We start from the raw sequence: 70,740 nt of genomic DNA on the forward strand, positions 1-70,740 counted from the left end.
TTTTGAGATACAGCAGAACCAGAACTTCACACTACTAAGCAGACATAGAAAGGTTGAGGTCCTAAATGACTTATTTGCCTTGCCAGTCTACATAGAACAGTTTGGAGTGAAAGGAACCTTTAAAGGTCATCTAGTTCAACCTCTCTGCAATAACTAGGGATGTGTTCAACTAGATCAGGTTGCTATTGAAATCAATCAGGTTTCTATCTAGCCCAGTATGGGACTGGATAACTGTATAGTGAGGTAGATTGGAAACAGCCTCAGCTTCCGAGTTCAAAGGATCAGCAGCACAAAGACAAGCTGGAGACCAGCCCCTTGTGGTCAATACTAAGGTCATACCACTGAACATCTTCATTACATGACACAGGGCAAAGTGCATTCTCAGAAGTTTACAGATAATTCAAAACTGGGAATAGTGGTTGATGTACCTCATGTCCCTTTGCACACAGACATCTGCCAGGTTGGGGAAATCAGCAGATAGGAACCTAGAGATGTTCAGCCAGCTGCTCTCCTGCACCTGGGAAGGAATAACCCCATATACCAGCACAAGCTGAGACCCTGACTCTTTGTGGACAGTCCATGTTCAAGTACCTCCTGAGTCACTGTTTATAGCCTGGTGTTTGTCAGTACAGCTTCTCACCATGTTAAGGCTGATGTGACTGAAGTCCTTTTTGCAGCTGCCTGCAGTCAAACCAGTGTAAGAGCAGCAAGTGTCTGCCCCCTGGGATAGCCTGATGCCAGTTGGAGGTACAGCCTGTGTGTGTTCTTCCTTGCCCTTGAGGGTGGCTTGTCACATGTGTGTGAAGTTTGGTGGTTCATGAGCTGCTTCAGAAGCAATCCCTGAGTTAAACAGCTAAAGGTTGTCAGTGGGCTAATAACTATTTCCAGCCCAGAAGCTGATGAATAGTAAGTACCCTTAGCATTGCCAAACTTGCTGATGGGAGAACGTGGTAAACTGAATCTTGTGGAAAAAATAGAAAGAGAATTGGTTGCTAATTAGCTGGGGGTGTGTGCTGTTTACATTTGTCACACAAGCACGCAGAATTTGTCAGTACCACACAGTTTGCTGCAGCTTTATCATGCCTCCTGACCCAAGGAAAGGGATCTCCAGGGGGGCCTGCCAGCAGTCCCCGCTCAACCCAGCACCACCAGCATAGAGGTTTCTGCCTTCCTGGTGCTAAAATGCTGCTCAAGGGAGCTTGGCTTTCTCCTGCATTTTTTTAGGGACAAAGACTTCTCCATGGTGGCCAAGGCCAGCCTGCTCCTGTAGTATTTCTGATGCTCAGGCTGCTCCAGGGCATCTTGCTTGTGCTGTCAAGAGGAAAGCCAAAATAAAGCTCACTCTAATGGCTTTGTGCACCTCCTGTGCTTGTTACAAAATTTACAGTTGGCCCATGATGACTGAATAGTATATTTCATTGTGTACATGGGATGTCCCAGCCAAACAGGGAGCATAGAAGCGATTTTTCTTTAGGGAGTTTTATAGCTTACACTTATAAGGGTATGATATGAATCATCCAATTACCTACTAATGCATATTTCTAATTATCCAATGACAAAGTATATGTTCTTGCAGCATCATCATCTGTTGCATCCTTATGGTTTATCTGTCAATCCAGACATTTCGGTTGTTGACTTCAACAAAGTTATCAGGCATCAGCAGCAACCTGTGTTTCTCTTAGATACGGATCCTTCAGTTAATTTCGTGAGAGCAGGGGTTTAGTCTCCTTAGTCCGCCGCTTGTCCTTTTTAGTAAGGGGTAGGGGAAGGGTCTTGGGTCTGAAGATAGCGACGAAGTACTAATAACGCTGCCGACTTCTGAGAGCTGTGTGGTCTCAATTTATGTCACACCCTCCAAGCAGAAATGTAAAAAAGAAAACCAAACCAACAAACAAAAACCCAAACCAACCCAACAAACAAACCCCAAAAAGCATAAAAAATAGAGCGAGCGATACAATGAGCTACAGGCAGCAGGCACTCCCGCCGGTTCCCGCCCGGCCCCTGAGGCGATGCCGAGGCGGGAGCAGGACTACATCTCCCGTCATGCCGCCTCACGGCGGGCGCCGCCGCCATCTCGGCACCGGCACCGTTGGGTCGGGGCGGTGTCCCCGCATTCCCCGCTCCCGGCCGCATTCCCCGCTCCCGGCCGCATTCCTCGGTCCCGGCCATGAGCCGCCTCAGCGGCGGCTGGGACGGCGCCGGCGAGGAAGTCCGGCTGCTCCTGGACCTGTGAGTGCCGCCCCGACGCCCTCCCGCCGCGCCCGCCTCGGGAGGAGGGCTGGGACGGGAGCGCAGTGAGGGGACAGGGTTTGACAGGCCTTGGGCGGCGGTGACGGCGAGTGTTGGTGCTGGCAGGGTTTGCAGAGTTCAGGAGCTGCGGGAGAGGTGACAGGGTTTGTCAGAGGTGACGAGGTTTGACGAGCTGGCAGGGTGGGTGATAGGGTTTGTCCGAGGTGACAGGGTTTGTTAGAGGTGAGCAGGAGCTACAGGAGAGGTGACAGGGTTTGGCAGAGTTCAGGAGCTACAGGAGAAGTGACAAGGCTTGGCAGATGTGACAGGGTTTGGGGTGGCAGGGTAGGTGACAAGGTTTGGCAGATGTTGACAAGGTTTGGGGTGGCAGGGTAGGTGACAGGGTTTGGCAGAAGTGGCCATTCGGGAGGAGTTACAGGACAAGTGACAGGGTTTGACAGGACCTGCAGGGCTCGGTGGGGGTGATGAGGTTTGGCAGGTAGGTACCAATATGCTCCCTGACAGATCTGGATGTGGAGAGATGGTTGAGGATCCCTGGCTTTGCCTGGCCCCAGTGAATGGTGTTTTGCTTTGAGGTTTTTCTTTATGTCAAAGTCCTTTGTGCTTAGAAGGGAGTTAGAGACAGTGTAGAGATAAAATATTTCATTTGACAGATAAAAGAAAAATAGCTGTCGAAGCGTACAGTTTATTCTTAAAAGCACTGAAGATAAGATTATAGTTGCCTTGGTGTATAGACAGTAAATATTTTATAGTTTCCTATAAAGTAGAATAACAGTGAAAACGTAATTTAAATGATTGTTTAAACTGCAGATCAGTGATGTACTCTGGGAATATCAACCAGCTCTTTGAAAAGAATGTGATTTATCTTAATAATCTTTTCATTCAAGCTGAATTTAATGTTCTGTGGCAAGAGACAGTTAAATGTAACAGGAAAACTTGGCATCGCTCACGTCGATTTCCGTGTATCTGCACTGGTTTTGGAGTATTTTCTGCTAATTTGAACTAAGTAGTTGGTCTAAATTTACAGGCCTCTTTTCAAACATGGCTGCATTAGCCATTTAATGTCTTTAAGAGAAAAAAATTAATCTGAAGCTTACATTAAGTTTTTAGAGATAACAGCTGTTTTAATGTGCTACAATATATGACGACAGTCTGCCTCCTTCAGGATGAATTGCCAGAAAAGTTCATTTATTCAGTGGCCAAAATGCAGGTGTCATATGATAAATATATATTTAGCACATAAATGAAGTGTGTGCCCTTGTGTGACAAAAGACTTCTGCTGCCCATTCACGTGACTCAATAGGCATCCCTCACAGAAGAGGGAACACTCACATGGTGGGTGCACATGTAGCCCCCCCAAAAGGCTCAAAGTCTGTTGGACTCACCCTAGCCAAAGGCAGGATGCTGTTTTGCAGCGAGGAGGTGCCGGTTCCTTTGGGATCTCAGTAGGAAAGGCATGGGTTCTCAAGGCTTGTTGACTGGTTTATTGCATGAGGAATAGTAGCACTGGTAAAGGTGACAGCAGTCTTATGTCCCTTCTGATGCTGAGGCCCCTGGCCGTCACAGTGTGAGACAACCCCTTCCCAGTGATCAGCACCTTGCACAGATCCTGCCTATGGGGAGGTTCACTTTTGTGGTCTTACAGCCTTGATAATATTTGTTTTTCTTAGAACAACTATTCTTCATTTCTGCAGTGAAGTTAAGGAATGTTGCATATAGATTACCTGGCTAATCTCTGTGTAAACAGAGAGTGTAGATGGTATAATCTACATATACTGAGTCAGAGCCTAGTACAGGCTTCTCCGTTGGTCAGGGAGCCAAGTTCATCCAGCAATCACTGAGGTTCCGGGAAGGCATTGCATTCTTGCACGCAGGACTGAGTTAAAGGTGGCCCTGGTGCATTCTTAATTTAGAATATTGCTCGTGTTGACATACAGGTCTCTGCACTCCAGGCCTGGGTTAAACTCTGCCCAGATTCTGTTTGAAATCACGTGCTCCTCCTTGAGTGTCTTCTGCAGTGACCTGCTAGAGATGCCCTTAATACACTATGCTACCTTTAGTGGGTCTTTTTTATGTGCTTCCACATTGGAAATCTTGCTTCCTTCCTTGTTTAAATCTGTGCTGTGCTTCAGATTACAGAGCCTTAATATTTTGACCTCTCTAGAGTTTTTAATTGGTATGAGTTTAATGTGCTGTGATTTGGTGGCATTCTGATGCCAGATAAGGTTTTGTTGCAAAACCAGTTGCCTGTAGGGACTCCAGAGCTGTGGTTTGATGCTAAATCAAATTTGGTGTAACTCTAGGTTGCTGCTGCCCCCTGTACTAGTTACTTGTCCTGGCAGTGTTGTTTCTGCATCCTCACAGTTTTGGTCAGAGGGTTTTTTGCATTCAGATCAGATGCTGAACAGCTCACACTGCAGCTGAGAGTTTGAGGGACAGCATGAGGAAGGCACAGTAAAAAGTGGTTGGAGAGTCAAGTGGGATATGGAAAAATAGCCTTTGCAACCTCTGAACTTTACATTTGGTTAGAGTGGTGTGTAGTGACCATATTATTGATATTTAAGGCAATGTATTATGCTACATGCTTAACCTCAGGTCTTAAACCTGGTAACTTCTGTTCACCTGTACTGTAGTGCTTGATACCATAAACAATTTCTATTTTTGATTGGTTACTGATCTTTTTTGCACTACTTCATTAATACTGCTGCAGTATATTATAATGTAATTATAATTATTAGTCCATATGACTACTACTCAAAACTAGTAATTACACAGCTTCTTAACAAATGTGTGTAATTTAGTGTATTGTTTCTTGTCTTAATGCTAGTCAGGTGATGGCCATCTGTTGATGCCAGACTGCACTTTAAGCTTCTTACTTAAGCTAGCCCTTAGGCTTATTGTTTAACTAGCAGAACTTACAAGAGAAATTAAACCCAAACCTATTAATGTGTGGAGTAGTCCTTTTAATAAGGTCATTATTTTTAAGATCTCCAAACAAAGTGCATTTATTAAGGTGTATCTGCTGCTTGTCTGGCACTTGATGGCCTTTGCCCCCTGCCCTAAAACAGTAATTAACACTCCATCAAGACCATCATATTGAAAATACTTAGAAACATTTTTTTCCAGGCTATATCTTATATTAGCTTCTCTTTCCTGAAGTTACTGCTCCCAAGATGAGAAATCACTAGCTTAGACAGGCAGTCCTAGCTGATGCAGTTTTAAGGCTGGCCTATGTCAAATCTGTACTTAGTTTACATAATTCTACTTGGCTAAAAACTGACAGTGCAGGAGTTGCTGGGCCTGACGAATAGTGGGTGCCTAGCAGCGACATCTCTCGCTGGGGAGGTGGAGAGGGCAGCTGGGGCAGATAAACAGCTTTAACTGCCATACTCTTGGGAGGCTGGTGTTAAAAATCTCTCAATCATGGCAAGTGTTTTAAGATGACTTCTCCATGCCCAGACATGAGATCAGAACAAAGGGAGTTTCTACCGTCAGACGTCAGACTCTCAGAACAACATAAATAAAAGATCAGACTTAAAGGTGTTTTAATTAGTTACTCCATGATGAAGAAAGCATGTTACACATGTAAATCATCACAAGAGTGTGTATTTAAGTATTGCTTAGGACTGCTTCGTGTGTCATTGATATATAGCTCTTGTTTAACAGAGGGTCAGCCTATTGAAGACTAATGTGTTAGTGACTAACCTGTCAGTGTCTTGGAAAAGGAATATCCTGCAAAGGCATCAGAACATTTGGAGACGGGTATAAAAAAACTGAGCACAGAGGTGGTGGTATAGCAACTTCAAAACAGCTTCCTTTTGTGGTCTTTCTATGAATATAAATTATCTATTCCTAAAGAATGCAGGAAGATGTATCCATGTTGTTATTTGCCATTAAACCAGTTTAGGAGCTGTTCTTTTGGTTCATTTTTTCCAATGTGTCCCACTCCTAACGTCTGTTCTGCTATTTTCTGTTGTGTGACATAATATAAGCTGCACCTTGATGTAAGCTAAGCTATTTGTAGAATTATTAGTAATAAGGATCTAATTTCTGTTTTATGTATTTGAAATTGATGCTGAGAACCTCGGAGCAGAAGAACTGCTTGGAGACTTTTCATCTTTAAGCAGGAAGGTATTTGGTTTATTGCAACGTTTGGAGCGAGGCAGTTCGCACTGCAGAAACTTGCTGGACCCAAAAGTGCAAAACAAGCTATTTTATACATTTTACATACACAGTTACACCTTCTAACATGCATATTACTAGCTAGGCGGAGTCCAGGTGGAGCTTTTGAGAATATTCTTTTGGTTCAAATTTTTGGTGTCTTCTCCTCGTGCTTTGGCCTCCTGGTGGTTGTCTTCATCAGCTGAACTTTTCAACTTTCTTTGTTAGGTGACCTAGATTCCTCAAGCTTGCAAAATCCTGGCTCTGGGCCTCCTATGTCTACTTTACTTCGAAAAGATTTATTACCTGGTGGTCTATTATATACTACTCCTTATCATTCTTTCTATAATGAGGCTTTGGTCCAGTGAGCAGGATAGAACAAGACATTAACCAGTGTTCCTACAGTGTTCTTTTAGCAAAACAGGCAGAACAAACATTTGGTAATGCCTTCTCCTGGCTCAGCAGGGCAAGGTGTTTTACCAACTAAGCCATCGTTACCTCCTTCTGTGCTTTTCTCTGCCATCAAAATATAAATATTTGTCCTGTCATAAGGCCTTAAGGTTAAAGATCATATGCCCTTTTCTGTTCTGCACCTCTAGACACATTTGGAACAAATGAATATGTCATTTGACACTAGATAGACAACTCTGAACTATAAACATCCTGTGTAACAAGTCTGATAATGCGGAGCAGGGAAAAAGCAGCTAGGGGCTTTGCTAGAAGGAATGGTCTTTTATCAGGCCATTGCAGGAGTAAAACACTACTCAGTTTTCCCTGTCCCTGAAAAACAAGAATCATGACTTCTTTCATTAAGTTAGACTAGGTCAAAGCGTGTGTCTGCCAGGTGATTGCATTACAGGCTTTACTTACCAGTCTTAGTTATTGCTGTGTGTATCCAGATCCCATTAAGTCTAGATGCCAGCTACAGTAGAGAGAAATACTGTGCAGTTTTAATTGCTGGTCTGAGTTTACTCATTGGGGAAGTTAGTGGAAAAATGTTGATTCTACAAAAGCAAAATGTTTTGTAGGATGGTAATGTTTTCTTTCAACACTTTGGATGGGATTTAAAAAGAGAAGTTGGCCTAGGGAATGTAATTCAGGTAGCTATGATCAGTAGATAACAGAACCTCCAAATGAAAGCATTCCATTGTTTCTGTGGACTCAGGTGTCTAAGCATGAGGGGACAGTGGGGAGTTACTCTTCCTTCCCCATTTCAACTCCCTCCGTTTCAGTTTTACTGTATGGTAATGCTTTTTAAACTTTTGGCATTTCCTAGAGAACAAACGTTACCTGTTACCTTTTTGGTTATCTCTGGATGTTGATTAGCTTCACTCTAGTTTATGTTCCTCATTTACCCAGGAACTTTGGAGTGATGATTGCTCTGAAAGTCAGTATGCTAGGGTGCTTAGAAGCTATTCCTGAACTCTTCCCGGACTTGCCTCTGGTGTTTCAATAAGCCTGTGATTGTAATTTAAAGTTGCAGGTTGGAACATTAATATTTTATGTATTCTAAGATACATTACAGTGCTTTAGGAATCTTAAAAAGACAGGGTTGCATGATTAATGTCCCTCTCTGATACTCTATATTGCAAAAGTGAACATTCTTCTGTATATTTGACCCAAAAAAGCATGATTTCAGGTGTTCCAGCTGGGCACTATTCCACATATAACTGGATAATATTGATCTTTGTTTTATTTTGCTTAAGTGAAGTTTTTAATGTTTTTTCCCAAAAAGCTCTGTTCCATCTAGAGTCTTGTAACATATTCTGAGTGAAATGATCCCTTTTTCTTGCATTCACACAGACAGAATTGTAGAATTTCAAATCCTGTCTTAAAGCATCGCCCAGCATTCTGTGATTCTAGTAGGCCTATTAATATTTATTTCTGCCTAGTCCTTCCTTTTTTGAATGAGTACTTAATCCCTGTGTGTCTTTGAGATTTGTTTTGCTATTTCTCCTGCATCAGTATCTCGTGATGGAAAATTTGTGTAAGTCATGTTTCAGTATTTGGCCAAGGGAAGAGATTGCTTGGGATAGGGAAGCAATTGAGCCCTAATACAAAAACTGCCCAGAGGGCAGGGTGTTTATGATGTGTAGAAAAAGCAGTATGTGTTGGCATTATTGTTAGTTCAAAATCTCTGTCCTTGTGTGTGTTGTTTCCTTCATGTTGATAAATCATTCTGATGAATAAATACGTGGGGTAGGAGGAGGCCTAAAATACTGCTATTAAAAGAAAAGGAATTTGCTATACTGATTTAAACTAATCGGTGTTTCTGAGTGTGAGAGGATTTCAATAAGCTGTGTGAGAACCTTCCTCCTAATCCTAGGGCAGCTTAATTTCTTGAAGAGCCATTGCTGGTGATGCTTTTTAAAATACTTTGTAAGGTTCACTATCCTCTATATATTAAATTTTCTGTGTATCCACTTGTTACTTTATTTAACTAATCTACTTTCTAGGACTATGAGCCTGTTGATCTCAGATTTCCTGGACCCTACTGTGACAGAAATTTTCTGCCTCAAGTGGCAGTTCTGTGATCAGATCTAGTTTTAAGCACAAAGATAAAAGGATTGAGCACAGGGTTACACAGCACAATTCTTATTAAAAGAGTACTACAGACTGAGACAGTGTACAAAATACTACACTGAAAATATCTCACTGTTTTTATCTGAGGTGAAAGAGAGGTGTCCCTTCCCTGGATCTAGCTGTCCCAACTAAAGATTTTAGTGCCTACTTAATGGAGTTGAGCTGGTGAAAAGGCTTTTCTTAAAGCTGGTGAATGTACTACCAGCAAACTCATTTGGTAAGTGGGGCTGGTGACTGCAGTGAAAGAGGCTAATCTTTGCCTGCAGGTGCTTGGGGAACACTTTCACAGAAGGATCAGCTGACTGACCCTGAAGGGCAACAGCTGGAACTGATAAGGTCTGAAGGCACCACAGCTGGATGCAGAAGATGACATTCCAAGGCTTGCTTTTTCTAATTCTAATATGTAGTACCTCTTTTTGACTGTACTGTAACTTTCTTCTATTTCAGATGCCTTCAGTGTTTGACAAAGAACCTTTCCAGATATGCTGCAGATATTAAGTCATTACCACCCAACATAAAGGATAAACTGATTAAATTAATGAGCAGGCAAGGGCAAATAACTGATTCAAATATCAGTGAGGTAAGAACCTATTCAAAACTATACTGTCTGTGATAGTTAATACACAAGGATGAGCTGGACTAAAAGTGTTTACATGAGATAAATTCAAAGCCTTCTTACTCTGTCCATGTCCTTACAGTTTTATTTCTTAAACTTCATGATGTTAATAGTCTTGTGTTAGTAGTAATAAGAGTATGTTTTAGTACAAAGTAAATTAGAAATATTCTCCCTTCAGTGATAATTGACTTTTATGTAATCAGCTGACATATGGTATCCCTTCTCAGTATGGGAAAGTAACCTGTATTGCACACCAATCTCTCTTCCTGAATGCAGTATGTTTCAAGAAGCTTGTGCATAATTTAGCAATGAAAGGACTTCAGGAACTTGTAAGAATCCTGTTAGGTTCTGTTGATGTCAAGCACACGATCCCCACATAGTTTATTTAAATTTTGATTCTTTGAAATATGATGATGCTAAGGCTAGAAACTGATAGTCCAAATTCTCTCGTCCGTTCTGCTTCCTGATGTGTGCCAGGGTTTCAAAATGAAACCAGTCAATGGCTTTCCTTCAGCTGTAAATTCAGGGGCACATCTGTTTCCTGTCTGTCTACTGTTATCTTACTCAGCCTCAGAGGGAGGTGTGAGAATTGAGGAAAGCTAAAGGTTGGCTTTGGTGAAGTAGAGAATGAATGACTCACTGTTCATTCCTGCTTTGACCTGTAACTCAGAAGAGGCAAGTATTATCAGTTTCTCAAGAGTCAGGATAGTGAAACCAAGACTAGAGGCAGAAGCAGAAGTACTGTGGAAAACCTACAAACAAAGAATTTTATCTAAAGATGTGCCATTTTTTTGATTACACAAAGTAAGACTTTGAGTGAAAATCAGAGTCTTATTAATTTATCTTCTTTTGGAAAATTTGACTGGAGAAAATCTGGTTTAGGCTATCTTTTCAGTAAGTAATCCTTTCAAAGCATCTTAAGAGGTGTATATAGTTAAAACCATATGATTGTGTGTGTATAAATGCACAAAGCCTATTAAGATATTTTTAAGCTGGAGAGTTTAATTTACAAATTTTTCCTCTGTCTCTTTGTAAGACCTCATCTGTCTTTGTCTTCATTCAGCAGTTGATCAGGGCCTTCTCTTAGAAACTATTTTCCATCTGACACTGGAATGCTCTGGTTCTTTTTTCGTGTGTTTTTCCTTCTCTCTATTCCTCCAGTGTCCTGCAATTCGATCCCTAGCTGTCATCAATTTTCTTGGGCATGTTATTCCTTAGCTTTCTTTGCTCGTAGTTTCCAGGTTTATCTTACTTGCATTTTTATCAAAATGTTAGCCACTCTTGGATTCTGAATTCCTGCTGCTGCTCTGTACCATTCTGCTCTTCAGTTTTCCCATTCTTTCATCTTGCAGATATTATTTTTGCTCAGCAGAGCAGAAATGGTTTATGTTGCTTGGCCTGTCTTACTATTCCTTGCTCACATAATATATAACCAAAGTGTATTTTACTTGTAACATATTTGCAGCATCTTGATTAGTTTTCCATGTGGATAAGGAATTTTTTTTTTGCTACTTCTTCTTTCTTGCCCTTTTCTTTCATAGTGTCCACAGTATTGTGGCTAGATCTATTCTCCTGGAATTTTCCAGGCTATGCTACATCATTTTAGACATGTCCTTCATGTCCTTTCTTTGGTTTTGGGGGTTTTTTAAGCTTTTTGATTAAAGCTAAATTTCTTTTAGTTGAAATTCTGTTAACCTGCACTTATGTATAAGCTTCTATTTAATCCCTTACCTCCCTATTCTTACTGAAATTTGTGTTATCATGCATCTTTTTCCCCCTTACTCTGCTTTTTGCTTGGAACAGCCTTCCATGATGTGCCAAACTCCTTATTCCAATTCACTTTTACCATAAAGTTCTATAAAGCCATTCAGGATGAGTCCACAGGGTATAAAACCTATACTTTAATGACCTGTATGCTGCATCCAAGCAATCCTTAATCTATCTAAAATTCCATCTTCTTTGAAACAGATTTTATTATATCTCTTCAGTGAATATGAATCTGTGAATGACAACAGAAAGGAAACCTCTAAGTGGTACCTGGGGGTGTGAAGATTCATGGCCTAGGGAAGCTTGATACTCTACCTTACGTAGGCAGTATTCTGATAGTATTGTTGCTTCCCATTTAGACTTCCTTTAGACTTCCTATCTAATAGTTCTTTTTCCTCATAAAAATTCTCATGTGGCATCAAAACCAGCAGTTTGGTGGCTTTTGGTGTGTCTTAGTTCAGAACTGTGAAAGAAAGCCAACAGTCAGGGAAAGCATCTTGGACAAATGCTGATGGTTGCTTTGGCTTTAAGCCCTATTTGGCTGCTTTAGTTCCTTAGATACGGATTCAGAAATATGAGTGAAATAAGAACTGAATGTTATCTTGTGAAAACCGCTCACAGGTGTCTTGTGGAGTATGTTGGCAGTTTTATGCCATAAAGAGATGTGTAAAGGCTTACAGCATCTGGGGGAAAAAAGCTGTCAAAGCTGTCTGAGGTCTGCCATTAATTTTGCTGAAAGGTTGCAGTTGGAATCTGCTAGAAGTTTTTGCTTATTTGACCTTGTTCATAAATATTTTAGCATCTTATATTTGTGAAACAGAAAACCAGTATTCCTTGTAATATCTTTATGGTACTGTGTTAGAGTGAACCTGAGGAAGGAACAGGCCTTTAACAAGCCTGTCAGCTATGCTGTTATCTTTGCTTGTGTATGGAAATTTATGCTTTTGTCCTTGGGAGTTAAGGAAGGGAATAACAAGCTGAAGGGAGTATATGGCTATCACTACTAAAATCTGAGGCCTTCCACTACTTTGGGTCTACCTTTTCATAAATGTCCTCTGGGGAAGATTTCACAAAACTCCTTCCTATGGCCTTGTGGGAGTGAAAGAACCTATTTAATGAGGATTTGGTACCTCCTCATGGTATGATAATGAGATTGGTTGTTTATGAGCAAAAGAGTGTGTCTGTAGGTGAGAAAAATACTCTAGGATAGCTTTCAAATATCACTCTTACCTGTTCAGGAGATTTAAGTTCTGTTGGTAATCAGTGTTTTCTTGCACTGCAGATTTCTACCACCAAAGTTGTGCTAGTAAATATGAGGGTATCGTCCTTGGTAAACATATCTGTGCTGGTAGAAGCACTAGTGGTAGCAATTGCACCATCAAGATGTTATTTCCACTTTTTAAATATTAGTATTAATGCTTTCCTACTCTGTATGTCACAGAACCTGAACATTAGTGCTATAGGACATGAACTATTGCAGCAAATAGACCATATTTTCCCTAGTGTTTTTAGTGCCTAAGACTGGTAACCCCATCCTCTAGTGAAAAGTTCTATGTGATGTCTTATATTACGAGTTTTTTAGATAAAAATGTGCATGTTTGATGGCATAGCAGAGTGTGACTGCAGTGGTAGGTTTTCGTTACAGGTACTGCACCCTGCTGTCGAGTCTCTAGACCTCCGAGACTGTGATATCTCAGATAATGCATTGCTGCAGCTTTATAACTGCAAGCAGCTGAAAAAAATCAACTTGAATTCTTGCAAGGAAAACAGATTTGGAATCACTTCAGAAGGTATGTTATCTGTGCACAGATAACTGGGATCTCACTTCTGCTTTGTTTTTCTTGTTAGATTGGAGTGAATTGCAAAAAATATCCAGGGTAAATAATACTTTAGAAAATCCCCAATGCCACAGCAATGCTAATTAAAAGTCTCTTCTTCAGTGTAAATTACAGGCCTAGAGCACTGATTAACTTATGAGAGAGCTATCAGGTTACTCTCATGCTAAGTTTCTGGTATAACTATGCCATGTGGATCATATTTTCTGCTTTATCCTAATTATTCCATCCTGAAAACTTGTCCCAGAGCCTTTGGACTCAGCATGGTGGTCATGTTTAAAAACATTGCTCTGTTTCTTTGGCAGGTGTCATAGCACTGGCCTTATCCTGCCCTTACCTGCGTGAAGCCTCTTTTAAAAGGTGCTGTGATATAACTGACAGTGGAATTCTTGCTCTGGCACTCAACTGCCAATTCCTACAAATAGTGAACTTGGGCAGCTGTTCAGGCATCATGGATGCATCTCTGCAGGCACTTGGGGAAAACTGCAAGTTTCTTCACAGCGTGGACTTTTCATCTACTCAGGTAACTCTGGTGGCAATTGGCCAATTGACTGTCGTGTGTTTATTTTTTAGGATTGTCGTGATAAAATTGAAAGGGGATCTTTTTAGCTCTATTCTTCACAAGATTTAGGATCACAGTTTCCTTCCTCTGAAGGGAAAGGAAAGGTATATTTTGCATCTTGGTAACTGGAAAAATATACATTTTGGTATTACAGCACGTATTGTGAACCAAAGATGAACTTTTGTGAGAATCTACTTCCTATTGGAGAGTTGTTTCCCCCCCTCCCCACTATCTTTATTTAACGCATTCATTTCCTTCAAGTTGTAAAGTAATCCAAAATATTTAATTTAAAGAAAGTGGAATCTTGGACAGATTATTGTCTGCTTTCAGTTAGGACAAACTAACATGAATAATAATAATAATAATAATATTGTCAAACAATGTAAACCTCTAGTAAAAGTAAACACTCCCTAATGAGTTCTAGTTCAAGAGTGACTGTGCTTTCTGAATAGCTTGTCAGAGTTATGTTATGGAGTCAACACCAAAAGAATGACATTTGAAATGTCAGAAATGGCAGGGAAGAGGATTTAAAAACAGTATTTAGCATGAGAAGAGGGAAATCAGCTGCAAAAGCAATATTGTAACATACAGTGAGATAACGAGCCAGGGAAAGGATTTTTTGCAGGAATTGCAGGTTCAGTTGAGGGTGATGTGAATAATTATGTTGCATGTGAGTCCAGTACTGAGCATTTGTAACAAAGTGTCAGATCTGGAAACACATATCAGGTTCTTATTTTAGATGATCATCTTTTTTCAGTTTTTCTAGAAATAGTTAAGTTTCTTTGTATGTGTTTGAAATGAGATGAAAGCTGCTTGAGTAACTAATTGTTTCCACATTTTTTTTTACCTTTCTTTTTTCCAACCCAAAAAACTTTCTTCAATTCCTTCGAGAACATCTACAGTCCTGAAAACAGGAGAAAAATTGGTCCAGGTAGAGCAGAAATGCTTTAAACCTTATAAATGAAAAGTGCTGTGTTCTGACCATAATAGTGTACCCACTGTTAAATGAGACAGGGAAGCTGCAGAAGTAGCACTTAACACAGCTGGAAACATCCCTGTAGAAAGCCAGGCAGGATCACATGGCAGGAAAATTAAACAGTATTTAAGAGAATGAAAAAAAACCCAAAACAACAACCAGACCCTTGGGTAATTTTCTCTACAAGCTTAGTTGGGAAGAAAATACTGTAAAGTTAAGTGTATTCATTGATTGCAGGGAGGCAATAAATTAATATAATTTTCCCACCCAGATAGATGTGTTGGAAAAAATTGAGTTTCAATCCATTGTGCTTTTTTCCAGGTAACAGATGATGGCGTTGTAGCACTAGTGAGTGGAACATGTTCAAAGAATTTAAAGGTAACTTATTTAACCTAATAACAAATGGATGAACAAAAACAAATACCCTCATTTTAAAATTATTGTTATCAGCATAACTTCTGAGTGATGGTTTTTTACTGGCAGATTTTTTTTGCCTTTGTTTATTAAACACTTGCCCTGATCTTGATTGTGAATTGAATATTTTCTGTATCTCTGTAGCAGTGCCCCAGACCAGGGGTTTTTGATAACCTCAGTCTTTTCAAAATTTTCCTTCTGTTGACTCTAACAAGCTTCTTTTAACTGACACTGTTTGAGAGATCTATATAATAAACGAAAATGAATGCTTAACTTTTACTCTTGATTTCTTTGGAGTTATTTCTTGATTCTGTTGAACACAGAGGCAGAATTTGTAATGTGGAAAATTTCATGAGTTGAAAAAATCAATTAGCACCTCTGCATGAGTAAATGTAACTCTTACACAGTCTCTGCAGCTTCAATAAGGCAAAAATTAACAGTTTTGTGTAGGATGACAATTTAAAAAAAAAAAGTTGTGTTCTCTCAGCATAAACTTCTAAAACAATTTCTGTTTTACTAGCAGTAAAAAAAAGAAATCTAGTAAAGAAGATGAAATTATTTGCTGCAATCTCTTCTTCTGTAATTATTTGTAATATCTTCTTCTGAAATTATTTGCTGCAATCTCTTCTCTTTTCCATGTGTGTGTCACAATCTTCATAACTTCTGTTTCATATCATCAAAGTGCAGATATATAGTCAGTGGTGTAGTGTCAGGTACACAGTAAAAAAAAGAAGAGTCATAAAATTCTTAAACTGTAAGAAGCAGGTAGATTTATAAATACTTTTACTTCATTAAGAGGCAAATTCCACATTTCACTTAATGAAACAAACAGAAAATTATACATGTATCAGCTCTTGTGTATATTGCTTCTCTGAGTACAGACCTTGTTTTATGTGTCATCATTCTGTACAAAGTTGCATTTATTACAAAAGGTCTCTTTCATTTCTCTGCTCTTTAAAGATCCTTAGAGTTTCTTATTGGAAAGCCTTTTTCCAATTTATTTTTTTTTTTTTTATTTTTTACCCCTGAATTCCCAAAGTATGTTTTACCAAGATTTTCACTAGATTTTATAGTTTCTTTTCTGCATTTCTTCTTGTATGTTATATTTAGTAATACGTAAGGCTATTTAGAGGACGAAAAAAAAGTTGTTAATAATCTGTAAATTTATTGTGATTTTCTTTTTCTAGCACAAACAAGAGGTAGTAGTTATAGAACTCCAGAGAAAGGTTTTAGTCTAGTCTTGAAGAAGCTTTTAGACTTCTTTTAGGAACCATGTAGATAGATATTAGAAACTTCAGCAGAGAGTGATGAGTCCTGCCTATTTTGGACAACACCAGAATTCAGTTTGGGTCCTGGACAACAACTGCTGTGAGAGTGTGTGTCATAGGAACAAACACCATGGAATGTCAATGAAGAGTTTTCTCAGTTGCCTTGAATGATATGTGCACATTGGGAAAACTCATGTTTAAGTTTTCAGTTTTGACTCTTCATAGGAAAGCTGTTTTATTTTTCTGAGGGTGTTTTCCTGGTCTGTACAGGACCACATATGGGGGGGGTCAGTGCATGGAGTGTGAGTGGGGATCTCTGAAACTGGTTGGGCAAAGGAAAGCTCTGCCTCTAAAGCTGTGGGTGCTCTGACAGGCTTTTGTTGCTGCTATTTTCATACCAGGAGATCCACATGGAGCGCTGTGTGAACCTGACTGACGTCGCCGTGGAAGCCGTCCTTAACTGTTGTCCCAAGATACACATTTTTCTGTTCCATGGATGCCCATTGATAACAGGTAGGTCAAATCATGCAGGGAGTGAGAAGAGAAATTTCTTGCTGATAGCACCTTCTTGCCCTATGGAAGAGCACACAATGCTTTGTAAATAATCCCAAACAAATAATAACTTAATGGATAAAATAATCATGTGCTGAGATTTTTCAAAGCATAGTGAGAGTTTTGCTTTGGAATATGGCAACCTTCAGAGCGGGATTTTTTTGGTTGTTGTTTTGAAAATTGGATTCTTTTTTTGTGTGTGTCCTTTTTTCCACCTTCAGCATCCTGATGAAGACTCAAAGACTGAAGAAAAATATTAGCATCTTAAATCTATTCCAAAAGCATGGAACAGCATCAATTCAAGAAACAGTGGAATGGAGTAGGATAGCCCATGGGTTTTTTAAGGCCTGTTGGTTGGTGATGCTTTACAGTTAGGTGATTGGAGAAAGAACCAGGTGCTTTTGGATTACTACAGGTGTATCTGAAGTGTGATATATTAAGAACAAAATAAGCATGAATGCTGGTGTATAATTGCATTACTTTGCTGTGTTGTGTGGCTAATCTCTGAACACCACCTGTATATGTTCTGAATCAATAACAAGAAATTCCTTTGTTCTTCTGCAGATCGTTCCCGAGATGTTTTAGAGGAGCTCATTATATCAAACAAAATCAAGCAGGTCACATGGACTGTTTACTGATTATTTGTCCCATACAAATGAGTGTCAAGTTTACAGATGGGAGAACCCTTTCAGCAAGCAAGCACCTTGGAGAGCCATCGGGGGACTTTTGCACCACCAGATTGTGAATCTCCTGGTTCCCACTGGAGGTCTCTGTTGCTATTCCAGTCCTTGCCTGTGAGTCTGGGCTTCCCCATTGTCTCTGCTTGGAGCCCTGTCTGTCTTTGCATCGCTGATGATACTTTGTTAAGAGGAAAGTTAAACTGTAATTAACACCACACTGAGCCATAGCTCAGCCTCCTCGAAGTGTCAGACTTGGCTGCTCCTTGGCGTCCTTCAGCAACTCAGCTACATGTACAGATCCACTTTAAGTAACTGAGTTTGTAGGCTTGGCAAGGTACTTTCAACTAAAAGTACCAAACGAAAACATAGCACTGACACTCACACAGAAGTGTCTGTAAAGTTGGGAGTTAAATCTGACAAAAGTCAACAGACAGAACAGGTGAATGGAGGTGGCATTAAGAGCATTACAAATATATTTTTAGTAGTAACAAACAATCTCCTTTCACCATGTACTTCTGCTAGATATGGAATGAAGAATGTAGGTACCTTTCTTCAGATGTTATTGATGCTGCTGATTTCTGTTTGTACTTACCATCAAATACTTGCTGGATTTTTACATATCCAAAGCTACGGTCTGTGAATGTGTAAACATAAACTTACTTTGGAATTGTTATGGTGACTTTACAAATTTCAGAGTAGTAGCTGTGACTAGTAAAAGAGTTTTGTATATGGGCAAATATTTAATTTGCTCTGGCTTTTGCCTATGTTTCTACATGAAAGTCCTTTTAGGGAACAAAACATTAAGCACTCATAAGCATAGCTGTGAGTGAAATAGGACCAAATTTTGTGGCTGAGTATATAAATCTCAGGATGGTGGAGTTCAGTAGAGTACGTGTTCTACTGTTTATTATATTAATTTATTATAATAATGCAGTTTATTATATATCCAGGGGCCCTCAGAAGCTGAAAATAACAATAAACGTGTTGTTTAATTATAGTCATATTAAAGAAAAAATTTTTGAATTGTAGAGTGAGTTTTTTATGTGATGGAGCAGTGGTCTCATCACAGTTATAAGTCATGTTCATTGGCTTTCTTGAACCAGCATAATCTGTTGTGAGAATTCTATGTTTTCTGCATTAAACTTCCTAAAATGCTAGCAATTTTAGCATTGTACGGGGCATGGAGCACACTAGGTTGACACTCTGTATGTCGAAGTAGAAGGATTTAGCTAGGGTGGTCTTACATGGATCTGAGGACATTTGGAAACTTAAGAGTTTAGGCAACTATAATGAACATGTTTACAATTTAACACCTGTCATAGCCACACTTATTTTAAGTGTTGCAGAAATAAACCAGTCTTCTACTTATCTATTCAAAGTTCAAGTCAAATTGCATGGAAGATACATCTTGCAGCCAATATTAAAGGATGTCTGACAATGATCTCGTTCTTGTGTTGATTATATGGTTCATAAAAGAGCAAATCTATTTAGAAAAGTTGTTCAAGTGTAACTAAAAGCATAATTTTCCACCTCCAGTGCCTAAATCCCTTACTCTTGTTGCATGGAGTACCATGGCTCAGCCCAGAGATGAGTGTGTTCCTGTGATCCCTGTAGGTACAGCTGCACCAGCACAAACCATTCTTGCAAGCAGGAGTTGATTTTGCTACATTAGCCACAAGCATCTGAAAGCTGTAACTGCAGCAGATCCTTGCACTGGATAGATTAATAACCTAATCTACCAAGTTTTATTTCTTTTTTTTTGGTTAAGTTTATTTGTAATACCCTGTAGAGTCCCTAGTATCAATCAGGGCCCATCGGTCCTTTGAACTCTTGGACCTGAGTTGGCAATAAATTTGTTTTGCACTATTTTTGATATTGATCCATCTAGCTGATTAGGCAGCAGCAATGACAGGCTCAGTAATTGTGTCAAATGGGTAAAGCATTCCTGATTTCAGGAAGGTTGCCACAAAGAGACTAAGTAGAATTGAAAGTTAACTGAAGAAGGCAGGAGCCTTGGGGAGTTTCAAGTATAACTTCCTGCCCAAAGTAGGGCCAGCTCAAAGCTCAGACCAGCTTAGTCCATGCTTTATCCAGATAAGTCTTGAAAAACTGAACATACGGAGCCCTTCACAACTTTTTGAGGCAACTTGTTCCACTGCTTGCCTGCATTAATGATGGAAATTTTTTTCCTTCTATCCTGGTTGGCCCTGTTTTGTGTCAACACCCTTCCTCTCGCTGGTAGAGCCTGGCTGTCATCCTGATGGCCTCCTCATCCGTGTGGTCCCGCTGCTCACAGCAGTTCCTTGAAGCCCTGTCTTTTCCAAGCTGAAGGAGCCCAGTTCTCTCCCTCTGTTGCTGTCGTGTAACAATACATGTTACATTACAAGGGTGGTGGTCACCAGACTCCCAAGTGCTACATCCAGAAAGAAAGTTACAAATGAAGATTATGTAAAGCAGCTAGAGGTGGAAGACCACCAAAATCCGTAATAGCAAAGGACACTTAAAAAAATTGTCTGTGGGACAATACTAACAATACTAACTTCACTGGCCAAGTTGTCCTTTTCCTCCTTGCTAATGTAACCTTGGATTTGTCATGTTGAAGGCAAATGCAGCCTATAATGTGTCCTTAAATGTGCATGTAGATTTGCCATCTTCCCTACAGCCTTTTCTAAATGTGTAACTTGGTATATCCTCACCTTGTGCTTAAAAAATCTGTACAAAGGGCAATGAGTTAACACTGCATTTTTAGGTTTGAAAGTCTAATGTAAGTCCCTTTAAATCCTTCCCCATTAGAGCTTGACTCTGCTTTCACATGTTTATACTTGCATAACTCTACTGGAATATTTTTTGATTCAGGTTAAATTGCAGTAATTTTCAACAAATGTTGGCAAGCACTGGGTGAAGTGGGAGAAGAACATCATGTATGCGCTTACCACTTCATATTTCTGTATTGTTTGGACGTTGTTACTGTTGTAAACTGTTGGGTGAGCACTGCAGAATATTGTTCAGAAGATTAAAGTTTTGAAGACATCTGTTTGGATACTTCTGGAAACTTGTTAAATTACGTAAGCATGTACATCTGACAGTGCTCCTAAGCCTCCTGCTTCATAAATACCATGGTTTTCTGAGTGAGTAGCACTGCTCTGAAAACGGTGGTGGTTTCTTCAAATGGCTGCATTTAAAGCTGTGCATCAATATTTTTTTTTGTCCCTGCAGACAGTTCTTTCTTGACGGATATAACTGAGAATAACTCTGGAGCTTTTGTCCAGCATCTCCTCAAGAGAAGAGCAAAATAATTATATCAGGCTTTTATTCCCTGTTTTTATTTAGTTACCTTCTGCTTGTCACACAAGGAAAGATTTCTTCATCCCTCCACAGCTTCCCAAGGTGACAGATTGCCTGGTTTACCCTTGCAAAGTTCAGGTATGTAGGTAATTTGACCCTACTCTCTAGATGATCAAGTTACCCCATAGCTCATACTATTTAGGCACTTTCCACTTACTAAGAACTACATTGGCTACCAGTCAAGCTATTTTAGGTTTGTGTGCAACTCCCACATAATCACTCTGGCAGTTTCAAGGAAGAGTAAGCTTTTATTATAGAGGAAAAAGGGAAATTCAAATTAGTTACTCTGACATTCAGAAGAGATATCCAGAAAAGGAGCAAGGCACTTTAAGTTGAGCATATTAAGAGCTAATAATCTCTTATGAACTAGAATTTTATGAAGGACACTGACACTTTTCTCTGTAAATAAGCTGCAGAAGTCTGTGAAAGCAGTGCAGTAGTCTGTCAGCCATGGCCCTCTCCCCACAGCAGCGTACTGGACATCCAAAACGTTTCACAGTACTGTTAGAGAGCATGACACAAATATACATGAAAAACACCGAGCATGCAAACTCTTATGTGTGATTTGCCTGTGGGTCTGCACTTCAGTGCAGGCCCCTCTGAATACAGTTTGCATGTAGCTTTTACCTCAAATGGAGCAAAAGCCTCAGTGAGTATGACTGAAACCAGTTCAGTGAAGATACAGGAATCTGCTTTACATCAACAGATAATGTACTGTGTTTAATTCCCATTTTCTTTTTACTTGCTAAAAAGCCAACCAAGCAAGACAAAATTCCTTAGAAAGCCAATTTCAACAGTCTTCTGAGCCATTTGAGGGCTGATAACTCCAGACAATACTTGATGTTAATCCATAGTTTTCTTGTCTAGTATACTCAGGAAGTGAATATTCTATAACTTTGTGCAACTGACTGTGAATGCTGTGGCTTAAAAACTGATGCCTGCCAGGGTCACCAATCAGCACTTCAGTTTGCTGTATCCTGATGCACTTCCTCAGCCAGTGATGCAGACCATCAGCCAGTTGTTCATCATAAAACATATCTCCTAAAACAATGAGGTCCCAGTTGCCAGCCTCTGAATTAATGATGTTCTTAATGGTGATGGGGAAGGGATTCAGGTGGTTCAGTTCACAGTTCAAGATCATTGCCACTCCTGCAACTGAAGAAAAGTCAAAACAAAATGAAAATTACATTTAAGGATTCTGCCACTCAGCCCCCTTACAAATTTCCTTGACAGGTTTCAATTTTATACCTTAAATATTTTTTAAGAGAATAGAGACTTCTACAGTTTTCATGATGGGATAAAATCTGGTATAGAGTGATGAAATTTTATTCCCATTACACTATGACACAGGGAAGAACTATTCCTGGAATGGATGCCAGTGGAAAACAATCATGGAATTGAACTAGGATATCTAACTGCCTTAATCTATGGATATACTTCTTCCCTAAACAACCATTAATTAAATTATGAATAAACTGAATTCATAAATCAATTATGGAAATGTCTGGAGGGAAAAGGCAAAATCTAGGTCCTAACATCAAAGTACAGGAAAATGCTACGGTCCTACAGAGAACCCAACTTGCTGTTTGCACTTGGAATTCTCTACCAAAGCAGCCACGATGGTGTATAGGCAGTACTTGACAGAAACTTTGCTGTTTGTTCATTCTAAGGTATTATGGAGATACACTTGGTCCAAGAGAGGCTGGTACCACCCAGCTTCTAATACTGGCAAAATCCATTCCTCTTTTTAGCATTCTTAGAACTCTGTTTAGAATTTGAGTTTCTCCCAAATGGAGCAAAGAAAAGTCTGTGTTAAAGGTGGTTTAAAAACTAATAAGTATCTTTGCACAGAGATGAAAAAAGTCCTTACTAGGGTCGATGTCATTAGCGAGGACGTGGGATGCCCCACTCATCACAGCAGCTATTGCTGTTGCTCCACATCCACTTCCAAGATCCAAAACTGATCGCCCCTTAACGACACGGGGATTATCTAAAATATACCTGAAAAAGAAAAACTGTTAAAGCAGTGAAGAAGATGATGCAAATGTCTCAAGTTTGTGTTCCACTAAGAGTTCTTATACATGTAATGAAGCGTGATACCTTAGTAACACTGTCCTACATGTGCAGCTGGTACACAGCTCCTTATTCGTCTCTGCTGATGTGAAAATCAAGAAAATCTTTCTTCCTTCCTTGTTCCCCACACCCCCAAAACAAAAAGAAATCTAGCCAAGTAAGCAACATTTTATTTCAATCAGCTCCTTCTCTGACAGGTGAGCTTCTCTGTTAAATAGACACAAACTGTAAGGTGACTACAATGAATCAGAATATATCAGAAATAGGAAAGTAAGGATTTGTAGAAATTAAGAGCAATCTGCCTGAAGAAACATGATGTATTCACAGTGAATATTGTGCCTACCCATCGCCCTGAAGTGCTGCTTATGCAACTGCTTGGAAGAAGAAGAATTTCTCCTCTTTCTTTTCCTGAGCTGTGCAGACACAGATGCAAATACTTCGAGACTGCTTAGTGTTGTTCCTGAGTAGCACCAAGAAAAAGGATAGAGCTGTGGTGAGCAGAAGGAGTATCTTCATCTAATTGCTGACACATGCCAAGAGGAATTGCGTAAAACCTCTAGGCTGGAAGTGGGGAATTGACAGAATGCAAGCAGCAGTTCTTGTTAAACACTGTGAATCATATTAAAGCCATTACAGAGGATTCAGAACTTTAACAACTGCCTTGAAATTCAATTGGCTGCAAAGCCCAAGGCCCTCAGTGTCAGGGAGAAGAGCCCTGGGTGAAATGAATTACTGCAAAGCTACCATAAATTTACTACCAATTTCCATAACTTCTGTTAAAGCAGAAAGTGGAAAGGATTGTACATTTGTGTTATATTCTGGCAGGGAGAGTGATGGCTGGCTTTTCACACAGGGCTACTGGTGAGCACAGCTTTTGCAGGGGTATTCCAATGCAGAGAACTGTAATGGAAATGTTAAGACTGGTGTAAATAGGGAATGGATGAATGGAAATGTCTGGGCCTGGTAGCACCAGCAGGAATGGCACAAAGAGGCCTAATAAGAGTGTCAAGTGCAAGACACTTGTGTAGAAGCTCAGCAGCTCAGCTGTTTGGCAATATTCCACTGAGGACATCACTTACAGAATCATAGAATATGCTGAGTTGGAAGGGACCCACAAGGATCATTGAGTCCAACCCTTAGCCCTGCAGAGGATCATCCCCAAGAGTCACACTATGTGCCCAAGAGTGTTGTCCAAACACTTTCTTGGATTCTGTCAGGCTTGGTGCTGTGACCACTTCCCTGGGGAGCCTGTTCCAGCACCCAACCACCCTCTGGGTGATGAATCTCTAATATCCAACCTAAACCTCCCCGACACAATTTCAGGCCATTCCCTCAGGTCCTGTCACTGAGGACAGCCCCAAGTTTACCAACAGGGCTTGGTTTACCAACCAAGGGTGGAGGGCTGGGGTGAGATTTCCACAGAAGTGCTCTGTTTATCCTTTTTAGCACCTCTTCTTGGATTTGCTATGTCTTTCCACCAGTAATTTGTGTAAAGCATGATCCTGCCTAATGCTGCAAATGCCTTGTTTCCATCTGAGTGGTTATTGAGTTACTGCTGATGACTGTGGTGACTGAGGACAGCTGGACCCGGCTGTATCCCCTGGCACGCACTCAGTGCATCGAGCTGCTGTTGGAGACTGCTGTCTGCCCTCCTGGGCTAACGAGGTATCTCAGCTTACACCAAGAGGAATGGCTTGAAATAGGAGATTCCTGATGTTTTGTGGAAATGCCAGCTGTGAAAGGAGCACAGTTATCTAACACGTATGTTTTCATGCTTCCTTTTCACTCTTCCAGATTATGCAGCTAATTTCTGACATTCCTTATACATTAAACAAGTACTTAAATAGTGAGACAATAAAGTAGTGAACTGCCAGATAACTGCTACCCAAATATATGGCATATGAATCATATGATAACAAAATACAGAGATTAATTCATCTAATTTATTTACCCAATGTTCAGGAGCACTCTAGTTAATCTACATGGCTAAGGAACTCACAGTTTAACAGTGAGACTCATCTTTTCCCTGGACAAAACCATCTTCTTATTTAGGCTTTCTTGCAGAAAAACAGTAGAGCCTCAATTCAGATCCTTCCCTTTCATCTCTGCGGGGACTGTCTGACAGCTTGTTCTTTGCTGTAAAAATTAAGAACTTTTCCTGGTGTTCAAAGTGAGAGATTTGATTTTACAGAATAAAAGAACTCCCAGCTAATTCCTGGGAATCAGGAGCATTAAAGACATTTTGACAGTCAGTAGCCAAAACCAAAATGTAGCTTCTGATGTGACTAAAAGACACCCACAGTAAGGCTTGACAACAAGGCTGCTGAAATCCTAGATGAGGAGAGTGATTCAGGCTAACCAGCAGTCCAAGTGCAGCAGCATAAACCTACTCTTCTCACCAGACCAGACGCACGTCCACGCTCCCGTCTGTCTCCTGCAGAACCCCCCCCACACGTTATGACAAAATACAGTCCTCCTGTTTGGAGCGACAATGAGTGACAGAATTAAACAGCATTAAATCTCACTAGGTTGTGATGGCAACTGCACTGCCCTTCCACGGATCCAAATTCAGCCCCATTGTCAGCCACAGCATACCACAGGTTTCTGCTTAAGGGATGTAAGTTATTGTGTATAGCAGCTGCTGGAACATCACTGCCAACCAGCAGAGATTGCAGTGCTCCTGTATAAGCACAGAGGGGTATGGATAATGCCCTCACAGTAGGCAAATACACATCCCTAAGAATCACTACAAGCAGAGCCAGGTCTGACATCGCGGCCTGCAGCAGAGTGGGCTTATCAATTATGGTGCATTGTGCTGCATACCTGGAGAGGGCTTGGCCTCCGGGCCAGTAAATTGCCCAGAAGGGGTCCCCATAAGGCCACAGGTCAGGTTTTTCTCTCCAGAACCTGCAGCGAGGGGTGAGGAGGCGCAGCCGGATCTCTGGTGTGAGGTGCCCGCTGTTGGTGACCTCCGTGTTCTCCTCCAAAAACGCTTTCACCTCGGGGTCCAGAGACTTGCCAGCACTCCAATGGCAACAGCGCTTCCAGCCTCCCCTCCTGCTCCTCCAAGCTTTGGCAAAGGAGTTCTGCCTGTCCAAAAGGAGGAGCCACTTCCAGCCACGGAGGGCCATGCTTCCCCAAGGAGACGAATCCCCCCCAGGAGAGCTCAGAGCTCAGCTTGTCTGAAGAAGGATGATGAGGCAGAAAGCTTGAAACAAACTCACAGGACGTTGTTTTTCATAGTGATGATTCCTGAGAGGAGAAAAATGCTCCATAAGTGATGTTTCTTCAAGGCTTTGCACCGCCAGGGACTTTAGGAAGGGGAGGTCACTGCTGTGTGACCATGAACATGTGCCATGCCCCTGCCCAGGATCTTTTAAGTCTGAAAGGTGTGGTATTCAAGGAAGAAGCTTTCAAGAGACCCATTCAGGAGAGTAATATAAACATATCCACTGAGAAACAACAAATTAGTAGGACAGCTGATAGAGGTAAAAATTAAACGTGCAGATCTCCCTCCCTCTGCCCCTACAATCTATTCCTATTTCAGGTTCTTCCATTGAATCTTCAGATTTTGCAGGAGAGCTCTGGCATTGCAGGGCCTATGGACATAGCAAAACTGCTCTTAACCAGAGTACTCCCAATTTGTTGCATTTCAGTCTGTATTTTAAAGGATCAGTTAGTCTTACGGTGCAATAGTCTCATGTGGTTGCTGTCAGCTATAGAAGAAAGCAGATCTCCATCATTCTGTCCACCCCTGACAATTTTTCACAGCAGAATAATCATGGACAACTTCACCATCCAGAGCTGCTCATGTTGCCCTTAGAAAAACCCTAGACTAAGGGACAACAGGAAAAATATGCCAATAAAACAAAGTCTTAATACTTTGTATTTCATTACTTCTGTTTTTCTTTATTTGTCTGTGTCTTCAGTAAAAGTTCATATGTGTTTAGTGGTGTTTTTGTTATGTGCTGGCCTCTGCTTCAGATACTGGCTTTAGTTTGATCACTCACCAAAACATCAAGCTGTGAACTTCCATCCCATAACACTTTGCTGTTGAGTCTGGTACTCCCGTTAGGTCTTTGTTTAAATCACTGGCTAAAGGCTTTGTGGTTTTATTATAAATAAACACACACAATCAAATATTTTGCATTTTTCCACACATTTATCCATTCAGCAGAGTCCACATAATTAATGAATGTAATTAGCGAACGCCTTCCTTCCTGAAGGCAGAGCAATATAATCCTCATCTGCCTAAGGGAAGCCTGATGTTAACTGCAATCAATCTGAGACATAAACCCTGTCAGCTAATGCCCTATGCTGGCTTTTCCCCATGAATTGCTGCAAATTAGCAGGGCTGAGGCTCCGCAGTGTTTATTTTGCAACGCCTGTCACGATGGTTACTCTCCTGAAATTAATCGATGGTAGAGAAACACCTGCCAAGAGCTCTGTGCTCAAAATGCCAAACTGGGCTTAAGCGCATTACTGAGGGAAGGCATCAGGATGGATATCCCTGCGTTTGACACTCCTGGCCTGCCTGATCTTATTGGGAATAAAATCAGGATGGATGGCAGGATGGATATCCCTGCGTTTGACACTCCTGGCCTGCCTGATCCTACTGGGAATAAAATCAGGATGGATGGCAGGACGGATACCCCTGCGTATGACACTCCTGCAGGGCCTGCCCATCTTCCTGGAATAAAATCAGTGGCCGGGTAGAACTTGGAAAAGGGGACAAAATCGAGCAAAACCCCACCAGGAAAAGTCCCACCCTCGGAAAAAAACAAACCAACCAACAAAACAAAAACACACAAACCAAAACCAAACAAAAATTTTTTATAAAAATAAACAAACAAAAACAAACACCGAAACCCCCAAAATAAAACGACAACAACAACAAAAAACCCGAATCCCAAAACAAAAACAAACACCAATTATTATGCAATTTAAGCTGTTTGTTTGTTTGGTTTTTTTCCTTTCCCAAGGCAGCAAGTGCCTTCCAAAGCCCAACCGCACCGACAGCCCCCCCTCTCCCATCGGGGCGAGCCAGACCTACCCGGGGCCGAGGGCCGACCGGTTCAGCGAGGGGGGCAGACAGCGGCCCGCGGGCAGAGCCAGCGGGGCCTCCCCGCCGCCATCCCCGCAGCCCCGGTGCGGGGGGCACGGGCAGCTCCCGGCCGGAGCGGCGGGAAGGCCAGGACCTCCGCCGAGCCCGTCCGAGCCGTGTTGTGCCGCCCCCGGCGGGGCGGGCCCGCTGCCGGCAGGTCCCGGCCCTCACGTACCTCCTGCTGCCGCCGCCGCTCCGCCACCGCCCCCGGGGCCGGGCCGGGCACGGCATCGCTCCCGCCCGCCCTTAAAGCGCCAGCATCGCCCCGGAGGGCTCCGCTGCTGCTCCGGGGTGGTTCTCCTTCCCGACCCGCAGCGCCTGTCCCGCTGGGAATCCTCCCCGGTCGGCGCAGTGTCCTTTGCTGCGCTGCCGCTTCGGTTTAGAACGCCTTTCTGAGAGGCTTGCGTCTATGTGAACCTAGCTCCGTGTTTAAAAATGTGGATAAAAATCCACCCGGGAAAAGGAGTGATAACACGTGTCCGGATTTGACAGCAGGGAGAATGATGGGGTTTTTTTCCCCCCTTTGCACATGAGGCCGAGGCCGCTGTCAATCCGGTGTGGCACAGCCGAAGCTCTGCAGCCTCTCTGAGGCAGCAACAGCCACTGCGGGCACCGGCACCGAAAGAGCATCAGTGCCGACTCTGCCACTCAGACAAGCCGGACCTCTTGTTTACCCCTCTGCATGCTCCTTTTCCACGTGCTCCACCCGTTCTGTTCATATTTCTGCTGCTCTAAAGATCCCTTTGCTTCCCTCAATCGCAGACCCTCTCCGGTGTGGACAGAAGGGAGGGAGCTTCCCTTACAGCACCATGTTGCTGCTGTCCCACAGGAGGGCACAGCTCTGTGGCAGGTAAGGGCCCAACAGCCTACAAACAACTGGTGTTTCCCCTGAGGCCTCAAAGAGGCCAAATTTTCATGTGGCAGTGACTGCGACTCGCTGGTGGCTGGACAAGGAACCAAGCCCACCTGCATCCTTCACAGAGGAACACACCCAGAGAGGGGCTCACCCAGGTCGGCTCAGGGCCAGAACCAAGCCCCTCCCGAGGGTGCAGTAAGGCCAGGCTGGCTGCTGGAGGTGGTTTTTGGGATCCTTGTTCACTGGTCGATGGCTGTCCTTCCTGCAACAGCTGGTTTTGTTACACTGATTAATTGGTTCTGTCCAAGGGAAAATGGAGACACTCCTGTGACTCTCCAGCAGCTCCTACTGACTCCCTACCCCATCTCCTGTCCCATCTGCCAGGATTTAGGGAACACAAGCAGCCTCTGACAACGAGATTGACAAATGTGGGTTTCTCTAGCTCCCCGATGGGACCAAGTGCCTCAAATTTCTTAGGCTGCGTTTCAAAAAGGCTCTTGTGCATCGCCCGAGGCGATGATTCTGCAGCACTTAGGATGCCAGGCTTTTAGACCTGGTGATTTCTCAGCCCAGGCCTGGATCTGCCCAAATCTCTGAGGTTACGAGGCCATCTAGTGATCTGTTGGTTTGTTGCAATTAAAAGGTGCTCTCCAGGGTGGGAAGACTGCTTATAAACCAGGGCCTCTATTTTAAACGCGGGTAATCCACAGTCTCCCAAGAGAAGGTGACCCCTCCAAGTTGGGATGCAGAGTGTCTGGGACCCAGATAGAAGCTGGTGTCCACCTGCCACATGAAGGAGCCTGAAATCCACAGACACGTAAAGCTACAGGGATACTTAATGTGCCTTTTAGCCCTGGGAAGCAGGACTCACACTCAATCTTTCTAGAAATGATGCCTCAAACTGTATAAAGGTGTGGACCTTTGTGTTTTAAGCTCAGTTACTTCTTGGAGCTCTTAGGGAAACTGAATTTTCAAAGGTCTTTCAGCAGCTCTTGCTGGTGCTCTCCAAGGAGGGAGACATTGAAAACACTCACCTAAAATTGTGTATAAAATGTGCAATTCGGGACATGGGGTTTTGTGCCCTCTAAGACACTCACCACCATGCAAGGAATAAAGAACTCAGTAACGTAACAGGAAACTTCAAGCATGCTGACAGATGAAGATACACCTCTACCTCGGACATTTTATTTTATACCTGAGAATGTTCTCAGAGAAATCTAACAGGAAAGCTTTTTCACTTGGATCTCCAGTCTCTTTGATTGCTATTTTAACAAGTATCTTCTCAGGTCTAGTTTTTTTTTTAACTCGTCATGTATGATTTTACTCAGTAGCTGTGTGGGCCTCAGTGAAGTCACTGCTGCCTAATATGGACCATCATCACACTGAGGCAGGTAAAAAGGATATAATCATAGAATCATGGAATGGTTTGGGTTGGAAGGGATCTTAAAGATCATCTAGTTCAAACCTTCCAAAGATGTTCCCTGGCTTTTCCCAGAGGAAGGATTGCTTAGGTGAAAAAGGAGAGGTAAAGCCCTTGCTTCCTATTAACACTGGCTGGAATGTTAAAGCCAGAAATACAGTACTGATGAACGTTGAAGGTGGATGGGGAGGGGGAACCCCAGGCAAGAGGCCTTTCCTTTTACCCCTTAAATACTTTTTGGGGGGATCACAATGTAACCATTAGGAGTCCAGGAGGTCTTACAAACCATCTAATTACCAGAAAGGGTTAACAACCAATAGGGAGACTTTCAGGTATCTCTCAGGTTGTTCCAAAGTAGAGATAAAGACTGAGAATCCTGGGAAGAAGAAAGGTGAGTTTGCACAAGTTACAAAAGCCATTTTGGAAGCCTGTTCACTTTAACAACATTACAATTTCTACATCCTTTCATATATAGCAGAGTTACCCCAACATAGTATTTCTTATTTAACTAGAAATAATTAGTTATGACTGTATAGACTTCTAGCATGACATAAGAATGCTCTGATACCAGTGATAGCTACCATCCCTCTTGTGAAAGTCTGGGGCAACCACTTAGACTTTCAGAACATGCTTTGTGCTGATTACTTCAGCAAAGTATCAAAGCCTGTCCCCCGTGAGAAAAAACAGTTTAATTTCCAAAGGTGTTTTGCTTTAGATGGTGATATCTGAAAAATTTTTTCTTCTCAAATGGTATCCTATCATATCAAATGCTGCTGTGGTATCCTCTGCTGCCAACTACCATAACTGTGCTGGAATTCGGTCTGAGGACAAAGATGTCTTTGATCACAACATAACATCGACTTGGTATATCACGGAGGAGTGCAACACTTGCGAAATACAGTTATATAGAGTAACACACAAGGGACTCCCGTGTGTCCAAGGGAATAAGGGGATTACTGGCTGATGATACAACTGCCCGTGTCTCTGGGGAAATCTTGTTTGAGCCAATTAATAACAAAGAAATGGAGCTGCACAAGGACAGAGAGAAGGGGAAGGCAGAGAGGAGCTACCTGCACATTAGCAAGCCCTCAACTCATGAATCCTCACAAAGGTTAAACTCAAAGGAAGGCAGGCCTGTGGTTCGGCACCCAGCCGACCTCCCCTGTTCACCCTCTCTTTTCCAGCTGGTACAGATGACAGGGCCAGCTGCTCCAGTTTGCTGCGGTGGAAGGACTGAAGGGAAGATGGATGAATTCAGAGCGCTGTTGATTTGTAAAAATACAACAACTCAATATGAATAGTCAGGGGTTTTGCACATCAGGATCAATTTGTGGTTGCCCAGAGGCTGTGGGAGCAAGTCATTATTGAAACATAGGTGGTGCATTAGATTGTAGCTAAGGTAAAATTGAGGCTGAGAGCTCTGGCTAGGTAAGGGAGAGACAATTCAATTATTCTCTTGTGCCTTCAGCTACAGACCAATTTCAGAATAACAGGGCATCTTTTGCAGTTGAAGAATAAAAAACACAGCAACAATCACATATTATATGTAATGTGTCCTGAAAGCATTAGATGTTCTTTTTATAGGATTACCTTCCCCACTGCCTTGGCAGCTGCATTAGGTTAGGAGCAGGAAGGAGCAGCAGCTGGCAGAGATGAAGGCATCAAGTATCTTCTAGCATCTAGTGGATACAAGAAGGGGAATTTACAATGTGAAGCTATTCTTCAGAGTGGAGGTGGGCTGATGATATGAGAAGTTGTATTAATCTGACCTGTGTGCCACTGCAGATTCAGTTTTTCTGGTGTGAGAGGTCCCTGTGAAAGCCTTGATGGCAAGACTGGGATGTTGAAAACTATTATCTCTCAGCTCATTCTTGATTTTTGTCTTTTGTCCATGTGTGTGATTAAAGTATGCTTGACTTTAGCTGACTGCTTGTGTTCATGCATAGTCAAAAATGAGAGTATTTTTACAGCATGAATGAAGACTGGAAAGATGCACAGAGTCCAGTGGTTTGTGCTTCCCTTTGGTGTTTTGTTTGGATACTTGTTTTGCTTAAGCACTATGGAGCGTCTCCATCTGGTCTCCAGATAACTTAGGCAGCTACAGATTTTTCTGAATGAATCAAAGACTTTCTCCATATCCTCATCCCTCCGGAAAACTCATCCCATCTGCCTTCCCTGTGGCTTTGTCCCACGTTCCCTCCATGTGTGATGTATCAAGGACAGTATTCAAGTCGCATGACTTCATTGTATTTATTAGTCCTTAGCTTTTCCCAGACAAGCAGAAACAAAGTCAAATGCCAGAGCTAAGCCAACAGTTAGTCTGGAACATGAGATCATGGCCACCAGCTGGGGCCCTAATGCAAGCAATGCTTCCTAAGCTTAGCTCTCGTTGTGGGGCCCTAATGCAAGCAATGCTTCCTAAGCTTAGCTCTCCTTGTTACCAGGTAGGCTGGATTCACTACCATGTTTAAACCTCTAACTCTACTTCAAATAGTTCTTCTTCTGACTAATCTATTTTCTTTTCTCCAAACAGAGCAATTTCTCTGGCTTGCTCCAGAAACCCTGAAGCCACAGTACCTCTGGTCATCTGATTTCAAGGATCATGCTAACAGCCATTGGTGCCAGAGAGAAGGTAAGCAAATCAAGTTTTTAAGGAGCTGCATCAGTTCACAGCAGCTGGTTGGTTTTGCAATTCAAATTTTCTAGTTTTTCACTGGTGTTCAGAGCCTGGCACCAGCAGAACTCTTCCTTTTACCTTCCACATCGTAGTCTGCCAAACATTTGGACCTGGGGACAGAGGAAACAATGGAGATCTGAGATAGAAAAGACAGGCAGGTGGTGCTTACTCTCCAGAGCATCTAGAGGAAGTTGTTTGCCAAGGATCTGACACAATATGCCTCCTCTTTTGGCTGATGTTTGCTGTTGCATTTTGCGAGGATTTCAGGGTCCTCAAGCAAGCTCTTTGTGAGTCAGGGTCATGCTTAGTCAAGAAATTTGCTCTTCACTATTTTGCACTAATGTCCAGAGGACACAGAAAACAAGTGATACTACCATAAGGATGCCCAAAAGAATAGAAACACAACTCACCCGCAGCACCAGCCGGCTGCCTCACATGATGAACAGGGTGAAACTGAAATTTGATGAGACCAAGGACAGAATAGCTGCTATTTATGCACATGGAGGCACAGGAAAGTCACAAGGGGCTGAAAAAACTCAGTCATTGAAACTTTTCTCAGTTTTCAGTGGTATTGGACAAAACGTTAGTTCCACTGGCTTCCCCATCCATACTTATGTAGCATATCCTCTAAAAAGGGGTGTTGGCATATCTCTCCTCTGGGATACAGGTGACTCTGTCACTTGAATCAATAGGTTTCAAACACACACACGTGCCCAGATGAATAGTTGGGGTCAATGATTTTAAAGGTCTTTTCCAACCTAAATGATTCTATGGGGTTTGTTTGCAGAACAACTTAAGCTGACAGTAGCCCAAATATAATGCCCTGGTGGATTTCGAGCTTCTTCTCCGAGCTCGGTGCATTGCCAGTGAACTGCAATTTCCTTCACCGCAGCAGAGGACATGGTGCAGTGACACCCAAATGGCTTGTTGGGAGGGGGCTTGCTTCCAGCTGGATCTGCTACCCTGCAGGGCTGGGCAGGTTGTACATGGAGCTGCCTGGATGCCTCCTTGTCACAGCCCCGGGGCTCCCAATAACAAAGGAGCCTGAAAAACCCCAATCTTGTACTGTGTGATGTCACTTCTTGAGTTTTATCAGCTGAGATGTCAAGCTTCATGCCAGCAGCTTCATCTAGCTGGAGTGGAAGCTGCAGTGTCACTGTGACCCTGCAGCATAGCTCCTTAGCTGTGGCATCGTGACCTGGTGCTGGGGGAGCAGGTAGACTAATTCTGCAGGTAGATGAATCTTCAGTCTGAATAAATGGCCCAAGAAAGAGAGCATACAGGCTCTGTCACCATCCAAACAAGAAAGTAAGTGCTTCCACCCCTGAAATCAGCACATCTCAGCTGTATGTGCTGAGTATCAGGGTCCTGAGGGCACTAACAGGTCTTGCTGGCCCTGGCCACCCCCCAGGCCTCCCCACACTTTGCCCACAGCCCAGGATAGTATTTCAGCATCCCTGGGGCTGTCAGTCCCTGCCCCAGCAATGACTGCAGGTCTGCTCTCGAGCTCCCCACAGTCCTGCCCTGCCCATTCGTCGACCTCCACCAAGCCATCCTCCTCTCCCTGACTATCCCAAGGCCGTGTTTCTAGCCTGGTTCCCCTCACTGTCACCCGTGGGCTGACATCAGAGTCGGAGCAGCCAGACACATTGTCAGTGCCTGGCACCAAAGGCTGCTGCTGATCTCTTGCCTTCATCCCTGCCTGGTGGTGTTGAGCACCAGGAAGCTAGTGGTTCTGATTTAGCTGGGAAAATATTTCTTTTTGCTGGGTTTTCCCAGTAATAGCTGAATTTCAGCCTGGAGGGAGGTGTTGGAATAGCCCATTGCCACATTAGACAGTGTCAAATGCTCCCACCCTCAAAGGATGTGCTTGATGGGAACTGCTGGAATTGCTCAGCATGGATCCGGGCTTAAATAAGTTGTGACTATTGCTTTGCAAGGAAGTCACTAAGAAACATGATCCTCAAGGAGAAGCAAACTGCTTTGATCTCTGTCCTTCTGGGTGAGCTCCTCTGTGTGAGTTCAGAGCTGATTTCCAGCAAAGCAAGAGCACAGTCAGCCAACACAGAAAAGCTACAGTCTCGACGTTGTCAGTAGTAAGTCTCTTAACCAGCAAGTACTTCAAGGCAATGTGCTGTTGTCAGGCATGAGGAATAAGTGACAGAGAGATTTGGCTGAACCTACAGACATAAATGTTTAGATCACTAGTAGGGAAATTGAACCAGACCCTTTAGTGCTTTGATGAGCAAGAACTGCTCCTAGATTCATAACATAACCTCACTGCAATGATGCGAGCACATATGATAACAGAGTATGCAGCAAAGCAGCAGTCCTTGCTAAATGATATAACAATTCACAGTGCATATTTGTTACAGGAAACACTTTTCATCCGTCCTTGATTGTATGTTGTATATTGGCTATGGATTCGGTGGATTTGGATTTCTTTGGCATGCCCTTGGGCTTTCAAGTGTGCTAGGATGCATTGTAATGTAGATGCAGGGTGTCTGGCACTTCTTACTGAATAAGGCTTCAAAGGGAAGTTGAAATCAGACTCTAATTACATTTGTACAGAGGCCAAAGGCATTTTGAGGAAGAGATTACCTGCTGTTCATGAACAGATTTTGTCCAGAGTGCATGGTAAAATTGTGGGGTTGGTTCACACTCCCACTGGTATTGGCAGACATGGGACTACCTGATTTTCGGAAGCTGAGATAAAGGCAAGCAATATTTATGTGTAGGCTTTGAACACAATGCCATTACTCAGGTAGATGTGACAGCATAAATGCATCTTCTCTGGAAGCTTTCCCAGTGCCAGAGATCATCTAACTGGGAGCACAGACCACTGACACAGCTGTGCCTGAACCCCTGCCACTGCACACAATATTTCTGTGGGCACGTGGTCCAAGCAACTCGCCAGGATCCCCTCATGCCTTTCTCTTTGGCGCCTTTGAAGCTCTAGTGCTTCAAAGCACTAGAAGGCCACAGCGCTTTCCTCATCCCTTAGGTGGGCAGGTATTATATTACAAGACTCTTCTACTTTCTCGGATCTCTCCCAAGCAGACTTCCCAGGTTTTGTAAGGTACTGGGGTTGTGGAGCACTGAAAACAGAGGAATTGGAGTTTAGAGGCAGGGAAACAAACACCTTCAGCAGACAGCAAAAATTATTTCAAAACGAAGAGCAGCAGTTTGCTGTCCTCACTGAATATCCACCTCATCCCAAGCCCGGTGTGAAAGGCATCTGTCAGCAGACGATGGTGTTGGGATGCGTGGGCCGGAAGGACTCGGCGTCAGGGCTGCTGCCTGTGTAGAGGTGCATCTGCCTCCTTGGTGCAACAGCCATCGGTCTGGCTTGGGGAACAATAGAGCTTTGTGCCTGGCAGATGTTCAGGCAGAGAAGAGGCAGAATTTGCTTTCTTTTCCTGAGGGCAGTTGAAACACAGGGAGTGCGCTGACCTGATTTCCGAAAGGGTGGCTGGTGCTTCTGCAAAGTCAGGTTACGAGCAATTTGGCCAAGGTCATGCAGCAAGTGAGTGATGCTGTCAGAGATGGATGGAAATCTCTGTGTGGGTGCTTTAGCTTGATGGTCCCAGCACAACACCTCCATTAACACATGACATGCTAGTGATTTATCCAAGCAGTGTACTTTGCTGATTAGGTTTTATCTTGGTAGCGATGGGAACAGTATGTGTGTCTTCTACATCCAGAGAGTGGAAAGCGTACCTTACTCTGAGCAAAATATGGTCTCTGGCCTCAGAGTCTTGGCACTGAATCATACCAAAGGTAATGGCTGCATATGATCCTTCTCCTGACTTCATAGGAGGAGGGGGAGGATTGCAGGAAGCCCTCACCTAATCAGTTGCTCGGCAGGAGGAGGTGCATCTTGCAAGCTCGGTATAGAATCACAGGAAGAAGTGGAGTGAAATGACAGGAGTTACCACAGCTGTTTGCCACACTGTGCCGTTGAACATATGAAGAGGAAAGGGCAGGGTGGTAATGGACACAAACCTCCATAAAGCAGGCATGGCAACAGCAGGACTTTCCTAGGAGTTGTTTCTGAGGTGGTGTTCAAAGTCTGTGTGCCCTGTCTGTCTGGGGTGTTGTTGCCACCTCCCCCCTCCAAGACCTGAGCCCTTGAGAAAGCTAATTTAGTCTGAAGGGAGGTTTGAAAGGCCAGAGATGAGGCCAGTCCTGATGTGGAGGTGCCTCCTCAGCAGAGGGATGAGCTGCATGCTGTGAAGCCTGGCTTGCAGCACAATGATGTGAATGAAAATGGGCAACATAGTTCCATCCCTGCCTACGTTTTGGGATCTGTTTTCTGATGGTGAGCTGAGTGCACTCAGGAGAGGCAGACAAGGCTAAAGATTTGTTTGTGAAGGAAGCAGCAGGAACATAGGGTCAGTCCCAGGGGGGAAGGGCCAAGAAAGTGCAGTAAACTGTTGAATAATTTCAGTTGCCTCATGAAACCTCTCCCCCAAGGAGTCTCTCAGGAAGCAGATAGGAGTGGAATGCATCTATATGTGTTTGCAATGCAAGGGCATTTGTACAATGAATATACACAAAATTAAGAAAACACAATGGGCTACAATAGGGAATTGGAGATTTAAAAACTTTGAATTATAAATCATCAAAGCTTCACAAGTCCTATGGCTGAGGTGCTGGAAAGTAGTCATCCTTTACTTTGTTATCTACAAGTCTGCTGTATGAATAATAATTACACAGTGTGACAGAGGAAGGCTGTGTGCTTTTATTCAAACTCAATCTTTATAGATATGAGGCCAGTATAGAAGATGAGCTACTTGCTTTAATGGTATTATAATTTGATTAAATATTAGAATGTGTGCCTTCAGTATCTGCTTTCTAAGCAACAATGAACTGGGCTGGAGGAAATGTTCTTCTCTTTATGCCCTATGGCTTGTGATCTGGTTTATTTGGTTTTAGACCCTAAAGGCAGCCAACACCTTTTCCATGGTTTAAGTAGTCTTCTTGTATAAGCTCAGAGAATGAAAATTGCGTTCTTTATGAACCTGTCTATAAAATCTTCTGCTGTTGTTGTTTTTCCAACTTCTGCTATAGGCTCTTCTGCACTTTGTGCCAGCACAACTTAAATTTTGGTCTTGCAGTCCATCCTTAACCCCTCCTTACTCCCATTTCTCTGAGGTGACTAATCACACCCAGCTCCTTGCGAAGTAGCCGACAGCACTGTGAACTGCTCAACTGAAAGTCAGCCAAAAGTCAAAATGCTCTGAGCATTACAAACATTCGTATTGCATCTTAGTGGTTTTCCTTCCTTCCATCCTACAGGATCTCATGACCCCACAGATACTAGAGCAAAACAGGAGAGGCTTTCAATGGAAAAAATCAATGTGTCTTGGCAGCTTGTGAAAGATCTTCTACAGGGAGCTGTAGAGCTGTGTGGAGGAGTGAGCAATCCATCACCAGCAGCATGATTTCCAATTCATTGAAGAATACTGAAGAAAATAAAAAGTGAAGCAACAGTGTCACAGCAAGGAGAGGGGATGTAACCTTTAAATAGCAGGCTTTTTCCACCTCTCTGAAGCACTGGGCATTGGCTTCCTTGCAGAATTAGGACAAAGAGCTTGATGGGCCTGTAGTCTGATCTTTTTTGGCAGATCCTAAGGGCACGGGGGTGCTGACAGGCTTGTTAGCATTTGACCCAGTTTAAACTACACAGGTTCTGAGGAACAAAGACTCTCTGAGAGGTTAAGGATAGGGAAACCTGAACCAAATTGACATTGAGAGAAATATTCATAGCAACTAGAGATATAAGTACCTCAGGAAGAGGAACAAATCTGCCAAGCCTAAAACCTTGCCCTGCTTTTGTCTCAGGCTGCCTGGAGACACCCATGCCATCGGGCCTCAGAAAAGCCAACCTACAATAAATAACAGAACAAGAGAGTACTTCTCCACAGTAGGAGCAATTGGATTTGAATGAGAGTCAGAGACTGACTTGTCAAGCTCTTATCATCTGACTTACAGCTGAATAAGCAAATATATACAAGTTAATAAACAAACCAAAATAAATAAACCAACGTAGCTCACAGTGCAAAGTCGAGAAAATGACTGGTCTCCTGGAAAATTTTTCTGTGGATCTAGCAAGGTTCAGGTCACTACTGAGTGCTGCAACTACAAGAATTGGTGATTGTGATCTTCTATATATATAATTTTTTTAATATAAATTGGGCCGTGAGAAAATTGTTTAGTTCTTCCTTGTCTGCTGTCAGTAGAACATTACAAGAAGCTGAGAAGAGAGCATAGAACTTGTTCATTTGAAGAGATGAGGAGAGAAAGATGCTGACCTAGGTGGCCTCTTGGTAGGAATAGTTACTCCATGTACCTCCATAAAATGACACATGCTGGATGAAATAACAGGTTCCTTGTAGACATTTCCTTATCAAAGGCACTTGTTGAACAAGGACAAATGTAAATCATAAAAAAAAAAAAGAGATTTGACTCACACTGCTAGGAGTTAAATGAAAGGGGTCATAGGAGTCTACAGTAAGCAAAGGATGAGATTGTAATTATTACAGACAGCATGGACCAAGACTTATAAACAGATGAAACAGAAAAAGATGAAAGTGCATATTGAATTCTGCCAACAACCTCCTTACAATATACAGATGTCAGAATTATCTGACATATGCATGGATCTCATCCCTTTGGAGAAGAAAATCTTAGAACTTCAAAAGAATCATCTCTGCCCCTTTAAAAATAGGTGCCGCTCCCAGACAGAGCTGCAAGTACTTTGGCATCGGGTGATCCTAAAGAGAGGAGTTTTAGCAATGCGGGTAAAATAACGCTGATTTCTTCCTTGACGCGGCAAGGAAGAATGGTTAGTAAACCTTAATTGAACTGGGAACGAAGCGACATTTTAGGTTTTTGCTGTGAAAAGGAGCGCGGGTAGCCAAGAAATAGCACTCCGTCCTACAAGTTAACGTGATAAGGGCGACATCCATCTGGGAGCGTGGATGGAGCACGCACAAAAAGCCATCCGCTGCGGGCGGTGGTTGTTGCTTCGACATTCGGGTGGGGAGAAGCAGCAGCCGTTTCCCCCGGCAGGATTGCCGCAGGAAGCGCTCAGCCCAGCCCGAGCACCGGGCGGGGCTCGGCCCGTTCCGGCAGCGGAGCTCCGGGAGCTCCCTCCTGGGGAGGGCAAAGACATTCCCGATAGGAAGTGGCACCGTCTCCTTTTTTATTTAAATAAAGCCAACCTCCCCAGCTCACACCCGGAGGGGGGGGGGTTACGGAGGAAGGAAGATTAAGCTTTAATCACGTATCCCGAGGATTGCGGATGAAACGCGCGACAAAGTCGCCGGGGGCGTGGGGACAGGACTCTCCCGCACCCCACGCGCCCGGAATGCCCGGCTAAGACGCGGGGCAGGGGAAAGGTCGCGCAGGGTTTAAATGCCCCGCGGGGGCGGTCCGGCCGTGCGGCGCCTCCCGCCCGTCCCCGCCCCGCTCAGCTGACAGCGGGGCCGCCGGTGCCCGCCCGCCGGAGCCGCTGTCGCTCGGTGCCCGCCTGCCCTGCTGCCTGCGCGGCCCCGCCGGGGATGGGGGGCGGCGCGCCCTGACCGGCCCGAGCCGCTGCTGCCGCCGGGAGCCGCCGCCGGGAACCGGCGGGATGAGCGGGAGCGGCGCCCCGGGCCCGGCGCGGCGCCCTGCCGCTTCGCCCACTACTTCGTGCTGTGCGGCATCGACGCGGAGAGCGGGCTGGAGCCCGACGAGCTGGCAGGTGAGCGCCGCCGCCGGGAGGCCTCCGCCCGCGCCCGCACCGCCGGGCTTTTGGGATGCGCGGCTTCAAGATGTCTGCGCCCCCCGAGGAGGGAGGGGGGCGAGGGGAGGAGAGGGTCGCCGCGCCGGTGGGAGCCGTGGGAAGGGGGGCGACTTTGAAGGATAAAGCATCCTCCCGGAGGGGCTGCAGAAGCATCCCCACCGAGGGCAGCTCCAGCCGGGATGCGCCCTCCCCCGCAGGCCGGGCTCCGCCGACCCGCCGCTGGCCCTGGTCCCCGGTGGTGGTGGTGGACGCGCAGCCTTCGCCCGCCCTCGGCCCAGCTGCGGCCGGTGGGGTGCGACTGGCGAGAGGAGGGTACCGAGGGTTATGGAATTGGAGGGAGCCGAATGACCAAGCTTTCTGTCGGGGCAGCTGCATTTTCTTCTCTATCTGCACTGGAAAGGAGGGGGAGGGATCTGGGAAGAACTGAATAAATTAATGGAATCGCATCTTTATTATGTCGGTTTATTCACATCTTATGTCTGTTCAGAAATAGTCTTTCTGCATCCTTCCATCCCTCTCCACCCCAAAATTGTTACGGAATCAGAGAACAAAATTATTGCTATAGAATCTAACACATTTTCTGAAACGTTTATTTTTGGTGGGTTCATGACTGTATATGAGCCGATTATGTTGGCATAAGGCAGCAGTTCTTCCTCAGTGTCACTTTTGTTTATGTAAAAGAAACTAAGGGGTTTACATGTAAAATTCGATCGACTTCAGGCTTAATAACAGGGCTTAATTGCATGGCAGCTAAACGTTTCCTCACGGACTTACGAGTTTGGAAGTGCTCAGGTGCCTGTGTTTGACCATTCCTGCACTGCAGTCGAATGAGCTGTGCCTGGCTCAAATTGAAGGCAGCTGTGCTGTCACAGCAAGCACCTCTGCCTGCCTGTGGGATCCTGGTGAGGTCTCTGCAGCTATTGCATCAGGAAGTACCTTGGCGTCAAGTTGTGTAAGACAAAGACTTGATGATCTGTGTCACTGGTCAATGTACGCTGGTTGAAGTTCATGTTTTTGTCACCTGTAAAAGGGGTGGATGAACATACCTGACTTTCCAAGGAGCTTTATCTTAATGCAGGTACCTAAATCTCTACCCTTTGCAGTGAGCACACGCTGGAGGTAACCCCAGGATCTCTAAGCTGCAGCATTAGCCAAATGTGCTTTAATCTCTGTTTTGGGAGTCTTTCACATGTTCTAGTGACCGCAGTTGTATGTTTTCAGTTTTGCTGCTTTTAGTAGAAAACTCTTGGCTCGTGACCATCTCCCAGCTGATGGTGTACAGGGTTTGATTTGCATGATGTGACCCATTGGGGTTTCAGCTGCGTAAAGTTTGAGTCATCTCTAACTCTTCTATCCAAAAAGAAACTATTTTTAAAGCCATGCTGGCTGGCAGGCTGTGTCTTCCCTGATGAGTACCCAGACTCTCAAACTTGTCTCTTGCTGATTTTTTTTTTTTTTGCACCATTTCCCAGTGAGATGCACAGGTGTGTTCTTAGGGAGTGCTGCTCAAGGACAGCCTGGGTGCGGTGGGTTCATGCAGTGCAGTGCCTTGACTGTGGGGCTCATCTTTCGTGGTCGTTCGGTAGGTTTAGCTGAACTGCTCCAGCAACACTAAGCAGATTTCAAAGCTAAAGGCATCTCCTTCTTCATTTTTCAGTAAAAGAAAGACATTTTGGTACATCTATGATATACCCATTATCCAATGTAATGCAGCTATGAATGATTTCAAAGAGAAATTACCAAAAGTAGTTGTTTTTAAAGCAATGTCTTTGTAAGAGGCAAGGTCCAGCAGGATGGTTTGTGCAAACAAACATTTTTGGTATGCCAGTTTGGGAGGCATTCTTAATATCCAGGAGGGTTGGGATATGATAGAGGAAGAAGCAGAGTAACAGAAATATGATGGGACTTAATATTGCCACTGAGCAATGTTGTATTTTTAGGGACTCGTGACAAGAGCTTTCTGCTATCAGCTGGGAGCTCAGCAGTGGGAAATGCTGGGGAGGAACAGGGAGTGCTGGGAGCCACAAATATAATGCAGCTGTGAAAAAAACACAACTCTGTTTTGAGATATAGCTGAGAAAACATTTCTGTTAAAACCTGGGGAGTACTAATGCCACTGTAGGCAGGCAGTAGTGAGAACCCACCTAGAAATCTGTGTTACAGGTTTCAAAAACCAAGCTACTAGGATTGAATTCATTGCTGGAATGGGTGGAGAGAAAGAAGCCTGAGGGAACAGAAAGTCTGTTGTATCATAGGAAACCCACGGATGAAGGCTATTCTTTCTAAAAATGTTCTTAAAACGTTTTGTAGAAAGAAATGATGCTGTTCTTTCAGTGTTATGTAGCTGTGATAGCTAAGTCTTGCTATCCTAGTGCTTAAAGAGCTTGTTGAGGTAAGTCATGGCATCAGTGAAAAGTGGCTGTGACTTAAGCTGCTGCACAGATCATCCCCAGTTTAGCAAAAAAAAAAAGTCATCAAGAACCTGCTTATCTCCAAACCTGTGAATCCCTTAGCCAGCATACACTAAGGGCCTTGCTTGGCCCAGGTCTGACTGAGTGGAACTCTGTTGGGGCCGAGCAAAGGAGCATGAGAAGAGACAAGAGGAGAGAGCTCTTGTGCCACCCTGGAGGCCCCAGGGCCTCTCCTGTGAACAGAGAAGCAGAAGTTACAAAATCCTCGAGGGATTTTCAGCTTTCAAATGGACTTGATGGTGATCATCTGAGACACAGGCGGCTCCCTGGGGAACATGGTGTGCTGTGGAGCTGTTGGTGATTCAGCTCTGGCGTCATCTGGGAGCTCCCTGACCTGTGCCCTCTCTTTTCTGAGGACAGCCTGGGACTCACCCCTGCATGGAGGCTTTCCTTGCCTGATGGCTTAGGCCAAAAATAATTTTCCATAAAAACCTCTCTGCAGTTAAAATAAACAAACAAACCAACCCACCAAATATCCTCATCAACTGCATCTGACATGAAGTAAAATGTTTCAATTATACTCTTGAAGGCAGGGCAAAGAATTGCCTTTTTAATTCTTCTTGTAGGGTTGATAGGTCTGTCCAGAAAAAGAAATAAAATCAAGGTTTTAAAGTTGCATAAGGTTTTGATGTGGTTTAAGGAAGGGTAACTTGCTCTATAGTTCTTGTTCCACTGGATGCTCTGTGATTAAAATAAGTTTTGGTAGATGAGAATTTTCCACCAAGCAGATGGTTCATTTTGCTTAGATTATTTTTCTTGCACAGATTTTCCTAGTTTTTTTGTAGCAACTTGTTCCGCAGCTGGCTTTTCATATGGCTGATTTGGGGTTTTTAAGTGAATTCATTTGAGAAGTTAAGAGCTGTTTACCTATTACTCAGCTTGGTAGTGTATCCAGGCACTCAGTGAAGTTGCATATAGATTATGATGTTGTCAAAACACTTGTGGCACTATCACAAAGCTCTTGGTCAAGGATGAAGGGGAAAAAACAAACAAACAAATAATTTCTAGTGACTTGTGGGAGGAAAGGAAACTATTTAAGGATTTTTTGGCACTTAGTAGTTGGAGAGGTCATAAAAAAAGCAGGGTATTTGATGTGAAATACCTTGAAAAGCGTGAAAATTTCAGTATTAGTTTCAGTGCCCTGTTGAACTCCTCTAAAATAGAATGAAGGGAGCTTTCCTCTCATGCTCAGGGCTGATGGAAAATAAATTTCAGTTCACTTTCCTCTACATGCCTATTTCTTCCAGGTAAAGCCATTTTGAGACTTTCACCCTTGGAATATTATGCGCTTAAATGAATCCATTATAGTAAATATTTAACATTGCATTTAACAAGAAGACCTAATTATTCATTGAATTGTTTCTAACAAATATTTTGTCATACCATATAAACTTTGTAAGTGTGTGTGCAAGGCACAAGATTTTTCTGTCTCTAGCAGCCTTTACCTTTTGCTTGGGGAGCAAGTTAAATTTTGTAGTATGTCATGGATGTGTCAGAAATTACAGTTTAGAAAAATCCAAAAACCGTGTGACTCAGTTAAAAATAAAATATCTTTTATTGGGGAAGTAACTTAATGCTCTAGAGGAAAGTACAGAATTAGGGATGAGTGTTTTGTTCCACAGTGGAAGGACTGGTCTGTGCTTTGTTGAGGGTGCTACTGGTGGAGCAGTTGGGAGGAAGAGGAGGTGTCAGAAGCCACCCCAGGAACTGGGGCTTGAAGGGCCATATTGGATACTGCTTTCTATGTCTTAGAACATGAATATTGGTGGAGTTGTGGTAGCCTTCTTGCTGTGTGATATGAAAAGTTTTATAGTTTTTTTCTACACATGAGCTGTAAAATATTACCTCAAGACTATGGTTGTGGTGAGAAGACATTGTAGTTATTGTATCTTGTCTAGCAAACGTATTTTACACTGTCTAGTTTTGGCCATTGCATAAAGATTCACTGTCTTATTGTCCCATTCAGTGTATACTTTAAAACTGTAGAGAACTTCATCACTGTATTTTTAAGATCAAATTATTTTTTTTTATGATCAGCAAAGCTGAGAGTGCTTACTGTTCATGCTCATTGGAACTGCTGAATGTCTTGGGGAAAATAAACACTGCTTCTACTTCATGCTGTTTCCCTACAAATATCCAGATATTGGTAACTAATTTCCCCCCAGTGAAATGTTAAAATCCAAACAAGGCATATTGCAGTCTGGCTGACTGTGTTTCTTATCTAGTAGGCTCTTATTTTTAGAAAGCTAAAAGACTTTTCTGTCCTTGTGTGTGCCTGGCACCTGCGTGCTCGCTCCTTGCAGAGTCTGCGCGCATCCTGCACCATTCTCCATTGTGCTTCCTTCGTGCCAAGTCAGCACACGACGTGCTCTGCCAGAAAACTTGGTGGCACTACTACAGCAATACAACACCTTGTGTCCATGGCTTTTCTGAAAATAGGCAATTGGGTTTGTTCCTAGTTTACTGGAAATAGACTGAGAAATCTCCCTTTACCGAGGAATATCTGAACGGTTGCGATTCCTCTTAATGACTTACTCAACTGACACAAATGATAAAGCAGGCTGCAGGAGTTTTGCTTTTCGTTTTTAAGTACAGTCCAGATTTGCACAAAGCATTTTTGGAAGGGTTGTCTGTGTTAAGTAGCCTGGATGAGGGCAAGAGTGGTATGAGTGGAGGCAGAGATGGCTTATGCTATAGAACTTAACAAAACTCAACTTGCTCCTCAGAAGCAGTTGACGTAGATTGCTTATGATTTCTGGTCGTTGTAGGGCTAGTTGGAGTGATGAAATTCAAGCATTTCTCCAGCCCCTCTTAAGAAGTGCTGCTCAAATACAGTACTAAATCTTCTGACTTTTGGAAAAAACAGGTCTTGTGGATCAGGGATTGGATGGAGTAGCTGCATTATTGAAGTAACTGTCATTTTTCTGTGAATTGTCATAATAACAGTATATATTCAGAAAACCTGTTTGATAAAAATCTAAGCTGGGTTAATATTTTGTTCATGTGAAACCAAATATTATTCTGCATACCCAAAGTGTTGCTTTTCTAGTTAAAGGAGTATGGAGATAATCACTGCTTTTGGGCAACCTTGACTTGATGCTGAAATAGAAATAATGTTTCTACTTTCTTCTACATCTTTAAAGGTGGCGGCATAGATAGTTGCTGTAATGGTTTATTCTTAGTTATGTTTTGGTTTTTTATATATTTTTCTTTTGTTGTTTGTTTTTTTATAATTTTGTTTGTTTGTTTTAATATATTTTTCTTCTGTTTTGGTTTTTTTTTTTTTTTGCTACTGGGGAAAACCAGAGTTCCATTGTAATACCACAAAGATTTTTATTTTATTTTTTAAAAAATTCTGAATTATACATTGAAGACTTAGCTCCTGTAGGAGGATTTCTGCAGCCAAAGGAACTACAGCCAAAGGAAACAGTGCTTTTTATAAAGAATGGTCAATATTATTGACAACTATGATCTCCAGTTACAATAGCCTTTAATAAGGAGTAACTTTCTTGCTCACTTGGATTACAGACTATTTCTGGAATTGCTAATGGATGTGGTGTATTCTTATGTTTTAGTAATAGCACTTTCATTCTCTGTCTTTTATATATGCCAGAGAAACACTGGATTTAAATGCTCCCCCAACTGTGGTGTGACTGTTCTATTATACATTTACCTTCATCTAAGGTTTTTTTATACTGTATTTCTTTGAAAATAAGATATTGATTGGTTTGGAAAAACATCATTATTCCTGTCAACAGCACTGGCTCAATAATGCTAAACCAAAGAGAATTTCTTGTACTTTGTTTGCCAGATAAGCTGATGTTTTAATTTCCACTTAGAAGGACTAAAGCCTCTTGCCCGCTCAGAGGCTGTTTCGCTGCCGGTGGCTGTTGCAGTAGCACACAGGAGGGAGGTGTGATAGTGTACGTGAAGGGTTTTCTCAGTGACAGTCCCAGTAACTGCTCTGTTAACATTGCAGTAGGTAGCCTTTTTCCTTCACGTAGTGTAAACTGCAGTAGTAATCAAAGCGCTGGCGGGCAGAATGGCTGAGCTGCTGTCCTTTATAAGAACGACCTAAATCCAGCCCTAATCTTGTTCCTGCGCGTCAGCCTGAAGTCAGTGCTGGCCCCATCCCGGCAGCTTAGCGGTGCGGTGGCTGGGGAGGGATGGGGTCCCCGGGACTGCAGCCTCCTGCCTCGGGCAAGGAGCACTGAAAGGCAAAGGTGTGCACATCCTGGAGAGCCCAGCAGTGCCAGATCAGGCCTCACCACGGCTGGGTGTTGGTAGGGAGGGTGTGGAGATAGTGGGTTTGAGCCTTATGTGGAGGTCCCTGTTGCCAGTGGAGAGACTCCTGCGTTGATGTCCATCTCTGCCCTGGTCCTCAGGGTGCTGGAGGATGGTGGCATCTGGGGGAAGGCAGTACCCACCCCTCTGAGACTGGAAGAGCAGTAACCATAAATATGTCAGATTGCTCAGGGCAGTGCGTGACTGTAGTATTGATTTCTCTGCTCAGCTGTTTTCCTGTGTCCTCGCCAGAGCCATTTCCCAGTGCTGCAGGAGCTGTGCCAGTGCCCTGACACCCTGCCCACAGCTCTCCCGTGCCAGTGCAGAGCTTGACACAGGAATAACTCCCAAACGAGCTGCTTTGGGAGGGGCTGGGCTGCTCGTAAGCCGGCGGAACAAGGGTGTCAGGCCTCTCTTGCCTGCCTTCTTTCACCCTCTTGTCAGGGTCTAATCAAGTTGTCCTTAATGCCAGCTCGTCCCTGGAACATGCTGGCAAGTGTACAGCCTGCAAAGCCTCTGTGTGGGCTGATGCTGGATACGTGGCTGGCACGCTGCTCCCCGCTGCAGTTGCTGGTCTGTTGCAATGAGGGTTGGAGTCAAGGAGAAATGTGAATGAAGGAGGAAAAAACCCAAACAAACAGTGCATGCACCTTGATGTCATTAATGCTGTGGTGTTTGGCTGGTGCTGTTTGAGATCGTATAGGACCACTTACATACATGGGAAGAAGATGACAAGTAGCTCTTTCAGCCACCTGCTGTGTGTATGGAGAGGAATTGTTGTAGTTGAAGTATGTGAACCTACATAAAGTTCATGAGTGTAAATAACCTACAATTTTTTTTCTATTTTTTTCTTTTTTTTTTTTCATTACCTACCTCTTGACCAGAAAATAGCAAAAATATGTATGGTAGGAAAAGTTGCATTGAGGAAAAACAAATTTGGTCAGTGAAACAGTAGACCTGCACTGTGGTGTTTTGGTCACATACTATGGAGATGACTAATGTGTGGCAGATACTGGCATGGCTGGAAGAAGCTTCTATTACATTACCAATATCAAAATATTAACAACTCCATTTGTGCTTCTTGCTTGGAGTCGAAGAATTTTACTCAGCAACCTGATCATTATAGCTTATCTGAGAATTCTCTCATTAGGGTGTCCTAGGCTTGGTGAAGGTGCCTGGCTGAAAACATGCTCCCTTGAGGTTGTGAGGGTTAGCTTTTACCTCCATCTACCTACCCAGTCCATGACAAATAATATCAGAACATTCAAACAGATGTTTAAAGAGTGACATGGAAAGAGTGTTCTCTTGCCATATAGTCTGAGTAGAGTTGTTTTGAAGGACTTTGCTAGATCTTAGTGCTTCAAGTGATAGAACAGAAATTAAATCTTAGTAGCATATAGTATTGGGGGAGGGGTCTGTTTTTTCGTGGGTCTGTAAAGAAAACTTGTTTTCTGGCTGGAGAACAACCTTCACAATTTCATACAAAAATGTCAGCAGTTCTTGTTTTGTATTCAGAGGCAATGTTTAAATATGTCAGCCTTGGAGAATGAGGGCACCCCCTCTCCTTCTTGGAGCATGAATTTGACTTTGCTTTACAGTCACTTTATTCATCTAATTGCAATAATAATTCTGGGATCTTTTAATCTAGCAATTAAAAAAGCCAAAAGCAACACCAAGCTTTATATCAAACAGAGTCAAATTGTGCTTTGAAACTGTGTGAGTGGTAGGTTGTACAACATGAAAGCTAGAAGAATTCTCTGTCCACCTCCTTCTTGGTATTCTCTTGTCACATTAAAGACTAACATGTGGAAGGGTAAGGGGGCTTAATCTGAAACACCATTCTATGTAAACAATGACAGGATTAAAAAAAAAAAAAAAAAAGGAAAAAGCAAAGCTCAACTGTCATGGGTGTGTAGTGGCTGCTGCTTTTCACGGATGACTGAAATTATTTGTATAAATTTGCATTTTCCCCTTAGCATCTATATAAGCCTGTGCTCATTTCCATGCACAGCTATTTCCATGTACAAACGGATTGGCGTGCGGTGGCACGCGATGTGATGCCGTGCTACCTGTGTTACAGTAACTATAGTTACGAGGAAAAAATCAAGTATCGCCACGGATGCTCCTCACACAGGGCTGCTGGAGTGTCAGAGGTGCTTCCAGTCTCTTGTGACTGAAAGACAAGAGGGCTGAGCAATTTGTAATGAAACAATGAAACCAAGCGCTCGCTTAACTGGTGATTCCTCAATGAAATATTGATCAAATGGGCCAAGCAGTCTGCTTTGGACTGACCAATGTTTGGGATGCAGCAGGAGCCTGCTGGGAGAGGATGCTGCTGTCACAGTCCAAATAGGTATTGCTTACACTGATTTCAGGTGACTGATGGCTTCTGCAGCCTGTGTTCTCACTGACCTGGATGCTGTTTTTTTCTCCAGGTTGCTGCTGAGGTTAATCCAGTCAGGTGGTGTAAATGCCTTCTGCTGGGCCCTCTGATCTCTTGTGAGGTACTCAGGAAAGAGAATCAAGATTTGTTTTTTAAATTCAAATTATGAAGTATTTGAGCAAAGAATGCAATATGCAATTGAGCAAATATTTGGCTTTTTTTTTTTTTTGGTGAGGGAGGGGAAGGTTTGCTGAGCAGTTAGTTATTCACACAATACTATTTTTCCATCAGTATTCCCACTTGATATTCTTGTTTGGTTTATGTTGTGCCATACTCTGACGTGAATTTAAAATTAAGAACAAGTTCACGCTTAAAAACAAAACAACAGTTCTGTAAACACAGACTTTCTCCCAGCTGTGAGGATGGCTGGTATGGAAGAGATGAAGCGCTGCTGCACTATTTCTGGAGTGGAACTCTTTGTAATGTAGATTTTGTGCTTTCTCACTTTGTTTGTTCTTCCAGTATAACTGTTTGAAAATACCCAGCACCATGTATTTGGGGAAGAATCCCCACTTTTTATTTAAGAAATATCAAAACAAACAAAAAACATCCAAACAAACCCAACAAAACAACAAAAAACCCCGATCCCTTAAAATTTTATGAAGATACGAAGATTAAATGCTTAAAAACTGGTAGGTGCTTTGTAAAACGACTGATGGTGGATGTGTGCTCTGTCACAAAGGTGTGAAGGGTGTATTCTGCTGTGCATTCTGCCTTGTAAACACTTCACAAACATCAAGGCCAGGAAGAACGGTACTGCAGTGTCTCTAATGCACCCCTTTTCGGGTTGTCAGCCTTTGTCTATAATGGCTATTGTTATAAATCTATTAAGGTAGAATATTTATCTCTGAAAATCAGAATAGTAACTATTCAGCATGGATGGATTAGGTGTTTAGCCTTTTCCCAAGATGGTGCTATTCAAGACATTTTATCTTACTGGCATTTGCTATGTTAACTCTTTCTGGCATTAGTGACTGTGATAGCAGATGATGTTTGACTCTTAATTCAAGCAGGAATGTGTAGTCTAGCATTTCTATCTCAAATTGGAGAATGACTAAGAGCTGAAGAATCCCAGTGTAAGCAATGCTATTAAGTAATAATTTTTTTTTTGCTGTATCAATATGAACATCTGCATGGGGTGAGGCAGCTGCAGCTGTGATCTGCTGTCACACTTAGCAAAAGGGGAGTGGTGATGGGAGATGTTAACTTGCACAACAACAGATCTGGGTAATAATTTAGTTGTTTCTATGCCCGTGTCTGTGTTTTCTTTCTACTTGGAGCTGCTCATAGGGCGGTGAGTTGAGTGGGGAAAGAAAGAGCCCTGTTGCAAATTGCTCAGTCTTAACACACTGTTAAAAAAAACCAACCTCCCAGTAAAGTCCCTCCAGCTTAATGTGGACTGAACTTCCCATGAAAACTCTGCCTTAATGAGCTGGGACCCCTCAGCCCTGCTTTGTCCCTGTCAGCAGGTGAGAAAGAGCTGAGGTCCCTGGCGCGGGTGCCCTGGCTGTGACCCAGGAGCTCGGGGCCCCGATTAGTTCAGCCCTTGTGCTTTCCGCGGGAATAAGAATGGGAAAACATCTCATCTTGGGGCCTGCATGTATTCATGCTCCTCGCCTGCAGGTCTGTGCTAGCGCCGAGAGAGGCGTTTGTCCAGGAGCCAGGGAGAAAAACTGCACATTTAGGTCTGTCCCAGAGCGAGGAGTGCATTGCTCAGAGCAGCTGTCACATCAGAGTGTCCAAGTTATATATCCTATTTGATGGTGATAACGATCTGAAAGCTATTTGCGGTTCAAAATCTGTATTAGGTTTTGGTTATTAGTTAATATTTTGTCAGCACTTTGTGACAATGACTTCTGACTGTGTCCCAGCGTTGCTTGTGGTGCATTGAATAACTCAAAAGGGAAGCTGACGCCAAGCAGGAGACCATCTGTGTTGTTAACAGTGTAGTGTTATCACACTCAAAACTCAACTTGTGTGATTTGATAACATGATCGCACTAGACTTGTTTCCTTTTTATTAAAAAAAGTCAAAAAAGCAACCCCCCAAACCAATCTGTATCCTTATCTACCACCTTCTGAGCCCATAGGTCAATTTAATTCTGTCAGAGATGAAATGGAAAAGATAGGGTGTGTTTTTTGGTGAAGTCCCCGCAGCTAGAGCAGAGATCCTAATTAACCTTCCAATAATACAAAGGCTGCAGGAAAAGCAACAGCACTTTCTAAAGCAAGACAGGCCCCCTCCACGTGGGTATCCCGGCAGACTAATTGGCAGCCTCAGAGCTGGGATCCAGGCTTAGTGTGCATTGCCTTTGGCCCATCTGGTGGGTTTGGGAATGAAGGTAACTCGTGGTGCTGAGGGGGAAGGAAGGAAAATCAAAGCTCACAGGCTTGTGTGAGCAGAAGGAGCTCCAGGTGAGAGGACCGTGATTTCTGTTCCAGCATCCTGTTGCATAATTCCTAGTGCTATTCACCCCTACCTGTGAAACCGCAGAGTGTGTAAATGCCATCGTGCTTAGCCTTTCTTGCTCAGTCTCAGCTCCTCCAATGTGATAACAGGCGGTGGGAGCAAAGCTACGTTTGGCAATAAATAGCAATTCTAAGATGGTTGTTTGCAGGGTCCAAGTCCTTCCTCGAGTTCAATGAAAGGACGTAGGAGCTTGTCTGTGTTGGTACTATTGCATCCAGAGATGTGTCTCTGAAAAAAATGCTTCTGTATTGTTTCAAAATGCACTGAATGGGAGATACAGCAGCAGAATATGGTGGGGAAGAGGGTTCTTTACTTTCTTTTTCTTTTTTAATCTTCCCCCTTCCCACATTTAAAAACAAACTGGCTCTTCCTTGTTTTATTGTTTTAAAATGCTATTCTGACCTTTCTGATGATATTGTTAAGAAACAAGATCTGTATTCAGATATATTCAAGTGCTAATGATGCATAAGGAGTCATAAAACTGTATTAAGTGCATTAAATTTTGTGTAACTCCAGTAAAAGGTGCTGCAAGGGATGGCTAATCACTTTGCATTTATGAGTTGTCTTGGAAGTAAATTACAATATTCAGCTGCATCTGCCTGCTGAAATGGCTTAGAAGGAGATGGCATTGCCTTGCAGTGGAAGGTTGACAATCTATGCTTGATTAATCTGCTCATACCAAAGTGGCATCCCTCCATGCTTCCAGCAAGCTTGTAATAGATGAATGAATTAACGAGCCCCTGGGTAACTGAGACTACTCTTGGGAGCCAGGAGGGACATCGGAAAGGATAAACATTGCTGACTCAGTTTCTCTTTCTTAAATTACCTCTACACCTTTTTTTCCAAACAGTGCTTAACTGATTCCACGTTAAAGTGAGAGCATTAAAGTGCCTTTCCACATCACTAACAGTAGCAGAGCTATTTGTATGGGTTTGACCAGCCAGGTTATTTAAGTCTTTTTGTTTCCCTGAACTTTCTCTGTCTGAAAAATGTTGTGATCTTCAGATGTGAAAAACTGACTCTTGGTTAGTTGCTGCCAGACCATGCTGAGTCTTTGTATGTTAGAGGGAGGCTGGGCTCAGACCTCTCATGGGTCCAGCCAAGCAGTTCACTAAGCTGTTGCTGTCTTTTGAGCATATTCAATTAACTAGTTGGCAAAAGTGTGTAGAGGTCTCTGAGGCTGATGATAATTTATGGTCCAGAAAGTTTGGAAATTATCCTAGCTTTGGGAGAAACCATTTCAGGAGGTTACTTAGCTTTTGCAGGCTTGATTGTCTTTTTTTTTTTTTTCAGATATTTTCACTATCTGAATATGTTTAATAAAAAAGAAATTGCAGCTAAATTTAAGCAAACCTTTCATTCAGGAATTAAATTTCTGTTTTTCTTTTTTTGCAGTGGCTTAGTGATAATTGTCTTGCTAATGCATTTAAATTATACTCCTTAAAAATGTATTATCTGGTTTATTTTGTAGGAGGTCGTCAGTTTGACAATATTGTGTAAAACTGAAACCAAATCCTCCTGTCTGCAGCTGCAGTGTTAAATAGAGCATCATTGTCATGTGGTGAGCATGGCTGTCAAAACACTTCGGGCAAAGTGGGTAACATGAACGGTTCTTCTACATTAAATATTTATAGAAGAAAATGCAAACTTAGAAGGCTGCCAGCAGACAGACATACTGCTTAAATACATTGTTGTGTGGTGAGGGCATGAGTCTTTGCATTGCAGCTTTAGGAAGAAGACAGCGAGCTGTTTCTCCTTGCCCGTGGGCTCAACAGTGTACTACTCCTGCGTGTAAATATATGTGAAAAGGAACTGGAAATGTAAAACTTCACAAGAAAAACATAAGTGATTTGCTTGCCTGCTTCCCCCAAAACGGTCTGTTCTCTTGGCCCCACTGGTCTTGTGCTACAACAGCCGCAGAACAGCGCGGCACAAACCCTCTTTTGCATGCCTGGCCTCAAGGGCCGGCACGTCTTTATTTCTGGTCCTCTGGTGCAAACAGGTGGTGAACTACAAGTGGCGAGATGCTGAGGAGAAAACCATGTAATTAAATCTGGCACCGTAGTATAATAAATCTCTGTTGTATTCTTTAGCTTTCTAGACGCCTTTGGAGCAATACACAATGGCTGTGATTAATGACGGTTGTATTGTCTTAAATAATAAGCTTGAGCCTTCAGATAGGTGACATAATTTAGCAGTAATGAGCGTCAGCTTCACGTGTTTGATCTCAGTGCTTTGAATTTCGGCGTCGTTGTTGCCATGTCCTTGAGAGATTGTTTTATGCTGAAGAAAACCAGTAAAGGAGTGGGGTGGGAAGTAATTTCTATGAGAGTGTGAAGAATCCAACCAAATTGTTGCTCTGAGGACATTGACTCTTTTGTTGTATCTCAGTTTTAGATACGCAAGATGAAAGCAGTTGGATTGTTCATAAACTGGACCCACTGTTACTGAGAGAGATTTTTTTTCTTTGATAAAAGTATTGCTTGCTGGGAGGTGTCCGCTGACAGTACCAGTGATGGGTGTTTCCTTTTGTGTGTCAAGATGCACCAAATACCCATAGCAGGAAAAAGGCTTTTTGGTCCTTTCCACACCACTGCCTTGTCCATCATCACCTCAGCGGGCTTCTCTGTTGTTTTTTCCCTTGACTGAAGGCAGCAGTCCTTTGATATGAGCTCCTACTTTTTTTTACATTGCCTGTATTCAGCTGACAGAGGAGAAAAAACATTATATTCTCTTCCCTGCAGTACCTGTGAAGAGCTTTTCCCGTCTCTGTGTTGTGTATCTGCACAGCACTTCAGCAGAGCTGGGAAGGGAGGGCCGAGAAACTACAAAGCACATCAGACCTAATTATTCAGCCAGCATAAGGGCCTTTCTTTCCTGCTCGGGATATTCGCTTTTGACTGACATAGTGTGCTGATTTCAAAGCCATTCCACAGCGCCACAGAAATGCTTCAACCCCAAATCCATCCTCCTTCGGGCAGCCCGGCCCAAACAGGCAGCCCTCACGGCAGGGCTTGGCAGTGAAGGGTCAACATAGATTCTCCCCTTTGTCGTTATTTTTGTGGGGATGGGGGGAGAAGGGATTTAAAATCCCTCACCCTTTCCTATTAAGTCTGACTCATTTTGTCTGGTTTAGCGTTGTGGTAGAAAGAAACATAATGGATTTGTTAGGGTCAGTGCTTCACAATGTGACGGTTGACTTTGATGGGCAATAGGGCCTAGTTTGCCACTCCAGACAAAGGATTTGTAGGTCTTGCAGGCTGCCATCTGTTTCTAAAAGCAAGTTTTTATAGAGAAGGGATGCAGCTTGCATGCTGAAAAAGTTGGGGGTCTTTTTCTTGAGAGCTGCTGAGCCTTTGTATTTGAGCTTTTAATTTCAAAACTAAGCACAGTTTATTAATAGCAGGACCTCCCTCAGGCAAGATGAACATACAAATAACATTAGTGATGTGTTGATGTCTTCTAAAATATTTGTATTTTAGAATGCATGTACTGATCCCTGGAGTGGTCCTTTTCTTTTCTCCAGCCCCCACCCAAGCTCTCTGAAATGCAACATCTGGCTGCATTCAGGTTGTTTGCCTTCATTCTGCGACATAAGCATACAAGTCACAGATTGGAGAAGAAATAATGTTCAGCTTTCATTTGATTTTTATACTTGTGCTGAGATTGCCAAGGTGGTGTTAGGTCATAGGCTGGGACTCAATGATCTTTGGAAAAGAGGTCTTTTCCAACCTAGTTGATGCTGTGATTCTGCAAAGTTTTGTCCTGTGCTCTTTTAATAACAGCGATAAAAACCAGTTGATCATACCCTACTCCTGTAATCCAGACTGGAAAGTCCTGATTTCCTGCCGTGAGCCTGCTGCAGAATCTCTTAAATAAAGTGGCCGGCTGACCTGTAGGGCTTAGACATGCTGACAAGTATGATCTATTTGTGCTGTGCGTTAACCTGACTGTTAATGGATTGTTTCTATGTATAACTGCTGGAGGAAGCACAGAGCTGTGCAGTCCAGGCCTGGAGGGCAGGAAGACATCCTGCTGCAGGACTTACCAAAAATGATGAGTTAAGCCTCTGCAGTTTTCTTCTTTCCAGCTGGAGATGAACAGGACCTTGACAACTGATAAAGAGGTCCTGGCTTGCCATCCAGTCCTGCCCATTTATTTAGGCTGTTACTCTCCTGATGCAGTACTGGGAGCTGGTGTGTGTGTGTGCAGTGCTTCCTAACGCTCTTATGGTGCATTTTTCCCTTTTATTGTGGGGAGTGACCGGTGTGGCTGCAGTAGCTGTGCAGGTAGGTATACATGAATATCACTGAAAATTGGGTGGAAGTGCAATGCTCCCCTTGTTTGGGCGAGTTAATCTGCTGCTGCTGAATGTCACATTAAGGCTGTGTGGCAGCTGAAGGAAACTGGCACCTTCCACTTGTCCCCAAACACAGCAGCCCAAGGTCTGCTTCTGCAAACATCCCAGACATCTCAGCACTCTCCTACAAACCAGCATTTGCCAGCCATGAGCAGAAAGCTGGCAAAGCTGCATGGGGACTCATGACCTCATTGACTGAGTGCTGTGTTTCTGGCGATTCATGGAATTACCTTTTCTCTAAATTTGCTCCCGGCCTTGGCAAGTGTCTTGGTGCTGGGGACTGGTGTGGGAGAAGGGGCTGGTGTGGGAGAAGGAGCTTGCTGATTTGCCTGCCCTGCCTGCTGCTGGGCAGATGGAAACATGGCCATCAGCTGGCCAGAAGCATGACCAGCTCTGATTCCCTGCCCTGGCTTTCTTCACAGTGCTGTGTCTGAGCCAGAACTGCTTGAGGGCAAGGAGGGCTTTTCTACTGCGTGGACAGCTGTGAAAAGAGGAAATTTTTTTGAGGGAATTAAAGGAATAAAACGACTGCCTTTTGATGTGGTGGCCTGGTTCTGTACCAAACTTTCTCCACAGGAGTTGATAGCCTGCCCCTCTGCCAAGTTTTCCTCTGAAGGCTGGAATATACTACAGATAAATGCCTGAGGCCTAGAGAAGCAGTGTTCCTGGCCAGTGGGATTAACTTAAATGAGCGTGTACCCCAATCTTTCATAAAGAGGAGAGCTGGTACATAGTAAACAGTCTAATCACTGATAGGCTGCTTCTGCTGATACAGGCTCCTAGTGCTGACCATTTTGTAGAATTTAAATAGTTTGCCAATGGCTTGTCAGGTCCTGCCATGTAGTTTAGCCAGCTTGGGATAGCTGATAGTAGTGATTTTCTTTGGAGGCATGTGATGATATTTCAGCCATCAAATACATGTGCGGGAGTCAGTCCATCCAGCTACTTTTCCAAACTCCTTTCAAGCAGTAGAAAAACTTTGTGTCTCCTTTATGGTGAAGCGGTGCCGTGGTGTCAAGTCCAAACACCCATGTGGCACCCTTGGAATTATGCTTGAGGAAGCCCATCATTTTCATGCAGTTAACTTTAAATTGTCAAAGCTGAGGCTCTCTTGACTCTCTTTTCACTAAAATATGGGGTGACACAACAAGCTTCACAGAAGTGCAACCATTAGCTTAAGAGGAGCAGATAAAAAATTGAAAGGGTTTTGTTTAAGAAAAATTTGCATGTAGTACCTCTAGGTAGTTGTGTTATTATATTTAAAATGAGTATGAGTATGGAGAAGCCTGCATGCTCTTTGTGGTCCATTTGAGGACTCCCAAGTTTTTGGCTATGTGTATATACTGCTCTTTGGGACCTATCAAGCTACTTGAAGTGGTAGCTGTATGACCTTCTGTATCTTTTCTTTTTTTGTAGTCTTTGCATTTTCTATACTTTAGAAGAAAAAGGAAAGGGGGAAAAAAAAAGGAAGGGGGGGGAGCAGTAGAGGATAAACTACTGAAGAACAAGGACAGAAATGGTGGAATCATCATTTGTAGAAATAGCAGTTGATTTAGTTGGTTTAACCAAAGAATCTTTGGCTCTATCAGAGGAGAATTCTTTCTGCTGTACTTAATTGAATTTGCCAAGCTGGAACAAGCCCTGGCATAGCAGTTTCAACCTCTGCCTTTGCTACTCAGCAGCATTCAAAGCTGCAGAGAAGTGATGAAAAATGCTGAGCAAATGCTGTGTGAACTGGAAAGTCAGCGCTGAAATACCTTCTTGACCTGGTGGTGGTGGTGGGTCATTTCCTCCTCCTGAGTCAGTTTGGGACATTTGGCACATGTCCAACACACAAAAATGAATTGTGTACTGCAGGCAGCATGGGTTACCACCACAGGGATTTTCTTCCTTGTGGAAGTCTGTATGTGCACTCAGCACCGTCTAGGCAGGTGCCTGCACAAGCTGTGCTCTGGAGAATGGATCTGATCTGATACCTTCTGCATCTGGTTCCTTCTCTGTGGAGAAGGAAAGCTGAGATTACTTGGGAGCTGCAAGAGGAAGCCATGAGTTTTCACATCCCGTTATATAGAAGCATTATTTGTGTCTGGAAGAATAAGGATTAGAACAGAGGAGTCTAAATCCTAAATTTTAGTCCTTGATGTGGCATCGACTGTAGGTCCCAAGGAGCTTTATGTTCTGGCTTTCCTGCAGTCTACTGGAAAAAAATGTGTTATTTGTACAGGGCAATGAAAGCATGGGCTGTGAAAGCTGCAGTCATTTATATGTACAGTTGGATGCTTCTGAACCAGTTCAGCTCTGAGTGGTTTCAGCCTGTCTAGTGGGATAGTGGGGCACTAACATCTTACCAAATTAGTTGCTACTTTAATCAGGAAGGAGAGGAGTGGTGTGCAGATGAATGCCTTTCATTTGAGTTCATTTGGAGCTGTGGATGTAGGAGCTGCTGTTTTTGTTTGATAAAGTTGATAAACCTCATCTGCTGTAACAGTGATTTCAATTGGAGGAAGATAAATTGAGGTGGAGAAGGAAATTGGAGGGCACAGGCTCAAGCCTGAGCAGGAAGGTGGTTTTAATAACCTTGTCAAATGCATGTTGCTTTAGTTCAGGATAAATGCCAATTCTTCAGAGTTCTGAAGGTAAAAAAGACAGAGACCTCAAGTTGTTCAGGTATACTGGAATATAATATTTGAATATACTTGAGATGCCTCTGAGAAACAAGCCAAGTTTCAACCTGTCAAGAAAGACAGAAGACTATATAACTTCCTTGTGAGAACAGGCAGGATCCCTGCTGGGTTTGTGTTCCCAGCCCTGGAATGAGAGCTTTCTGTTTGTGTTATCCAAAATGCTGATTAGTAAGAAGTTCTGACAAAAAGGAGGAATTTAATGCAGTCAGAGAAAGAGTGATGTAGGAGGAAGAGTGATGTAGTTTATCTGCGGTTGTGGGTGTGCCTCTTAGGGTGTGTGAGATTCCTGCCCTGGATTTAGGGCCATGGTGTGTGCTTCTGTCAGACCCAGAGGAAGTGACTTTTTAAGTGCATTGAATAGTGCTGGGGAGATTGTGCGTGTGAAGAATAGAAGGCAATGAATGCAGGTCTTTTCCTAACTTATCTTTTAAGTTTTGTTTTTATTTAATGAGCTGCATTAAAATAGCTCAGATACAAAGCTTGAGGGTAAAATGCACACTAAAACTGGAATACAGTTTGGAAAAGCAAAGTGGCAGAAATTTGTAGATAAGGAGAATTCTGTGGCCTAAGAAATATGCAAAACCAGTAACAGACCTGATGGTTTTTCCAAGCTATAAGGCAAAAAAGATTATCTGACAGAAGGGATGATTTGGTGATGCTGAAAGTCAAATAGTTTTCCAACACTGTCAAAAATCCTTACAGCAGAGATGCACAATGCCTGGGAGGCTGAGGGTAGTGGTGGCTGTTCTTTCTGTAGATCATGGGGAATTCTGTGTGTATGTGTATACAGATGTGCAAAGCAAGTTACTCTCTTCTGTCACAACTGAAAGGACCCCAAGTAACCCTGTTTGTTATAAAATTGAGTTTCTGCAGGCTCACAACTCTCTGTGACTGTTTTCTGCTCACTAGATGAGAATTCAGTGGAGATTTCTGATCATCCTAAGTGAGAAACAATGACCTTGATGGCCAACAGGTACAGCTTCAGGAAGAATCCTGGCAACTTAAAGGCTTCTAATGAGTGTCTTTTGTGCACCAGATTGGAAATAGGAATTTTCTGTATGGGGTGTCCAGTCAGTGATCTGAGGAAAGAAGCCTACCTCATTTGGTGCCGAGGCCCTTGCAGATGATGAAGATGCAGTGGCATTTCCTTGGTGGCACATGACAGCCGATTCTAGTGTTTGTCAAAGAGCCTCATTATTCCACAAATCCTAATATTCCACTAGGAGTGAACCTCTAAATCTCTCCAGACTCTTCATTTTTATTAACAGTAGAAGTTTTGACACCTCATTCCCTTGCTCTATCCCTCAGTTCATTAACACAAAGTTAGGAAAATGTGAAACAAGAAATCAATCTTAATTTTTTTTCCTTGTATACGTGTCTGTGTTCATGATAAGTCAAGATAATGTTCTTAACTTCTACAGGACTCTGAATATAAAAACCATATTTCAAAATCTATGAGGTAAGAAGTAAAAAGGCATAAATAAGACATTTCAATAAATGTTTCTAAGAGGATTTGTTGAGATAGATGGCATGTAGGGATTAACTCATATATATATATAATATATATATGTATATATATATTTGTACTGCAAGATGATCTGATGTTAAACCTCTGACAGACAAAATCACAGTATTTCTTAAATGGGTACAGCATTTACATTTTTCTTGTGATATGGCTCTGATGTGGAGTCATTTCCACAAGCTTATCCAGAAAGCTTGGTTTATGCCATGGAAACATGAGCTCCCTCACATCCACGTTCACTGAAGTGTTTAGTGGTATTAGAGGTGACTGATGGCTGACAGCAGTCTTTTTTTCTTTCCCTTTGAAGCTTCCAAGCACGTGGCATGTCATCAGCCAAGGTGATGGTGGTTTTCAGGGCTACATCCTCTCAGTCCCTACACTGCAGGCATCACATAGCTGTGGCTCCTGAAATAGGCTGCAAAAGCTGTCTTGCTGCTGCAGCAGTGAGTGAGGACTGAGCCATTGCAGAGCAGTGGTGATGGTTATGCAGCACTGGCAAAACACTGACTGGGGGAAGAGGAGAGTTGCAACTGTTGATGACAAATTTGAGGGAGGTGTTTTTGACTTCATTGTGACTGGCCTGTCTGGTAACCCTTAACTGCACGAACAGACTTAGCTGAACTATCATGCTAAAAATCCTGTGGGGAGCATGGGACAGGATTTGACAGTTTTCAAAGTCCATTCACTGGTATCTGAAATACTTTCCTTCAAAAGCAATTTTCAAAATAAATTTTCTTATCCTCCAATATTTAGCCCTCGTATTGGAGTATTAACAAAAGGAAGGGGTTAACTCAGGGCTTGTAAGCCTATTTTGCATGGAGGAGTGTGATGGAAGAGGCTTCCAAGGACTTGCTCTGACAGTAGATAACTCTTCAGAAGAGTCCTCTGCTCTGCAAGCTTCGTCTTTCTCCACAATACTTCACCTGTATAGCAAGGAAAAGGTCTTACCATTCTCTTTGCTTTCTGTCTTACCTTTCTACATCTCCAAAGAAAAGTATTTTCCTGTTTGAAAGATACCATACTAACTGTGGTTGTGGCCATATGTTGTGTTACTGAGTTAAATTTTGTTGGAAGGCTGAATTAAAAACTAGGTTGTCTCTTCCAGGCAATGCCACATGTTGATTAAGTAGTTTGAGCATCAAATCCTGTTCTACACTGCATATCAATGTCTGTCTAGATTGCCAAAGGGTCAACCTAATGCCAGAGAGGATTCTCAGTGCTTTCTGTTACCCAGTCATGGTGGATAAACTCTTATATGGGAATTCCTATCCTGGTCAGGGGTACTGTCCATCTTGTCTAATAACTGGTATATGCTGGTGCTGTGGAGTGTGATTCATGGGCAATGTTATGAAATAACTATTCTGCAGGGACACATCTTCATGGTTGCCCTTTGGAAAAGTTGATTTACATACTGAAATAGTAGGGAGCTTGTATGTGTGCACAGGCATCCTTCTGCTGAGCCCAGTGTGCTGTGACAGGCAGACATGGGCAGTGGCCAGTCAGCTTTTCGTCTTCTACTGGTATCAAAGTGAGTTTTTGTTTTGCTGTCTCCAATGCATCCAGAGTTCTTCTCTTCATGATCACCTTCAGCACGTAAAATAATAATTCAGGTGATGCCTGTATAACTTTGTTCAGTTTGTTTGATGGATGGGAGTTATCCCCATCACTGTATTACCTTCCTATTGAAACTTTTAACCTTATTTTGGAAAGTGGTTTAGACAGTTGTGTGTGGGGGAGGGAGATGACATAACTTGTTGAGACATGATGATATTTTTGGAAATAGAGAGGAGAATGTAGCTATTTTGATTGCTTCCTTGAGGCTGCCAGATTGACTTTCTGAAGATTGTACCAGTGCAGGCAGATTTGGCATTTTTGAAGAATGTGCTTACTGCTCTTTTACACAATATTAGGAAGCTGTCCCAGCTGAGGAAGATATTGGGCCTTTCCAGAAGAAACTGCAGCAGCAGCACGTGCATTACCCCATAAGGGAGCTGGTGCACCCTGCCCTTTTTTGGAAACCTGTCTCAAATGGTACAGCAGCCTCTCAGTGCATGGTTACTCATGCTCAACAAGCCATGGTCCCTCAACCACAGGCAAGAATATGAAGAAATAAAATATTAAGCAGATGGAAGTTCAATGCAATCATTGCATTAATCAAAACCGCCCTCCTATTTAGCACAAAAGCAGTTACAATAAAGTAATGGACTCATCAATATGAATTCCATTCATTTCCAAATGATTCCATTGATACTTCACTGTTTGATGCATTCATTTTATCCAGTTCATTTGTTACTTCTCCCCAGACAGTCTTAGTGCTACACAGGAAGCAACTCTGTGTAGCAAAACTTAGTTTATCAGTGTGTTTGCTCACTGCAGGTCTGCTGATGAAGTAGACACATAGCTGTTTATAGGCCTTAAGTTTGGGCTTGCCTGTAGAAGAATCCTCAGAGATTCCTCAGAATCCTCCTAGGAATAGCAAAGAGAGCTTCTAGGTCCTATTTTAATTTGTGTTGTGGTTGACTGAGGGTTCATCTGCACCTCCAAGCACCTGGGACGCAGTGGCACAGGCTGACAGAGGTTTGGGAGGACTCCGCTCCAGAGTCTTGTGCCCAGGCTGCGTGCTCTTCCCTGCTGTTCCCTTCTCCCCTCTACTTTCTAGGCAGTATTCCTGAGCTGCCCCTCGAGAGAAGTGGTGGCACTGAAACACTGCCTTCTCATCAGAATTGATGCACAGTATCTGTGGGATTGAGGAAGGAGAAAGTCTTCATGTTAAAACTCTCCTCAGAAAGGGGCTATTAAGTACTTTGACTATTTAAGGAAAGCTTGAGGTCCCACTGTGTATGATGGTTGCCTACAGCAAGTATCTCATGGAAGAAAAGAGGGTGGGTGGGAAATCTCTTTGGAAGTTGTGTGAGCACGTGGCATGGCTAGCACTGGATGCTGTGTATGATTTCTGAGTAGCAGCTCCTGGCCCAGTTGTCACTGATGACAAGATTAAATATCCTTATGGTATAAAACATAAATTGATGCATCTTTTCAATGTCATCCTGTGGTTCATTTTCCAAGGTTTACCTTCACTTTACAAGGACAAACCTTTTGATTGTATGGCAAGGCCAGTAGTGGCTCTGTGGGGCTGTGTGAAGAAGTGCATTCTCCTGGGGCAGGAGACAGGTCACTGCTTTGCTGTGTCTTGGAGAACTGCAGCATCTGGCTGAATGAAAGGCTTTTGCAGGTTGTGTAAAGTGTTTGGTAGGGCATGGCACCAAGGTAATGCAGCACATTGTGAAATATTAATGTAGAACTTAAAATCTTCCTTTGAAAAATTGTTAAACTTTAATTACAACAAACATGGTTGAGCCATCGCATTAAAATGTTAGAACTTGATGTTCGGTGTGTGAGTTCAAGCAGGCAAAGATCGTCTTGAAATATGCATGTGAACAGGATTTCCCCTGCCCTTCTCCTTCAGAACAGCAGTGCCAGTTACAGGAATCTGCATGGATTTAAGACACTGAGTTCATATTTATAAAACAGGAAGTAAAAAGCAGTTGTTCATCACCACCTCCTTAATGGGGCTCATAAATCTCTCTGACCTAAGGAAAGCTGCAGAGCACAAGAGGAATCTTAATTCTGTAATGAAGTTACAAGGTTCAACGTGAGATTGAAGTCCCTGCCCACAATCCCAGGGTTTGAACCTGTGTTTTATCCATCTGAGGATCAGGTCTGGTGTTTCACCTGACAGTGTTCATCCCAATCAGGTGAACGGTGTCATCTTATGGGTCTTCTCTGTGGGCATTTTATAAGCTTTTTGTCTTAGCCAGGCATGACGTTTTTCCTTTACTAAAGTGTTGTCAATGGCATGGCACCATTTGAAGTACTGCATAGCCCTTAAGGAAGGATTGTGGGTAGTGATTGACTTGGCAATGCTTTGCAGCGATGTGGTCCGTGTCTGTGATACGCAGAAATCAGGCACTGTTGCATACATCTCTAAGAGGGCCTTTTGTTCATGGTTGCAGCAGTTATAGTTCAGTGGTTCTGTAAAACTGGTAGTTTAAAAAGAATGAATGCATCTAAAAAAAATAATGAAATGTCCTTAGCTCATCGCAGGGGTGGCTATTGCAAAGCAGCAAAGAGCCTCAGGCTCTTCAGGTGCAGGTTTCTCTCACTGCAGTAGTTTCCTTGGTGTGAATTATAAATGCAGTCCTGTTGAATAGCAGCATATCATTGGACTGCCTTGCAGCAGCATGTGTGGGAGAGAGAGTGGGAGGGAGGGCAGGAATAAGCAGTATCCTCCTGAGAGGGAGTCTCTGGCTACACATTTGGGAAACCCCACAATTATCCCTTCGTAAGCCGCCTCTTGGTAAGGTAGCTATGGAAACCTTCTTTCAAAAAGAGGTAATTCATTATTTTTCATCGTTCCACATTTCAGGGTGATTTTCACGTATTTCGTTCTTCCTTTCCTTTCTCCTGTATCCTAGCAGTTTTCTTTGCAAGTTTGGGGTCTCACATTCTAGAGAGAATGTCTGTCTATTGCTGTCATTTTTTGAATCCATGCACATTAAAACCTTTCTTCATTTAAAGAAAAATTTCCACTCTTCAGAAATTTAAATCTTCTTTTATCTGTGAAATCAGAGACAGTTCTCCTGAACTGTTTAAATCTGGTGCTGCTTGCTTCCTTTTGTCCATATCCTCCCCATCCTCCAGGTGACTTTTTAACAAGGCTAAAATCACCTCTGAGCCATCGCCAACCTACCATGCAATGGAGCTTGTGGAGACTTTTATCTTGTAATTAACTTGCAGATGTCTAACATGAAAATTTTATATGTGGATCTGAACATAGCATCACTTACCATTTGTAAATAAAACAAGGACAGGGCTTTGCATTAATAATGAGGGGTTTTATTTGAAAGAAATGTGAAAACCTGAACCAGAGATGTCTGAGATCTTTTTGTGGCACTTGTAGCAAAGGGAACTGACTCAGCTGCACAGGTGCTTAGAACAAGGGCATGGGAAATAGAAAACTTTGATTTCTCCCTGAAAATAAAGCCAAAATTAACTACAAACACAGCTTGGGATGCCTATTTATAGCCAGTACAAACCTTCTTGGTAGAACACCTGTAGTCTCCTCCTGACAACAGTCCAGCCAGTAAAGGCTGCTGGCTCTGGGTTGGATGTGAAAAGCTCAGAGGGGTATGAGCCTACATTATATTTGGTTTCTTTAATGCTACAAAGATCATAATTTTGAAACTCTGATCAGATATGACCAACATTATACCACAGAACGTAAAAGGACTGAGGCTTTTCCATCTTACTTATCACATCAGCTGTACTTTTGCAGGGACCTGTGAGATCCCAAACACTCCTGGAAATTTGATTACTGCAGACAAAGCAGATAGTGGCCAGTGGTGACAAAGCCTCTGCATTAGTTAAAAGTGAATGTGTGTAAGACACAGCAAAGACCATGTTTGAACAGTAGCAATAGACAGAAGATTGTAAATGGGCCAGCAAAATGGTGATGATTCAAGTTATAAGAAAAAGAATATGGATGTGTCTGATCCTTTCTGAATACTTGACAAGTGATGCTATGGCAGCCTGGAGAACAAAGTATTCATCTCTTCCTGCCTTCTCCCAAGCTGGACCCTGTGGAGCAGGAGCATAGATGAGAAATTAAGCAGAAGATTACAGACACTTTAAGGACAGCAAATCCTTTTCCCTAAAATGTACGTAGATGGCTACTGAAGCTTCATTGTATATTCTGCTTCATCTCTGATGTGGTCTTGCAGAGATCCGGTAATTTTTGTAACTGCTTGAAAAATGCCTATGCTCTTTCTGAATTAAGGCAGCAAATTTGTACAGATAAGTACCAAAAGATTATTTACTTTTTCTTTAGGCCATGAACATAATAATTGTTTAAAAGTTACCATATTCACTACTATATAAAAAAAGGGACATTGTGGTTTCCTGTGATGTACAGGCCTAGCCCTTGTAGTGAGTCCAGTGTAAATGTTCCCATCTGGTTTTTTGTCCAGTTGTTTATTGTACTACAGTATTTTAAACGGGTGTTGCTGAATAATTGAATGTGTCTCCAACTCTGCTTTTAGATGAGTCTTACTGCTAATGTGTGAAAAGGAACAGATGCTTTAGGGTAAGTGTCTGTCTTAAGTTCTTCAGGCGAAGGGTATAAGTGCATCGTACAGGGCAATAGGCAGACCTTTTTGATTCATTATTTATTTATTTCACTTGCTCCTGAGTGCTCCTTTTAACACCCCTAGTCTGCTTGGGCTGTGTATTTGGTTGGCTTGGTTCCTGTGGCTTTCTTTTAAGATAGCTAACTTGTGTTTTTTCGTATTTCCTGAAAGAAAGATGAGGAGACGGAACTGTGGAATTTTTTGCTTTGAATCATTAGGTAAAATTTAGGATATTAAATTTACTAGTTTGAGTGAACATTGCAGTGAAGTTTTCATATTACTGAGGACTGTCATTGTTCATCCAGTTGTCTTGCTGTGGTCTGTTAAACAAAACAGCCACAGGAAACATATGGTTTCAGTTTTAGTGTGTTAAACAATTCACAATTTGTATTCTTAACCTGTTTATTGAGCCTGATTTTTAGCAACCTCCTTCAATAGGCTTGGTTTGTTCTGTTTGCTGGTGGGGCACTGTGTCTGTTTACAACACAGATGTCTGTCTCCTACAATACAAATTGAGCTGTTTTTAGAGCCGTTTGAATGTTTTTAATATTCAAGCCCACTGCAGTCTCATAACTTAACCTACCAGCTGAAGTGAAGGCTTTTAAATGAGACTCTTCACTGCTGTTCCTATGGTTACACTGGAACAGAAACCTGCTAAATAGGAGCCAGAAGGGCACAGAAAATCTTCTAGTAGCAGTTACTGTCATTATTGCAAGTTTAGAATTTCCAGTTTATTCTTTCATTTTTGTGCAGTATTTTTAAGTGGAAGTGTATCTTTCTGAGAATTAGGAGCTGCTACTGTTTTGAAAACAGTAGCTGGAAGACAACGGAGACACAGACCCTGGAAACAGGTTTTTGTTCTGCTTGCAAGAGGATTTATTTTTTCTCCTTCTACCAGTCAACTTAAATTGCAAAGTGTTCTTTGTGAGCAATTCTAAGAGACAGTTCCTGGGTTATCAGTAGGTGACTTGCATGCCAACTACAAACCAGCATCAGTGTACATCTTCCTATCAGATGGCGGGAATAATAAGTGGTACGTTAACTGCTATTGTGTGGAAATAATACATATTTAAAGCAAACACACAGCAGCTCCCTGAGTGCTGGAACAAACGGAGCCCAGGTCTCCTGTGGATTTGCCTTATGCATGATTGATTTTTTTACCATCTGAGAATGAGCACAGGCATTTCCTCACAGCTGGGGCATTTTGTGGTGCTTCCCCTGTGTCGCATCTCTGGGGAGAAAGGGCACATGGCACTGCTGGTGGGAGTTACAGTGTCCTTCTCTCTCTCTTATCTTTTCTCTACACCCACCTTTGGCTGGTGCAGAGGGGTTTCCCCAGTTTTGCCATCTACTTCTGCTAGCACAAGAGCATATCGGGTCACCACTGCCGTCTCCAGGTGCTCGTCCCTTGAGCTCACTGGAGAGACAAATGGGGAGGTTGGGTCACTGGGCTGCTCTTGCCTGGAGGTGGGAGAGGACAAAGGAGAGGATTTGGAAGGGTCTGGGCAGCCACTGAAGGGATGCAAGGGAGAAGACACTTGGCAGAAAGTAGCGGGACTGCCCCATGTCCCTCTTGACCCTCCACCCATTAGTGAGAAGCTGGGGCAGCCCCTCTCCATCAGGTGATGCTGAGCAGGCAGCCAGCATCTCTCGTGGCACTTGCCCACTTTGGGTTGGCCTCGAGCTGCCTCTCCCAGGGAGCCCCTTCCTCTGCCTGACTTCCCCTGGGCAGCAGATTGAGATGTCACTGTTGTTATCTCACTAATGCTGGTGAACACGGAGTTTCCACAGGGGAGCGGGGTGAATGGTAGCAGTGGGAAGGCATGTTATCTGCTTGGGAACTGACCTCTTGGGGCTTGTTCTGGTTTCTGTTCAAAAGCCTTGCCTTGTGAAAACATCCACAAACCCTGTGGCATGAGCGCAGGCTGTAGTCAGCCTTTGTACTGCAAAAAGCCTGGGGTAATTAGACATCCATATAAATAACTGTTGAGTACACATGGAAACAGAACACTTATTCCAGCTTCTCTCTGGATGCCTGAGTTTGCCTTGCTTTTTAGATTATTGTGAAGGGTGGATAGAAGATCATCACAAACGAGGAGTAAAGGAAATCTGATCATAATCGTATAATGTGAGCTTTCTTTCTCTTTTATAGTGCTGTTTGTGGCTCAGGTCATGTGCGAGTAAAGAAACAGGGAGTTGTAGCAGAAATGGTTTAGAAGGGACTGAAAGGAAAGTGGCAGGACTGCAAACTGGGAATTGGGGTTCTGCTCTGAATAATTTCAAGCTGTGATACATAACATGGTACCTACTGGAGCAATCCATGCTTGTTTACCAGTGGTAAAGTGTCAGGAATACCTGGGGACAGTGGGATTAGGGATAGGAATAAGATGTTGGGTTATTGGGAGGGAAAGCAGCAAAGCAACAAACTGTAGAAATATACACCTATTTGTCAATCACACTTTGTGATAAATTAATTGCCTTTGATTGTGGACTCTGCCCTTTGAGTCAGCAGCTTGGCTCTGGCCTGTGTGTATTGCCTGGCACCGGGGTTGGGGCTCCTTGGGGGTTGGGGTGCTCTCACCCCTTGTTCTGCTGCTGCCAGGGAGCCAGCCTGGGTGTGTCCTGCCATGCACAGCCCAGGGATGGCCGCCTCAGAGCTGTGTTGTTTCTTCCAGAATATCCAGAGGATAGAGGGTTTGACACAGTGATGGTGCTCTGGTGACATCATTTCTGGGATAGCTGCCCTGAAGGAAGACAATGTCTTATCTCCATCACTTGGCCTGAAACCTTTTCTACTGGGAAGCAGTTTGAGGTCAACATAAAAGATATTTTAGTTTAAATTTATTTTACTAAATGAATCACAAGATTGAGATGCAGACAACACAGTTGAGAAGTTGAGAAAAACAGGTGAATGGGGATGAAAGGAAGACCAGGGCTCTCTTTTCTTAGACCACCTCCTGCTAGCCAAACAACTGACTGTACCTCCCTGCCTTGGGGATCCTCGTGCCCCTCTAATCCCACAATCTCCCCAAGCGCCAGCCAGCTGTTTGCTGGTCTAGTACCTGACTAAGCCTTATGTCTTAAAGGGCTGGTGGCAAATCGCTAGATTTTTGCATCTCAAATCTTACAAATCTATACATAACAGCGATCAACACACTTTTCATGCTACAAAGTTTCACTCGAGACCAGCAGTGACTTTAGTCAGTCACTCGAGGTGACAGTCGGTTTGAGGGTAACTTGTGCAACTTAGTCACAAGTGTAGCAAAGGGATTACCAGAAACTCATTTGAGTGCCTCAGAGGGATGATGGAACGAGGAGCGCACTGCTTGTCCTGTGTTGGATCCAAGACTTCTGCTGAGCTTCATCTGTAATAACGTTTTAGCAGAAGTGA

General features: G+C 43.0%; 3 protein-coding genes across 5 annotated transcripts in view; 2 read left to right on the plus strand and 1 right to left on the minus strand.

Annotated features, from left to right (window-relative positions):
* Positions 1-2,079: 2,079 nt before the first annotated feature.
* AMN1 (antagonist of mitotic exit network 1 homolog) lies at positions 2,080-20,747 on the plus strand. Of its 2 annotated transcripts, none has more exons than XM_050324349.1 (7): positions 2,080-2,229; positions 9,442-9,574; positions 13,023-13,167; positions 13,518-13,735; positions 15,072-15,128; positions 16,834-16,945; positions 17,549-20,747. In XM_050324349.1, the coding sequence occupies exons 1-7, from the start codon at positions 2,168-2,170 to the stop codon at positions 17,620-17,622; spliced, it is 801 nt and encodes a 266-aa protein (XP_050180306.1). In that variant the 5' UTR covers positions 2,080-2,167; the 3' UTR covers positions 17,623-20,747. The 2 variants fall into 2 exon arrangements, with proteins under 2 accessions (XP_050180306.1, XP_050180307.1); XM_050324350.1 differs by lacking the exon at positions 2,080-2,229 and adding an exon at positions 2,686-2,728.
* A 490-nt stretch (positions 20,748-21,237) lies between these two features.
* Positions 21,238-28,384, minus strand: ETFBKMT (electron transfer flavoprotein subunit beta lysine methyltransferase). 2 transcript variants are annotated; one of them, XM_050324348.1, is made up of 4 exons: positions 28,362-28,384; positions 25,906-26,334; positions 22,880-23,010; positions 21,238-22,164 (listed from the first exon to the last, which is right to left on the minus strand). In XM_050324348.1, the coding sequence occupies exons 2-4, from the start codon at positions 26,211-26,213 to the stop codon at positions 21,800-21,802; spliced, it is 804 nt and encodes a 267-aa protein (XP_050180305.1). In that variant the 5' UTR covers positions 26,214-26,334; positions 28,362-28,384; the 3' UTR covers positions 21,238-21,799. The 2 variants fall into 2 exon arrangements, with proteins under 2 accessions (XP_050180305.1, XP_050180304.1); XM_050324347.1 differs by lacking the exon at positions 28,362-28,384 and adding an exon at positions 28,136-28,331.
* A 12,379-nt stretch (positions 28,385-40,763) lies between these two features.
* Positions 40,764-70,740, plus strand: part of DENND5B (DENN domain containing 5B) — a 113,527-nt gene continuing 83,550 nt past the window's right edge. The window contains 2 exon segments of the mRNA XM_050323695.1: positions 40,764-40,791; positions 40,794-40,889. Of these exon segments, the coding sequence (XP_050179652.1) occupies positions 40,779-40,791; positions 40,794-40,889 (109 nt within the window). The 5' untranslated portion in view covers positions 40,764-40,778.

Source organism: Myiozetetes cayanensis, unplaced genomic scaffold (assembly GCF_022539395.1).
Source record: "Myiozetetes cayanensis isolate MyiCay16 unplaced genomic scaffold, myiCay2020 scf3, whole genome shotgun sequence".
Lineage (NCBI taxonomy): Eukaryota > Metazoa > Chordata > Aves > Passeriformes > Tyrannidae > Myiozetetes > Myiozetetes cayanensis.

Bases quoted from the DNA above. Each gene is read 5' to 3' on its own strand.
- ETFBKMT (XM_050324348.1), bottom strand. From the start codon at position 26,213: ATGGCCCTCCGTGGCTGGAAGTGGCTCCTCCTTTTGGACAGGCAGAAC. The intron at 23,011-25,905 runs GTATGCAGCACA...TTTCTTTTTCAG, and splicing joins GGAGGCCAAGCCCTCTCCAG to GTATATTTTAGATAATCCCC. The intron at 22,165-22,879 runs GTAAGGACTTTT...ACTTTTCTTCAG, and splicing joins CGCTAATGACATCGACCCTA to TTGCAGGAGTGGCAATGATC.
- AMN1 (XM_050324349.1), top strand. From the start codon at position 2,168: ATGAGCCGCCTCAGCGGCGGCTGGGACGGCGCCGGCGAGGAAGTCCGG. The intron at 2,230-9,441 runs GTGAGTGCCGCC...CTTCTATTTCAG, and splicing joins GTCCGGCTGCTCCTGGACCT to ATGCCTTCAGTGTTTGACAA. The intron at 15,129-16,833 runs GTAACTTATTTA...TTTTCATACCAG, and splicing joins CATGTTCAAAGAATTTAAAG to GAGATCCACATGGAGCGCTG.